The sequence below is a fragment of the Anolis carolinensis genome, chromosome 1 (assembly GCF_035594765.1).
Source record: "Anolis carolinensis isolate JA03-04 chromosome 1, rAnoCar3.1.pri, whole genome shotgun sequence".
Classification (NCBI taxonomy): Eukaryota; Metazoa; Chordata; class Lepidosauria; order Squamata; family Dactyloidae; genus Anolis; species Anolis carolinensis.
The window spans coordinates 325,747,484-325,819,572 of record NC_085841.1 but is presented as its reverse complement, the minus strand read 5'-3'; the positions used below and the strand labels follow the sequence as shown (position 1 = coordinate 325,819,572).

The window sequence follows — 72,089 nt, the reverse complement described above, 5'->3', positions numbered from 1 at the left end:
ACTCATGACCTCTTGGTCAGAGTGATTTGTTGCAGCTGGTTGCTCAACAGCCTGCGCCACAGCCCGGCCCCCCTTGGTTCCCCCCTTGAAATGTGTGTCTTGCTAATAAATAGTTTTAGAACTCACCTTTGCAAATGCTCTGTATTTATTCTAAAATACTGACTAAATATTTGGAGAATTTAAGCATTTTCAATTTAAAATTTCAACAACATCAGCTTCTAATTTTTTCATATTTGAACAAAGATATTTGCTCCTGGGTTAAAACATTTTATCTCTAACTAATCACTTTTCCTTATAATAAATTTGTGCTTAACCTGTCATGAAATTCCTTGCTTTCATTTGTTTTGGTGACTGTCTTCCCTTCATTATTAGGTATATGAAATGTGATCTTTCAATTGCTGTTATATTCCACTTACGTTGCATTCCTCAGAAAGACCACTCTCTCAAATTAAGCTTAAACCATTGCACCTAGCTATTGGTTATTGGTTATCGGTTGTTGTTGAGTTTATGCTTTTATGATTTTTATATTTTTTATCTATTAATTCATTGTAATTGAATGTATTATGTTATATTTTATTGTTGCATTACTGGGCTTGGTCCCCACGTAAGCCGCCCTGAGTCCCTTCGGGGAGATGGGGCAGGATATAAGAAGAAAGTTGTTGTTGTTGTTGTTGTCATTATTATTTATTAGAGTTTTGGGGAATCAGTAATAGTCTGTGGACAACATTTGTCCAGTTTGCTCTTAAAGTTGGCTGTTGACATTGTGTATCAATCAAGCATGCATTTTATAGTGAGTTCAAGTTGCACTCATTTTTTCTCGAAAGCAGACTTCCCATAGTTTGCTCAAATCTACTGATGGGAATTGCAAAAACTTCTAGCATGTGGGTGATGATATATAATTACTAACCAGTTCAGAAAATCAGGTTAGTCATACCAAAATGCTTACAGACCATTTTACATATATAATATCAATGTACTGTACACATAGATAATTGTTGGGTTCAAAATTGTGCTTTTTCAGAATTAGGGTGTACAATTCTGTATGTATGTGTATATATGAAAGTATAAGAAGAATAGAAAACATTAATACATTTATTAAAATGAATATCAAACCCTGTCATAAGCACTATTCTTCATAAACCTTCGTATTATATATTTTTTATTTAATTTAGTTATACATTTGTTAACATTTCCTCTAGGCCAGTGCTACTCAAAGCATAGTCAGTGGCACAGTGGCTGTCCATGTGCTATCAGCTGCTTCTCCACAGTAAATTTCCAGAAAAGAAATAAACTATTGTAGCCAGTGGGTACAAATATTGAATTGGTCCCTGACACATTAGGATAAAAATATTTCTAGTCCTTCACATCAGAAAGCTGGCAGAATGTTGTTCCAAGCCATAATAACCTAAAATACTGAGTAATGTAATGTATTTTGTTCAGATAAGTTATATATTGCAGACTTTCTTAATGTAAAGTTTGATAATAGTTAATGTTATTATCCTAGCAAACAGTTAATTAATTTTGGTTTATTCTTTTTGGGTGTAGTCATCTTGTAAAAGCAGTTACCTGATTGAGGGAGCAAATATTCCAGACACTTTGGTCACTGGAATTTTCTTGAAGTGTCATATGAATAAGTGGCCCATTCATATTAGCCCTTGTCTGTATGAGATTCTTGATAGGGCGAAGTGTCCCAAAGCAAGAGCTTAGAGTATTATAACCATTTTGTATTGTCCCATTGATTTATTTGAGCATGAACATTTTATGTACAATTTCAAGGTCCTCTGTTTGTAATTCTTCAGAATAAATACATTTCTTTTCTTTTCATATTAGTCATTGTAGTAAAATATAACCTTAAGGTTAAAAGAAAAGCTATTTTATGAATAGTATCAATCAAATGGGGGAGTCATCCTTAAGAAAACGAGGTCTTGACCAAACTAGAAGAAAAAATGAACATAAATTTGCACAAAAGAAATGCAAACAGACAAAACGAATTTTGGAATAGTAAGATCAACAATTAACAAATCTTGCATACATCAAAAACAGGAAACAAACTACAAAGTTATTTGCACTGTTGAGTGACAAGTGAAGTGTAATAAATAAGGATAAAGAGAATGAAGATATGATTTGAATGAATTATTTACTACCTGAAATGATCCCTCTAGGAAGGAGTCTGAGGAATGGTGACAAATTTATAAGACATGACATTATAGACTTTACTAACAAATTGAAAACAAATCACTGGACCCAGATAGTATCAATCTGACAGTTTTTTAAATATCACTGAAAGTGCTAGTTTAAAAAACTAAAATGTCCAGTGTCTCTAAGATCAGTGTCTATATTAGGTGATTGGAAAAGTGGCCAGTGCCACAGAAGTTTTTGAAAATTGTAGGTTTTGTAAGCTTCCTATTGATTACAAGTAAAGTATCATTAAAGATACACTTGTTGAGCCTATACATCGAAAGACAGATTTCGCTGAGAAAGAATCAGCATAACATCTGCAATAGTAAATCCTGTGCTGCCAACCTTTTAAGAGTTCCATGAGCAGAGCAAAACAGTCCATAGGAATCTCTAAACTGGAGAAATGGGAATAATAATGGCACATGTGACTCCATGTAAAATTATCCATGTTGAGACAGAAGAACCTAATGGCCTGATCTGACCATGGCTCCATGGAAGGAGATCTTGAGATTATGGTGGGTACTTTGGTACAACAACTGAACCAACATTTGTCAACTCTAGGAAAAAAATAAATTTAGTTTTGCAGATTGTCAAGGGGAGAAAAAAACTTCATGTTCTAATGCCTTTATATAAGCATGTCTGTAATTTGGCATTGTAGGGTTGCAAAAACTAAAGGACTGCACAATCAGGACTGGAACACTGAGCCACTCCCTGCCCGTTTGTGCGAAAATTTAGGATTTTTACCTCATTAAAATAAGTGGAGATTGGACAGAAAAATAGATATTTACTCATGGTGTCAAAAATGTGTGCGCACACACACATATATAGCTAGAATTTAGGTAATATGCAAAAAGTAAATGGTGGAAGAGATTCAGAATAGATAGAAGGAAGTATTACTGTACACAGTGCACAGAAAGAGATTAGACAGATTCCTAGAAGGTAAAGTCACGAGGTTTGCTAATTGTGACGGTTCTCTATTGCCTCCAGCACAAAAGTATCCTTATATAAACGGCTGAGGAACTCAAGTGGAAGAATATTCTTGTTGTCTTGTGCTTTCCCAGAAGCAACTTTTTGGCCACTGAAAAAAAAGAACATTGAGCTAAATAGGCCTTTGGTGCAGCACAACTTTAGTTATATTTTTAAATGACTGCTATGCAGTTGTCCCTCTACATTTGCAGTTTTGATATTTATAGATTTGAATATTCATGGATTTGATTTAAAATATTATTTCTAGGAATATCTAGATGGTCAGCTTCCTCCAGTCATAAGACCATGGGATTTCTAGAGAACACCTTTCTAGGAATATTTTGGTCCTCCAATGCAATTTTGTGATCAGTTTCCAGCAAAAGTTGACTATAAAGTTGTGCTTGAAGACCTAGAAATTTCTAGAGAGATGTTCTCTCAAGTTAAAAAATAGCATTTTTATGCACCGTTTTTCACTTTCATAGGGGTCCTGAGCACCTAACACCAGAGAATGCAAAGGGTGATTGTAGTTGCAAATTCTTTCTCTTTTTTTTCTTACTGGAAACCCATAGACAAATATTGTAATCTAGCCAGGCTTTTGTTAAACAATGGCTGTTCAACTTTATGTAGTAAATATACCTAACTTCATAATGTATCAGAATTATTACAAGTTTGTCCTCTAAGAATTTTTATGAGTATGCCTGTGTTATTCAAGTAAACTATATTTGCAAATTAAAAATATCTTATTTTTACTATGTTACTTTGTTTGCCAGTTCTGACAGTTGTATCCAATTTTGTTATTCAACCCCATTTTACCTTATTCTGATTCCAGACATTGCTATGCTGAAATTGTTTTCAGAAGTTCAATAATGTTTGGGTTTTTAGACCCCAGATTATCATTCTTAATGATTTGTTTAAAATCCTATTAATGTAAAAATATATTTTTAAAAAAGCATGCATCTGTATAGCAATCTTTAGCAATATCTGCTGATATTAATAGGTTTGCATATTTTTCACTTTTTCTTAATTTAATTTTCCCAATATATGGTGGTTCTTGTTTCTACAAGTGTTTAATTTTTGTTCTATATGTATTTTTATCATCTATTAAACTGTTACTTTTAGAAATGGTTTCCATGTCTGATTTGTGAACTGAGTACTTTGTTAAGTCAATATTCAGAACAATAAGTTACTGCTTAATGTTTCAGTCAGTTCCTTCAGGGTTCAATTTGTTTTTCTTGCTGATTAAACAGTCTTTCTCTTAAAGACTATTAAGACTTTAAAAAGAGAGCCTTGAACACGCTGCCAATCCAGTGTTCCCTTGTTAATTTCACTAGGGGTCCTTTTGATTATTTTTTAGATTATATTGTTTGGTTCCTTTTCAAAATGAATTAGACTTTTTCCATATTTATTTGTTTTTATGTTTGCTTCTGGATTGGCTGTTAACTTTTTAAAATATCCTAAAACACATTCAAGATTCAATGGGGAAGAGGAGGAAAATTTCCCCAGGATGCTGGTCTGTCGAGAGTACCAAACTATTACAATATACATTGAAAATTAATGATCAAAGTTGTTTTTGCATTTTCTTTGTAAAAGTCAATATGAACAGATGAAGTCAGTAAAGTAAAAGAAACACATGATTCATTTAATGTGGATTGAGCCTATACAGTTTTTTTGAGGCCTGAACACAATTTAGTTTGAAAGACCGTTACCTTCATTGCATGTGTTTATTTTTCTTTATTCCATTTTTTTCTGTGTTTGGTTTTCTCAGCATGCTGCAATAATGAGACTCCTTGGGATGTTTGGTACAACTTATCTAAATATTTCATTTGACCTTCAGGAAAGTGGCTTTACATAATCACATATAGGAAGTCTACTCCCAGAATTGCCTTTCAGTAGAGTAGAGTGCTATAGCGTTCTTTCATTGAGGATTGACAGTTCAGACAAACAACAGCCCTGACTGGTAGAGAGAAGAGCTGGGCCTCTCAATGCTACTTTGAACTTCTGAGGGTGGAAAGTGGCACATCAGTGTTGTAAGCAAAATAATATTCAGCTGTATTGCCATGTTTCAAGTGAACATATCTATAGTAAAACGTAATTGGTAGAGGATCAGCTAAGACCCGGGGAAAAGCAAGGTGAGCTTAATCATCTCAATACCTGAACAAAAATAAACTTCTGATAATTTCATTGAAAAAGCTTGCAAAAAGAAAAGCAAGGAATATGTAAATGAAGTAGGTCATATGACTAAAGTATTAGATGATTGATTAAAGTTTGATTGAATTCAATAGTTGCTTGATAATCTTTATTCTTAATTGTAGTTGTCATAAATAATTTTTAAAGATACTTTTGGGATCACATCTCTCATCAATACTATAATTGCTCATTTCTTGGAGTTTTAAAATACTCCTTTTGCATTTCCATCAAGTATGTTTTCTTTTCAAAATAATTTGCATTTTAATTATAGTGCTAATCTTGTATAATTATATATGACATTCTAAACTATATTTTACATGTACTGTGTGTGTGCAGTGCTTAATACACTATTGTCCACTGACATCATTTGGAATGGGAGGATGCAGGAAGAAAATTCCAATTTTGACCTTGATAAAGGGTTTTCACATAAAGGCTTGCTTGACAGTCAGTTTTTGTAAAAACGTTTTGAGTATGTTTGAAGCCAGGTTACCATTTTAAGTGCTTCTTGTTGCCTGCAAGTTGATCCTCAGTGTGTTCCTGGACTTGAGTTTAATTAGTTTTTTACTCAATATAATTCAGCTATCCTGCTGTGAATAGAAAGGAAGTTTCAACATGCTGACTTTGCAGTGTCAACACATTCTGACTTTAGCTCTTGCACCCACCAAAAATCACTGTCTTTACAGTATACTTTGGTGAAAAGACTTCAGAATATTTTGTATATGATCCAGTGATTAATGAGATCACCAGGTACAAAACATTTACGATTGGAGATTGATTGCCTGCCTAAAAACAGAGCCCCTATATTGTCAAACATCAAGACTAGATTATACATGAACGATCTTTTGAAGGAAAGAAGTCTGGCTGTATATTGATACCATGTTATCTGTGTATGTACTTCATTCAAATCTATATATGGTAATGTGTAAAACCAACGCAGGGATGAGTAGCTTTCATTTGGGTTTTGAATTTAATTATGTAAGGAAAAGGAAGTTGGGGCCCTAATTCTGGCAGTAGTTCATGACCAAATTATATCCTGCAGAATTGCTGAGTGGAGACGCTAATCTGGAAAACTGAAATGTATACTCATGATGTCAGCAGGATATTATTTAGTAGCATCCTTTTAATCATTCTAAAATATGAATATTTTACACTGTGTACCTAATGCAGAGATTCCATTCTTAGCTCAATGTATTAGGTAAGGTAAAGGTTTCCCCTGACGTTAAGTCCAGTCATGTCTGACTCTGAGGGTTGGTGCTCATCTCAATTTCTAAGCTGGAGAGCCAGCGTTGTCCATAGACACCTCCAAGGTCATGTGGCCGGCATGACTGCATGGAGCGCCATTACCTTCCCGCCGGAGCGGTACCTATTGATCTACTCACATTGGCATGTTTTCGAACTACTAGGTTGGCAGAAGCTGGAGCTAACCGCGGGCGCTCATTCCGCGCCCGGGATTTGAACCTGGGACCTTTCAGTCTGCAAGTTCAGCAGCTCAGTTCTTTAACACACTTCGCCATCGGGGCTCATGGGCATATCAATCAGTTTTGTCTGCTGCTTTGTATTTGGATGAGTTGCGTGTGTCAGAGCAGGATGAAATAGAAAGGTGAAGTAGAGGGGGAGACTACAAGGACATAATTGCTCAGTGCATAAACACATCCCCCTAAATTCACTATACAATTCTGTATGGGAGTATAAGGAATGTTGAATATATATATATATATATATATATATATATATATATATATATATATATATATATATAAAAACATAAAATGTTTTTTACAAAGCCTGCTTGTAAGAATGAATCCATATAAATGAAAATCTCGTTGTAAATTAACATGGTATTGTGCTGGGATGAGCAACCTTAGCAGACCTGGGGCCAGTTTTCTGCCCTGAGGGCCCCTAGAGATTGTATAGGCTGCCAGAGATAAAAAAAAAAGTTAGCAGTCCCTTCTATTTTAAAAATGGGTATTTGTTATGTTAAACATAAACCCTCGTACAACATACCAGTTCCTTAAAGATATCAGTTCTGTGTAAATTTGCTTTTTTTGAAGGAGTGGTGAGGTATGTTAAGATGGTGATAATGGTTTTGCCCCTGTCCTTGTTTAATGGAAGGTTGCTATCAAAATGACACTTTAAAGCCCTGCGTGAATAGAAATAAGCATTGGAATATGTCTGTAATTACGCTTGTCTTTTTGTTTCAAAGATATGAGAAGTTGCCCATTGTGATCAAAGCAGTAGAGTATTGACATCCAAACAATAGTCATTTATGGATTTGTACAGAAAAAGAGCCCTTTAAATTAAATACTGAGCTGATATTTATTTATTTATTTATTTATTTGCAGCATTTATATTCCGCCCTTCTCACCCTGAAGGGGACTCAGGGCGGATCACATTACACATATAGGCAAACATTCAATGCCTTTTAACATAGAACAAAGACAAACAAACATAGGCTCTGAGTGGGGCTCGAACTCATGACCTCCTGGTCAGAGTGATTCATTGCAGTTAATTGCACTGGCTTGCTCTCCCGCCTGCGCCACAGCCCGGGCCTATTATTTAGCATTGAAATTAATATTGTGCTCACCATTTCATTTAAATTTGGCTTTAAGTGGTATACCTAAGATTATATTTTGTATATGCTTACTAAAGCTTTTGAGAAACACCTGAAAAATTTTAGGTTTTTGTTATTGTAGTATCTTTTCCTAATTTCTAATATCATATGATAGTTACAATATGTCTATTTTGGTTGCAATTCTGAATTAAAGTACATATGGAAAGATGTATTTTAACCTACTTTTAAACACATTTTATGGATCTTCTTTAGCTTAGAGCAGTCACTGTAGATCTTCAAACTGATGCTGCCTTGCAAGTGGACATTTCAGATGCTCTAAGTGAGAGAGACAAAGTGAAATTTACTGTTCATACAAAGGTAAACCATACCATTTTCTTTCTGTTTATAATTAAACTTTTTAAAAAAGAGGGATCAAGTTTGGCATCCAAAGGTGCACGTACTCCTTTTGGATGTCTACAAGATTTAATCAGGTGTAAAAAAAATCATTTGATGATCAGAATGACATGAGGGTTTTTTTAAAGTCATGTAAGCAAATAATCTACTTAGTATATTAATGAAAAGCTTGATTTGTTGTGTGTGTGTGTATGTATGTATGTATGTATGTATACATACACACAAACCATGATTTGTCAAACTTGTTAGATGTCCATTTTCATTTTTGATGTCATTTTTGATATCTTTTTTGATGTTTCTCCTCTTGTCTGTAAGTACACAAAGACGACCCAGACTAATGTATGGATAAAGTACGAGGATATTGGATGAACGGATTTTAAACATATGTTTTATATTTATACTGTATTTAACTGTTTGTAATAGATTTTATATGCTGTTTGTTTTTAATGATGTGTCGGCATCGAATTGTTGCCAATTGTACACCGCCCTGCGTCCCTTCGGGTGAGAAGGGTGGGATAGAAATATTAGAAATAAATAAATAAATACACACTATATTGCTAATCTCTGTCTCATAAATAGAATTTAATCACTACAGAGTGCTTACATTTCGTTTAAAGAAAAAATAAATCATTACTGCTTGTTTAATATTGTGCTTAGTTCCTGCATTTTTCTGTAGTAAAATTATATGACAAACTCAATCTGATTTATTCATTCTATTCTCTTTTGTTCTGTAGAGTTCTTTACCAAATTTTAAGCAGAATGAATTTTCAGTTGTCCGACAGCATGAGGAGTTTATCTGGCTCCATGACTCCTTTGTTGAGAATGAAGACTATGCAGGCTATATTGTAAGTTCTTGTTTTTTAAAAACAACCTAGTCGGGTGTCTGATTGTTGGAAATACTGAACAAACATACTTCTACGTGATGCATGAGATTTATACCAATAGTTTCTGCACCTCTATGGAATCCCGTTTAGAGTAGGGCTATTCAGAGTACTCCATGTACTCTGTGGTGCTTCACAAGCCAACTTCTGCCAATTTCTGGAAAGTTTCCCTGAAGAAGAAAAAACTGCTGAGGCCAATGGGCATAAATATGGTACACTGGAACAAAATATATCTGCCTCATATCAAATAGTTAAACCTGTAGTGACTGTTTCTTCTTAACCCCAATATGTTGACCTTTTCTTGTGTTCCATATGAGCAAAGGACTTCTCATTCCTACCAATCTCATTCCTGGAATTGTTTCCCAGTTTTATCTTGGCAGGGTATTGTTTTGCCTGTGTTTATGGAAAATCTTTCACTTGTTGATAATGCTTTCTTGAAATGTAGACAGTACTATCATTGTTTCTGGATCCAACTACTTCTTTTCACACTTCTATCAGACTTTTTATAAGTTGCTATGGCACACAGTGGGGTATCTACAGTATGGTTGATGTTTGCTGTTGATTGGTTACCATCTTCCTTCACTTCAGGGAAAACTAGCAGCTCTTCTACATTTTTTAGTGGAATTTTTCTGCCAATTCTCTACTGCAATAGAATCCCAGGGGGTTGTGATTTGGTGAGGCACCAGCAGAGAAGGCTAAAGGCATCGTAAAATGACAACTTCCATAATTCCATAGCATTGAGCCATGGCAGTTGCAATAATTCTACAGTGTAAATGCACAATTTTTTATTCACACAGTCCATCCAATGTCTTGATCTTCCTGCTTGTTTTGCTAAACTGGTAAACTTAGAATGGGGATGGGTTAGCGGGAGCCATGCCAACTGGGTATATGCAGCTTTGTACCAAAATTCTGTCAGTTCTAGAATGTTCTGAATGGAGTTGGGCACATTTACAGAACATACATGTGAATACGGTGGTTTACAGATTAGCAACTTGTCTTTCCTCATGAAAGCTTGCTCTGTTTTTATTTCAAAGTGGTTTATGACAGTACTACTCAAAGTCGTGGTCCATGGATTGGTGTTGGTCTGTGAGTCATTGGCAGCTGGTCCACAGAAAATTTCTAGGAAGGAAAGAAACAGTTATCGTCAGTGGAAGAAATGTATCTTTGATCTCTGGCACATTTGGGGGGAAACCCTGCTGGCCCCTTCACATAGGTAGATGGCTTAAGAAGCCCTGGTTTATGAGACATCATTCTGTATGACAACTAGAAAGTTGGGTTAATAGAGAACGATTTCAAGCAGCATGACTTTTAACATGCTGTATTACTCATTGCCTTAAAAATAGAAATGTACTCTTTATGAGGAAATGGAAAGAAATGATGAGCTACGGATGGAAGGTGTTTCAAGGTCTTGTTATGTTGTTATATATTTCCTCTGAGTAATTAAGTGATTAAAATAGACATAAGGTACGCCAACTGCCCAATATAAAAGACAAGCATCTTCATATCATTTTGTCTTCTATACCTTGGTGGCTGATTTTCTTAATTCTGCATTTCATGGTCATTGTACTCTTTTGTTATACTCTGCATTAATTACTATAAATTCCTAACTAGCTTCCGTCTGTGTGTAAGGATATTATGACTAGTAATTTTGTATTGTGATCAATTTATGTAAATCAGCGTTTCTCAAACTGTGCTCCCCCAGATGTTTTGGACTGCACCTCCCACAATTGATAAGCTGACTGGGATTTATGGGAGCTGAAGTCCAAAACACCTGGAGGAGCACAATTTGAGAAACACTGGTGTAAATGGTTGGAGCTCCTCAAGTTCAGTTGATTTTTCTTAATCAAAACAGTGAAATATTATTCCTATTTAGAGCTTTCATAAAATCGTATTTTGAGGGATGTGATACAGTGTTATTATTAGGAATTATTAATTTTCAGAAGCCTTGTAATTGGTATGTTAAAAACATGGTATCTTTAAATATAATTCATAGTTATATTTTAAAGTGGATGGTTAGAGTAGTGTGCACAGCAAAATCTTGTGATGTAAAACTTACCCCAAATGAATTGGGTAGCTTAGAAAGAGGTGATGATATCAGTGTGCTTAAGTTGAGAGGGATTTTACTTTCGCAAGGATTCAAAACCACTTTTTGACTGATTTGCATGTCAGATTCCTCCAGCACCACCAAGGCCTGATTTTGATGCTTCAAGAGAAAAATTGCAGAAGCTTGGCGAAGGAGAAGGGTCGATGACTAAGGAAGAGTTCACTAAGATGAAGCAAGAACTCGAAGCGTATGTGCATGTTTTCATTGTTTCTGTCCTGTCAGCTTTTTCAGTATTTCCTGATAATTTCATAATAATTTCTACAGTAGAAAACGTTTCCTGAATTATTACAAGGAAGACAGTACACATTAATGATAAAAATGTTAGGAAATTTGAGGTGGGAAAAGAAACACTTTTAATAATTGTAATGATCTAAATAATAACGACAATAATAATAATAATATAATAACCATTATCATCCGCTGATCATATTGAATCCAATGCGGAATTGGGAAAATTTGATACAGTGTTTGAAACTCAGTTGAAGTAACTTATGATTAGAGATACTGAATTACCCAAGACCAGCCATTGAGTATCTTAGTTGACAGACATTAAACTAGAATTTCTCAGGTCTGTATGTGAGAGTGTAACCTGTGAACTTCATTGCATATTTGTGTTAAATTCAGGCATCCACATCAGTATAAAGTACCCTTGATAGAGATGTGAGGTCCAGAAAAAACCTGGAAAAAGCAGAAAGCTAGCTATTGTCCATTTTTCTCGAAGCCCCTTTTCCTAGGAAACAAATGGAAAAATTGAGAGAAAAATTGATTTTGGAATATTGTCTTTTAGAATAGTGACTAAATGTACAATGACTTAGATAAAAGTTTTCTTTTTACATAGCTTTGAAGTGTAATACTCTTAACATTGCAGATTGAGTTTTTGCTACATATCTTTATGTTTTTCTTTTGGTATGCTGTTTGTATTTTTGCTTTCATTTCTCTAATCAGTTGTGTAGTTATACTGCTAATTGTAATAGGAATCAAGTATCACCCCTTCATTTAAGGAAGGTACCAAACACAACCGGGCAATTTTTTAACAGTTTGCTTTCCTTTGCCCCTCAAAATTGACTCTGAAAGGTTGTGGGACTGCAAGAATGAATAAAAGCCCACCTTGCTTCTCGGCAGAGAGACACAAGCAGAATACATCTAATTTTTCCAAAGAGCACTGGACAGAATGGGGTCTGTCAGAAGGACCTTTGTGAAAATATTTGTATTAGAATAGCGGGCAGGAGTTAAATTTAAATTAAAGTTCTTTAATTTAAAGAAAGCTTGGGCATTGCCTGATAGAATAAATAACAAAGAATCTGTTCTGTTGGTTCTTTTAACAATTTTTCTGAAGTGTCTTTAGAACTTAGATAATGGTTTATCTATTAACATCCCCCTGACCTTCCTCTCCTGTTTTTGGTGAATAAAATTATTCTTCATGTAGAACAAACTACTCCCATAAATTGAACATTTGATGTTTGTTGATAGAGAGCTAGTGTGGTGTAGTTGTTATAAATATGGATTTAGAGAATCTAAATCTCTCTTTAGTTAAAGTCTTCATTAGATAGATTTGAGCAACTCCTAGTTTGATTTATTTTGTAGTGTATACCTTTTGAATCCTGCTTTCTCCCCCTTCATTTTAGAGTTAAAAACTTATTTTTGTTTTAATTATACTTTCCCATTCTTCCAGAATCTAACACTTGCTTTGGTCTGTTCCTTGTTCATGCCTATCTGATTTTTATTAGTTTTTAATTTTTATATCAGCCTTTCATTATCAAACATAATACTTAGGAGGTGGACAAAATTATGAACTGTGAAATAAAGAAAAGGATTGGCAATGAACCTTAAATTTACAATGTTTATTTCATTCTGATTTAAAAATTCTAAAGTCATTTCAAATGTTTTAGATAAATAACATCTTAAATTGTCATTGAACAGGAAAAAAACTTCAAAATTGACTTGCTTTTTATGTATTGTTGTTTACAGAGGAAGTTAACGTTTTGACCTCAATCTAATTGCTGGATAATAAGACCGTGCTTAAATAAGTCCCATTGGATTAACTCTAGTTGAAGTTGGCAATTTGACCTTGGCTATGAACAAAAATACATTTAATCAATGCTATATTGCCTTTTGTAGTTGTGCTGAAGGCTTTGTACAGCATAAACTAATGTTGATGCTCTGTTTCAAGTTTTTAGATTAAATGTATTATTTTCTTCATGTAGAAATGTTACTTATGAAATAATATAGCCTTCCTTTTTTTTCTTTACAGTGAGTATTTGGCAATCTTCAAGAAGACAGTAGCCATGCATGAAGTCTTCTTGTGTCGTGTAGCAGCTCATCCCATTTTGAGAAAAGATTTAAATTTTCATGTCTTCCTGGAGTATAATCAGGATGTGAGTAATGAAATGAACAGTTTGTGTTCACCCAATAAAGCGAGATACATTCTTAAAATTAAAAACAGTATATGTGATATTCTCTTCCTTAAAATAGTATATATAAAATAACATATTCATTTATATCCCAGATTCAATGCAGCAAATAGCATATTGAAAACAATACAGCCTAAAACTGTATGGATGATCTCGGTCTCAACACCAACAGGGGGAATGTGTCCTTGTTGGTGATTCTAGACTTCTCAGTGGCTTTTAATACTCTTGACCATGGTATCCGTCTGGAATGCCTGGAGGGGCTGGGAATTGGAGACACTGTGCTGCAGGTTGTACCTCTCAGATAGGTTCCAGATGATGGTGCTTGAAGATAGCTGTTCCTAAAAAAAGGAGCTGTTACGTGGCATTCCACAAGATGCCATTCTATCCCCAGTGCTTTTTAATATTTACATGAAACTGTTGGGAGAGCTCATCCGTAGGCATGGGGCGGGGTGGTATTAATATGCTGATGACACCCAAATAAATTTCTCCGTGTCTTCAAAAATGGCCCCAACTAAGGATAGTGTGTCTCCTCTGAATTAATGCCTGAAGGAGGTAATGGGCTAGATGAAGGAAAACAAATTGAAACTGAATCCAGACAAAACAGAGGTGCTTGCCATCAAGATTCCTAATCTGGGGATGGATGTGTCAAGCAGTCCTGGATGGCGGTACAGTCCCCCTGAAAGACTATGTCTGGAGCTTGGGAGTGCTCCTGGATCCGTCTCTCCAAATGTCAGCTCAGGTAGATGCGCAGGTCCAGAGTGCTTACCATCAGTTTTGGCTAATATGCCAGTTTTGCCCCTTTCTAGATTTGGAGGACCTAAAGATGATAGTGCACATGCTGGTAACCTCAAGGATGGACTTCTGCAATGCGCTTTGCATTGGGCCATCTTTCTACCAAGTTAGGAAACTCCAGCTGGTTCAAAATACTGCAGCCAGATTGGTTTCGGAAACATCCAGGAATGAGTATATCACATCTATCCTAAAGTCAGTCCACTGGCTGCTGATTCGTTTCTGGGCAAAGTACAGGGTGTCGGTTTTGACCATTACCCAGAAGACCTTTTCATCAGCCGCCCCAAAACTGTGGAATGACATGGTGGAAGAGCTCTGACTGCTAAATTAGCTGTCAGAATTTAAAACCCATCTGAAGACCTATTTCTTCTGGCAGGCTTACCCATCCTGTTTTAAGCAGGAATTTTAAACATGTCCTGTGTTTTAATCTCTGTCCTGTGTATTTAATATATATTTTATAGAAATATGTTTTAATATTTTTTTTTATAGAACTACATTTTAATATGCGTGTCTGCAGAATTTTTGTATTGTGCTGTCGAAGGCTTTCATGGCCAGAATCACTGGGTTGTTGTGAGTTTTTTGGGCTGTATAGCTCGAAAATGCTACTAGAATATGGCCATACAGCCTGAACAACTCAAAACAACCCACTTTTTGAACTGTTTGTGTGTTTTGACTGTCTTGTGACCTGCGTTGAGCCATGAGGAGAGACGGGTCAGAAATAAAATTATTTATTTATTTGGATTTGGAAGTTTTTACTTTGTGGCATACCTGTATTTGTATATACATAGTGATTGAGGGATGGAGGAAAGGGGGGTAGCTACACATCTAGCATCTACGGAATTTTTCTCAAGGAGCTCTCACTCCAGTACTGTCAGAAATTTGATGTGAGAAAGGGAAGTGGGGGAGGACTCTGGGTTCTACAGTTTGACTTATCCAAAGCCCTTGTAAAAATTAGATGCCATAGAAGGATAAAGTCCTAATGCATTTGGCTCTCGTGGGCTCAGGGAATGTTGAAAAGCTCTGGTTGCCAGACCAATCATTGAATCAATCAAGCCAGTGGTGTCATGTGGTGGAGATATTTCTGACTTTTAGAAAAGCAACCTAATGTTCTGTGTTTTTGTATTTTAGTTGAGTGTTCGTGGGAAAAACAAAAAAGAAAAACTTGAAGACTTCTTTAAAAACATGGTTAAGTCTGCAGATGGTGTCATTGTTTCAGGAGTAAAGGTAATTAATTAGCCATCTTAAATCTTCTTAAATCAATCTCATTTGGGAGTATTCTACTGTGACAGGATACTAATAAAAGAGTTGAGATATAATTTACAGAAACTCCAAAGGTAATTTGCAGAATATCTCTATTTTCAATGTGACTAATTTTCAGCCATATAAGTAATATATCTATAAGGCATGGGATTTTAGAGGGGGTGTTGTTAGATAGAGGTATCCTTTGTTGGTACTGCACCTGACAAGGATTTCTGAGGAAATGCAGCCTTGTCTTTTGGGTGCATCATGCAGCTAGCTTTGTCTTCTAGAGAGCTTAAATATGTACTTATTATTTCTCCACATGGTCTACCTCCAATCCTTACAGCAGAGTTTGACAACATACAGCACATTGCCATGGCCCACCCCCAGTCTATTTCTGTTCTTACCACTGGCAAATTTAATGGCCTGGTGGTAGTAAGAAAATAACAACGGCAACCAAAATTTTACTTTCAAACAAGATGTGCAAGAAGCACTTATTTTAATTGGATATAATGCTCCTGGAAGTGCATCTTGTTTTACAACAGAAATCAATTTGTTTTTTTTTAAGTATCCCTCTGAGGTGCTATTGAATTTCAGTGGTGCACAGTGATAGGGATGTGGATTGTGGATTGTGGATGTGTGAAATTGACCTCAGTTCCATCAAAGTTGCTGCTGTTAACTTTATTTATACACCATCCTTTCCCAAGACTCAAAAGTGTTTTACAAATTAAAATATAATATACCTAAAGGTCTTAGAACGGTCAAACTACCAATCATATTGTAGAACCAGAATATACTGTAGTTGCTGAAGTACTGAAGATTCATTATCTGAAATAAAAAACAGGATTTTACAAACTAAAATGTGGGATCTGTGCAGAATGCAAGCAAGGACTTCTTTGTCTTCTTTCATCCCACTCCACTCCAAAAGCACATGTGCCACCATAGCTTAATGAGAAATACATTGATTGAAAACATTACTATTTACATTACAGAACTTTAAAATAGGGATGGAAAGTTTCGGAACCATTCATGCCACATTTCTCACCCATCCTAGATTCCGCAGGGTGGCACTGTTCTTACGCCTGCTCTGAAATCTCATTCTTAATGAAGCCCGGTAATACAAAACTTAATAAAGTCCAGAACTGATATTGCTCTGATAACCAGGGACACCATGTCATATTGTATGTGTGGACTTCCACTCACATGACAGAGCTGTCCCTGCCATCTTCTCAAATTTGCTCTGAAGATTTATAGGGAAAGGAAGAATATGTTCTTTTAGCAAATTCTATACTATATGGAACATACCTAATGGGTGTTAATTCAAGTAAATGAATTACTCTTGGGGGGGGGGTATTACATCTGCTGGCTTCTGGGATATGATGCTCTTAAATTGAGAAGTCCATGAATAATAATAATATTACTAATGCTTTTTAATTTATTGTGCTCTTCCCATTGTGTTTCATAAAAAGCAAAGAGAGTATACCTGTTGCCAAATTCTCTAAATAAGCTGGCTTGTTGCATATTGATCAACAAGTCCAAATCTGTTGTGTAATTACGGGATTAAAATCTGTATAATTTGTGGCACCAATTAACAAGTAATACCTGGAGTTTTGTACATATTATTTATTTATTTACTCGTTTAAAATGTTAATAGACCATCCGTTGTTACTTAAATAAAATAAAAAAAACAAAAATAGTCATACAGCCAAAAATACAGTTGTTGGAATCCCCTTGGTGCATTATGCCAGCATAATCACGTAGTCATAGTGTCATCAGGAGGGAAAAGGTGGCAAGAGCAATGGGTGAAAGCAGGCAAAGTCTTTGTCCAGAGGGTAAAGGCTGCAAGCTCCAGGCAGCCTGTTTCTCCATTGTCTGGCTTGCTAATGAATACTTGGAACCATGGCGTTCTGGAAAGTCTGGTTTAGAAAATGGCATGTGCCATGGTAAATGTCTAAACAAATCTTTTCAGGACACCACGGTGAAGGTGTTAGAGAAATGGGTTGCTCAAAGCCCGTAGCTCTTTGTTCCCAATGAAGAAGATAACTCTTCCTGCATTCCCTCACCACTACTGTGCAGACTTGGAAGAAGTAACTGCTAAATGTAATAGACACATGCTAGTAGTAAACCAAGAGGATTCTGGACAAATAAAACAGTGACATACAATCATGAAGCATGGATTATTTTTTATGTTTTATCTAAGACAGTTTTTAAAACTTGCAGAAACAGAATTTTGACCTGGCAATGACAACAGTTGCTCTTTATGTCATTAGCATGATGGCACATGGTAAAACTATATGGCAAATCAGTTCTTAATTCAAAGATATTAAACTCGAAGCTTTGTAGAGGGAGGAGGAAGAAAGTTTTGGATATAAAAGAAATTGATCTGGTTTTTGTTAATTGCTGTGGATAAATATATATATATCATGCTTATGATACAGAGCCTAGCTCGTTTTTAAAGGTGTTATTGGCCACTGGTTCCACTTGTTCAATAAAAAGGAATCTGCTGGATCTGTCGTTCCCCAGCAGGTCTTTCTGATGTTACATATGTGGAATGCCTTCATCTGAGCAGGTTCTCTTGAAGTGTTGAATGTGATAACCTTAATGTGTATGGTACCAAATTTCCATTAAAAAATAATGCCCAGAAACACATCAACCTGTATTCTGTTTTCTACCACTCTCTGGTGCCATGCAGGACGTAGATGACTTTTTTGAACATGAAAGAACATTCCTAGTTGAATACCACAATCGTGTCAAGGATTCCTCTATGAAGTCTGATAAAATGACAAGATCCCATAAAAGTAAGTTAAGTTTCTTTCAAAGGAAATACATTATTGGATGGCATAATTTTTTAAAAAAGAAACCAGTTCTGTGCCAAACATGACAGATAAAGGTAGTACTAGTTTGGTAAAGAGATAATTTGAAAAGGATTAAGAGGTAAGATCAAAGAATGATTCAACTCCTTTGCTTCTTTGTTTTCTTGTATCCCTGGTGCTGAGTTTTTCAGTTCTAAACATAAACCTTAATTGTTTTGTGCCTTCAAGTCATTTTCAACTTATGGTGACCCTAAAGAATATCTATTGCAGAGTTTTCTTGGCAAGATTTTGTTCAAAGCAGATTTGCCATTGCTTTCCTAAGGTCTGAAGGAGGATGACTTAGTGAGTTTCTGTGGCTGAGTTGGGAGTTTAACTCTGGTCTCAGAGTCCTAGTTCATCACTTAAATAAATAAATAAATAAATATTAAAACTCTATTTATATCCCGCCACCATCTCCCCGCGGGGACTTGGGGCGGCTTATTTTGTTCAGTTATGCCCAATGACATAATTGAACAAAATAAACAACAACATAAACACAATTCATGGTATAAAAAGATAAAAACAGTAATACAATATAGAACAAGAATATTATAACAGTAGTCAATAATATCAGTCAACCACTGGGCACAGTTTTATCATCTCCATGGGTGGGGAAACTGAGGCAGCAATGCAAAATGAAATGATGAATTAAAGTGCATAGAAGGCAAGGACCTAATAAAATGCAGGATAGATTATTAATACCATCTGGAGCTGATTATCTAGTGACTGTCTCACCAAAGGCCAAACGGAACATCCAAGTCTTTAGTTGTTTTCTGAAGAAGGATAGGGAGGGAGCTAACCATTGTAATATGCTTGTTTTCACACAAATGTATATACTTCCTAATTTGTGGACTAGAACTTAATTTAGTTCCCTGTAGCAATGATTTTTCAGCCATGTCCCTTCCAACTAAAGTAAAGCAGAATAGCAGTGTTTCAGCTTTGTATGTATCTTGGCATTTTCTTCTGTCTCAATAGAACATTTTTTCCTAGATGTTGCTGATGACTGCAATAGAATTGGTTCTTCCTTGTATACACTGGGAACACAGGACTCCACTGATATATGCAAGTAAGTTTGTTTTAATTAGATACCATAAAGAAATCACAATACAGTATTTCATCTGCTGTATAATATCGATGAGGCTCGGTCGTCTTAAAAATGAAAAAAAAAGTTTCCTTCTCTTTAGTAAAGCTTGGCATTGGAAATACATTTTTAACAGAAGAAGGAATTGATGTAGGATGTTGTATTGTTTGCTTCCCCCCCAGAAAATTAAACGAAGTATCATTACCTGAATAGAGAGGCTATACAATTTGGAAGAATATATACAATTTCAAAGAATATATGCTATTGACTCTTAAAGTGGACATAATACATTAGATAGTTGAAGATAATTGATTATGATCAGTATGTAGTTACTATTGTTTGGATTTACTCTATTGACAATAACCTCAGTGTCGAAGTAGAAAACGGGTAATATAACCACATTGGGAATCTGGGCTAAATTATTCAAGGCTATGTGCATTATAATGGTGAACAAAGTTTTGGAATTTGGGTTAGAACATCACTCTTGGTCATAGAGTGTAATTGCATACCATGCTTTCTAAGGCCCATTCTACACTTCTATATAATCCATATTATTAAAGCAGATAATCCACATTATCTTCTTTGAGCTGGATTATATGAGTCTACACTGCCATATAGTCCAGTTCAAAGCAGAAAATCTGGATTTTATATGACAGTGTAGAAGGGGCCAAAGTCTTGGTTTCTGTTTTAGTGCTCCTTTATCAGTTCTGTAAGGTTGATGCATTACTTAAGTCTTGCTTACCGTATGATATAAGTCAATCCCTGGCTCACCTAATAATAAAAGGTCAATAATAGTTGTACTACATTTTGTTATGCTTGTTCTGCTCTGGGCATCTACATGGCAACCAACCCTAATTAGAGACTTTTTGGAAGTCTCTAAGATTCTAGTAGATTTCTACCATTACACGGAGCAGCTAACTTGGCCCTATTTCTTTTTCGTTGTATGTGGAAGGGTGCCTTGCTTACTTGTGTCCTTTCTTCTGACCTGCATCAGAGCTTAGATAGAATTCCCAGAAGGAAGCAAGTAGGGCAGTGGGCATTTCCATGCTGCTCGCTTAAATCAAAGCTCACCTCCCTTTCTATCTGCAAATAGAACAAGACTAATAAGATGGGAATGCATTATTTATTTGGCTGCTAGCAATATGAGCAAGTCAATTCATCATCTTCACCCTTTCTTTAGGAAATGGCATGTGGTAATTTCTGTTTATTTAACAGAGTATAAACAAAGCACTGTTTCTCCAGTAACTCAAAATGCAAATAGTCTGCTTCTAGAGCCTTGTATATTGCAAGTCAAACAGCATAGTGATTTTTGTTTGGTCTTGCATTCGAAGAAGACTTGCTGCTTTGCTCCCAAAGTTTAGAATGATAAACTTCTGAGTTCTGTTTGTTTTTTTATTTGCTGTAAGTCACAGCAATAGCACACTTCCAGGATTTAAAACTGCTACGATATGAAAGACAACTAATGCAAGTCTAGCAACCTTTGTAAAGTTCAACTTTAAAAAAAATCTACTCCCATAGTCTTTATTTTCTGAAGTGATGTTTAACCTCAACTTGCTAGATTTTCCTATAATAAATCTGTAATGGAACAGGCAGCAGAGAAAACAGCAACAATAGCCTATCTTGGCCTATCTTGATGGGAATAAATTTTAGCAGTTTTTTTCTGTCACTCCCCCCCCCCCCCCCCCAAAAAAAAAAAAATAGATCAGAGCAATTTAAAACCACTATTTTGATAATAGTTTTCTATTATGTTATCTTGGTTTCCAGATTGCATCCAAACTGAAAGCTTAAAACTGTAAAATGATGGTACAGTATTGACAAGTACTGTATTTACATCTTAACTAACGAATTTGAAAAGCTGCTGTTGTCTGTCATTAAAAACCTGTTTTTTCACATGTAGTTGAGAGTTGGCATAGCATCGTACTTATGTACAGAAAATCAGTGTTGCATAGAGTTTAGCGTGGGATTGAAGAAACATAGAATGAGATTTCCTATTCAATCATAAAATTCACTGGACAGTAATATGCCAGTTACTATCAATATAATCTATTTCATAGTAGTAGAATAAGAATAATATGTAGAATAGGAAGAGAATACAATACACCATCTTGGTCCTTCTTTACAGGAGAGAATATAAACATACTAAAGAAATAAATTGTAAATTGGTAAGCATCAGACTGATATTTTCCTAGGAATTCAAGACTCGGATGTCCAAAATCAGTTTGTATATAGCTCCCCTAAAACAATAAAAAAGAAATGATTTTTAAAACACATATATGAAATAAAATTGTTTTCCATTTACAGGTTTTTCCTAAAAGTATCAGAGTTGTTTGACAAAACAAGGGTATGTATTTTGGAAAATAAGATCAGATTCACTTTTTAGGCACTCTTATTTGCCTTTGGATTTTTTAAAATCAGGTATACTTATGGATTTGTAGGGGTTTTTTGGTACTTAATGTTAGGCCATGTACAATAGAGTCTCACTAATCCAAGCCTCGCTTATCCAAGCCTCTGGATAATCCAAGCCATTTTTGTAGTCAATGTTTTCAATATATCGTGATATTTTGGTGCTAAATTCGTAAATACAGTAATTACAACATAACATTACTGTGTGTTGAACTACTTTTTCTGTCAAATTTGTTGTATAACATGAGGTTTTGGTGCTTAATTTGTAAAATCATAACCTAATTTGATGTTTAATAGGCTTTTCCTTAATCCCTCCTTATTATCCAAGATATTCGCTTATCCAAGCTTCTGCCGGCCCGTTTAGCTTGGATAAGTGAGACTCTACTGTATTTGCAGTGTGTTTAAGTACAGTACTTTTAAAAACAATAGCTGCTTAAAATACACACACACACACACATATATATATCTTGTATCATTCTGACTGCTTTTATTCAAAGACAGTGTACCGTCTTTGAACAAATAGGCAATTCATGTGAGAGATGTATCCATGCAAACATGTGGAAGTATATTTTGGATTAGACATATGTGGAAGGGTAGAACAGGTAATGATTGTAATTGCAGAATTGTAAGACTTAGGGTTGGACTAGACACAATGAGATTTCGATCATATGTAGCATATCCTATTGATTTCAGTGGGACCCATATTGACTCAGCCTGGATTCAGCCATTAATGTGAATTTCTACTTTATATTTATATTGAATGCACATTCATGTGCAGCTGGACTGGTGTATTTCTTCACTTGATCTATGCTGACTTTCAAGAAAGATAGATGCTTGGATCCCAGATTGATATAATGTCATTACAGTATGTATAGCGTTGGACATCTATTCCCTGATTTCCTGCATATTCTGTGTTCTTGCCACTTTGGCTCTGTTTCATTTCAGCATAGACTCAGCTGAACAATGAGAGTTTTATATTTCTTAAATGAATTTTCTATTTTAAGGTCACTTGTATTCGTTTTCTTTTGTTCTCTTATGGGAGTATTTCTACTTCCTGTCAGACTTTCTGAAGCAACATTTGTGTGCTTTACATCTTTACAAGATAGATTTTTAAATTGACATGGTAGAGCTATTCAAGTCAGTTTATTTAACACTTGACATAGAAATAAAATGAGGACTCATGGTCACTGAAGCACTCTAAACATAATCTTCTGGTTATTTTAGCTAGAGCTTTGCTTTGAAATACTTCCTTTTTCTGGTTTAGAAAATAGAAGCACGTGTCTCTGCTGATGAAGACCTTAAGCTTTCAGATCTTCTAAAATATTATCTTAGAGAATCACAAGCTGCAAAGGTGAGTATATATTTTTGCTTTGAAGAAAGAGCTCTATGAAAGACATCCAGAATAAATCATTACATTAGAAGAATCAATTTTAAAGTATTTATATTATCAGATGATTATCAAGCAATAATCCAAAATAAATAATAAATTAATGTTTTTGGGAAGTTTCTAAGACAAAAGGGTGACTAGACTATCTCCTGGTAAAAACTAGTAACATGATATACTGAAACTATCGAGTTCCACAGATGGGATTTCAATGTTGTTCACTTCTGTGAGAGAGGTTGCAGGTCTGTTGCACCAGATTGTACAAAAATGGCACTACCATATTGTCTGTGAGGTCATTCCACTGCCAGTTGCATTCCGAGGATTTTTGGTCTTCTCATTGTGATGTTTCTGTGTGTTTCCTGTATACATAAGATGTCACACGAAATATCCTCAGACATTTTGGCCAGTAGCTTTTCCTTCGCAAGTGACAAACCTTCTGTATTAGTTGACATAATCATTAGCAATGGTCTTGATAAAGACCTTTGGTATTCATCCATTTATGGAGGAAAAAAAACCACACACCTCCCATTTAAAATGTTTAAAAGCAGTGCTTTTAGGTTTTGGAAAGATTAGCCATTTACAAGAAATGTTGCCCAGGGGACGCCTGACTGTATTTACTCAGTCTTCAAGGAGGCTCTTTCCGTGTCCCCCAGGTGAAGCAGGTGAATATAGCATTGAACAAAACATGCAGAATAATCACAGGATGTCTCAAACGTACACCTGTTGATAAACTCTGCAAACTAGCTGGCTTTGCCCCTGATGTGCGATGGGAAGCTGCTGGTAACTCTGAGAGAAATAAGGTTGAACACTGTGAAAGCCATCCATTGCATGGCTATCAGCTTCCTCCCAGTAGACTCAAATCAAGGAAAAGCTTCATGAAGACCACTACTCCATTTGACATTCCCCCAGCAACAGCGAGGGCGTCCCTCTGGGCAGCTAAACCAGGAAATCCCAGTTGGATCCCCCCCCCCCCCCCCCCACACACAAAGGTCTGCAAACCAAGAATGGGCAACCTGGAAGTCCCTGAGCAGACTCAGAAGTCGAGTGAGCAGATCAAAAGACAACCTGGAAAAATGGCACTACCTAAAAGAATCCTCCACCTTGTACGACTGTGGAGCAGAGCAGACAACTCTGCATTTGTATGCTTGTCCGCAGTGTCCTTCCTCATGTACAGAGGAAGAATTGTTTGAGGCTACAGACAATGTGATCACTGCTGCCCGTTTTTGGTCAAAATATATTTAGCCACTTGTGCTCTTTCTATTTTTATCTGTTTTATATTAATTCATGCAATGCTTTTGATACAAAATAAATAAATAAATAAATAGTAACATTATTTAATACTGTGATCTAGGACAAAATTCAGTGTTCTGGTTGCAGTAGAATTATTGAAATGATTGGGTATTTCTCATCTCAACTAAAGTCTTTTTGATTTTAATAGATCTTCTTTGATATAGCCCCTAAAACGAAGAAAGCCTTCTAAAGTGTGTGTGGAAGAGATCCAATTATATTATCTTATTTGTAGTACTACAAAAATATTTTTTTTAAATTTTGGTTTCCCACAAAATGCTGTGCTTAGATAAGTAGTAATTGGTGTCCTCTTTTCGCTTTAGCCCTTCTCTCTTCAGGAAACCAACTTCACAGGGCTTATTGGTTTTTGGGGATGTATACATTGCACCTACCAAAAGGGGGAGCAAAAAGACTCCCTTGTACAATTAGAATTGATCTCATGCTAGGATTATTCCATTTGAAGAAGGAACAGTTGTATAAGTCCTGCCTGAGAAGTTGGGGGGTTATTTATTTATTTTGCTTTAATAATGATGATAATATTTTGTTATTTATTTGTTACCTGCCTCTCCTCACAGGTCAAGAAGGGCACAACATAGTTAAAACACATCATGATAAAAAATTCAATTAAATACATATATTAAAACATATTTCTATAAAATGCACGTATTAAAACGTACATGGAAATCATAGAGTTGTAATACACCCCAAGGGTCATCCAGTCCAACTCCATTCTCCTATGCAGGAACAAACAATCAAAGCACTCATGCTTAAAAACCTCCAGAGCAGGAGACTACCATGCTCTGAAGCAGCATATTCCATTGCCAAAAGCTCTTACCATCCGGAATACATGGAACAATGATATAATATTAAATTTTAGTTTCTCCTAGGCAAATGAGTTTCATGTTAGAAGAACTTGCACAAGAAAAGCTTGTTTGGGTTCATTTTTAAGAACACTTTAATTTTACTAGAACAATAATTAAAATAAATTCTGAGTAATATAAGAAATAACATATTTTACTTTTTTTAGGACCTTCTGTATAGAAGATCAAGGTCATTAGTTGATTATGAAAATGCTAACAAGGCTCTGGACAAAGCAAGAGCGAAGAACAAAGATGTCCTGCAAGCTGAAACTACTCAGCAAATTTGCTGTCAGAAATTTGAAAAAATCTCTGAATCAGCAAAACAAGGTATTGGGCTGTCTTGGCATTTGAAAAACTCAAAGAGTATATATTATGCAGCTTTTAACTGAATGATAACAAATGTTTTTATTTTTCATGCATAAGAACTAGCAAAACCTGCCCCCATCTCAAAAGTCTGCAACCAGGTTTCTTCCTTCACCTGTTGTGTTTTGCATTACAAACTAGTCACTCCACTCAGAATGGTCTTGATGGGAGCATAGTATGAAACAACTGGAGGGAAAGATTGTGCTAACTAATTAGACAAACTACATGGTTTTAAAGGTTAAACTTGTTGGATTTGATAGTTCCTGGAACTGCATGGAGGGCATCATGAGTTATATGAATGTCAACCTTGAATTGTCTTAAAATCAACATTTTATAAATGAAGCACCAATGTTTCCTTCTCTACAGAACTTATAGACTTTAAAACTAGAAGAGTTGCTGCATTCCGGAAGAATCTAGTAGAACTGGCAGAATTGGAACTGAAACATGCTAAGGTGGGATACCATTTTTTGTTACCATTTAAGCACTTTGCAACATAGAAGCCAAGGATGGTAAAAGATGTTTTAGTACAGGAGTGTAGCTCATACAGGTCTTCAGATTTTCCATCAACCTTAGCCAGCATATTCAGTGGTGAGGTATGATAAGAGTTCTTTGCCACAAAAAAATAGTATGGAGTAGACCAGGGGTCCCCAAACTAAGGCCCGGGGGCCGGATGCGGCCCTCCAAGGCCATTTACCTGGCCCCTGCCCTCAGTTTTATAATATATTTTTATATCAGTTTTAATAATATAATATTATATTATATATACATATAATATTGATAGTAATATTATAATGTAATACAAGGTAATACTAATAATAATACCATATAATAATATTAATTATATATTATATATTACATGTAATATTACTAATAATATTACAGTATAGTGGTATAATTCAATATAGTAATATATAATGCTAATATTGTTCTATGCTAAACTATAATATACTGTATATACATATAAATTGTAAGCCGCTCTGAGTCCCCTTCGGGGTGAGAAGGACAGTATATAAATGTAGTAAATAAATAAATAATAATAATAAATAATTTTTTGACAGGCTCGCCCAAAATCTGAAATGACTTGAAGGCACACAACAACAATAATCCTAATTAACTTGACTATCTTGTTGGCCAGAAGCAGGTCCACACTTCCCATTGAAATCCTGATCGGTTTGAGTTGGTTAACATTGTTTTTATTTTTAAATATTGTATTTTTCTTTTGTTGTTGTTGTTTCTGCACTACAAATAAGACATGTGCAGTGTGCGTAGGAATTTGTTCGGTTTGTTTTTTTCCAAATGATAATTCGGCCCCTCAACAGTCAGAAGGATTGTGGACCGGCCTTCTACTTTAAAAGTTTGAGGACCCCTGGAGTAGACCATCATCAACACATAGTGTCTTTTTCATTTACAGAATATAGGAGATTTCATTCTGAAACAATAACAAAACTACTCAGCATTTTAATTGAATGTGTAATCCTAAATACCTTTGATGGCACATTTTTCTGAATAAATTTAAGGTAACAGATGTAGCAACTATTAATGAAACTAATGGATATATTCATGCACTATCAGTGTAATAAATCTACATTTATTACACCCCTTTTCATGGAGAATTTTATATTATGTTTTCTCTTTTGCAAGTCTTTTCCTATGTAATCATAAGGACTAAGAATGCTTTTTGCATGACAAAGAAAGTGCTTATTGTCTACTTCATTGACTTGCTGATGGAAGGACACAGGATCATTCTGGCCTTTCTAGGGAGTCTGGGAACAACCACTAAGAAGGCCTCACCATTGTCCCCACCAAACAAGCCTGAGAAAATGGTGGGACAGAGAGAAGGGCCTCTACAGACAATCTTAGACCTTGTCTACACTGCCGTATAATGCAGTTCAGAGCTTTCATTTCTCATTAAGGGACATACAGTTCTTCAGGTTCCCTGGGCCCAGCCATAGATCTCAAAGCTCATATGACTCAGGCAGGCTTATAATGGGAGATACAGTCTTTCAAATAGTCTGCACCTAAACTCTATAATGCTTTGTAGTTATAATTTGAATGTAATTGTGCCCAGAAACAGAGCAGTAGCTAATGAAGCTGTTTCAACAAGCAAGTTACATGTTCCCATAATGTTGATGGAAAATATATCTCTAGAGCAGTGGTTCTCAACCTGTGGGTCCTCAGATGTTTTGGCCTTCAAGTCCCAGAAATCCTAACAGCTGGTAAACTGCCTGGGGTTTCTGGAAGTTGTAGGCCAAAACGCCTGGGGAACCACAAGTTGAGAACCTTGCTTCTGTCATGCCTTTTAGTGCCACTTTGAGGAAGTATTTATTAGAAGATCAACAACCATCCAATACCTCACTGCTCTTTAAGAATCCTTCCAAAGAAATAAGGGGTATCTCCCCCAAAAACATAATCCAGCTATTTATGATACAACTAGCTTGGGTACCCCGTGATGACCAAGTTATTTGAAAAGGGCCTTGTTTGTTTTTGGATGTTCGACACTATCAGTTTGGTCATATGTTACGCTATTTCTTAGGGGAAAACTCAGTCTTTGCTTTCGTTTTTTAATTAATGCTCCCATTAGAAAATGTGGGTGATGTAGGTGAAAGGGTTAAGGGAGAGGCAGTGGCGGGGTCATGCAAATGGAGAGAGAAAGGAACACTGGGATAGGCTCACTGTAATCTGCAATGTCCTGGGAGGGAGTCACTTGGTGACTCCACAGCACTGGGAACTATTGTCTCTTCATGGAGCCTGGAGGCTGTCTGTATGAGCAAACACCTGTGTCACATACACACATACAGATTTTCACTTTTATTATGTGTATAGATGACTGCATCTTCATTCAGTATTCTAGATTTTGTACCCGAGAAGATCAAGCCATTTACTAATGTATTTCTGTTCTTTTTGCCACAACAGGGTAACTTGCAGCTGTTGCAAAGCTGTCTGGCAGTGTTAAATGGAGATACATAAACCAGAACCTATCCTTCCATTAACAAGGGCTGCCTTCTGCTGGAGTTTACTTTACGACTTTGAATTGGGATATGGTTGAAAAAGGACACATAAAACAAGCTCCTCTTTTTTCTTTAAAAAAGCATAAGCCCACCAGAGTAATTCCAGATAATATGAAGCAACAGCATATTTGTTGTTACACATGAATAGTCACATATTAATTTAATCACTGTATGCTCTTATTGTTCAGAAAACCAAACATTCTTCTCTCTCTCTGTCTGTCTCTTTTTTGCGTGAAAGTAGCAACTAGAATTATGTTCTCATTTGGGGCTAGTATTAAATATTGCTGCCATTCTTATTTTACTACCTTTGTAATTTCTGAAGTTGGTTTGAAACAAATTGTTTCAGATTGATTAAATATTGCCACTAGGTGTTGAATATTGTTGCTATAAAGCATTGTATTTGTTATTCCACATAATGTTATTGAGCATTAACTTTTTTTCCGAATAACAAACATTTCCTAGACATTTTGGAGCAAACTTTATGTAATCTTTATAATAAGACTTCAAAAGAAAAGCAAATGCATTAGTATGTTTGCCTTAAATTGTAGACTAATCCTGATTATTGTAAAATAAACTGTGAAATCAGTGACTTTTTCCTAAAATGCTATAGCATTGTTATCATTGTCTTGAAATTTTAAAGTGAGTGAATTTGTATTGTTTTCACTTTATACTCAGTTGTGTGTTTTCATAAATATTGAAATACATAATTCAGTATATATACCTAGAGCCCATCACTATGCCAGTGGACTTTAACCCGTATAGTGGGATAATGCCCTTCTCCCAGGTTTTTAATTTCCTTGTTCACATTATGATAAAAAAATGGATTTCTGCAAGGGAAAGGATACTCTGATGTCTCTTAATCAGTCCTTTTCACTGTAATTAATAAGCAGGTCTTACAGAATTTCTCTGAAACCTGTTTTGCACTTCTGTGGTTCCTATTTTATAAATACACTTCAAGACACTTGGTCTTCAACTTTAAAACAAGAAAAATATTTATGAAATCTTCAGTATAGGTTCTGAGTGGAATTTCCAGACACAGGGAAAAATTGGAAAGCATCCAACAGAAACTCCACAGCTGAAACATCTGAAAAATGTTGTGAAATATCTAAAACACTTAGTGGATTTCAGCCTGTAGATATTCACTTTTTGGAGGAATATAAAACAGCACAAAGATACAAATCAGGGCCGGCCGGAGATAATTTAAAATATTAAGTGGGGGTGGAGAAAAGCGCCCCCCCCCGCCGGCGCCGCGCAGGGGGTGGGGAAAAGAGCCCCCCCCGCAGGGGCGGGGGAAGCCTGATGGTGCCCCCCGGGGACCTGCGCCTGAGGCGGCCGCCTCACGTGGCCTCTATGGTGAGGCCGGCCCTGATACAAATATGCAGTTCTGAGGTTAGTGTGTGTGTTGCTTATCAAGAAATGATTTTTAAAATCTCCAGAAATTTCTGATCAATAGAAATAATTTATTGGTTATTGAAAATGTGAGTTTATGAGTAGATGTTTGAGTAATAATAAATGAATTTTTGAATATTGGTGGGGAAGGAGGCAAACAATACAGTATCTGAAAAATGTTTCATATATGAGATTTTGCTGAAAAGGAAAGGATGAGTGGGTTTTTGAAGTCCTCCCAATATTAGTATTAACAGATGTTTTATACATCTTTCACTCATTAAAAATCACGAGTTTTAAGACATTTCCTTTTCCTCCAGCTCAGGATACCGACAGTGCAGTTGAATGTCATCACTTATTCTATAATCTAATAATAACATTTCAGCCTATTTTTCATGTGCTTTCTATTGCCAGTAAAGGATACTGGAGTTCTTTTGACCAGAAATTTCTAAAAACTATATACAGACAATATACAATGAAGAGACTATGCCTTGTACATAAAAGTTTCAGTCTTTGCTAAATCCATTGAAATGGTAAAACAAGATGAAGAAGAGCAGAAGAAGAATCTTTCCTTATGATTTGCAGATAAGATGTCAAGACACCCTACCTGTTCCAGGTGAATGTGTAGTAAAAACGTGTACATAGTGTCTACATAGTGTGCATAGCTAATGGAGCATGGGTTCCCTAGATTTTTAACCTCTCAAGCTTTGTGCGCACTACTGAATGCAATTGAAGAGCCTTGCTATAATTTTTTCAGTCCTGGGAGAGAAGAAAAGTTACTTCAAAAACCATTTGCAGGGAAATCTGTCAAGGAATAAAAGAGGAAGACTGCAGTTCTGAAAACCCCTAAGTTCCTCAGTGAGACTTAATTCTGAGTTTGAAATTGCAACATATCTGTGTAGTGGCATGCATTAGTGGAGAACTAACCTTGATTAAAATGTAGGGTGGATCTTTGCATAAATGTGTGTAGGGCAGCACAATATTTTGGTTCATGACATGAGGATAGTGAAGAAGTAGGTTAGGTTTTCCAAAATAATAAATTGCCCTGAGGTGGTAAATATTGAAAAGAACATATTCCATCTCTTATACCAAGAGCTTCTGGCCAGTTATGAAACAAAGATAAACCTCTATGACTTGGTGGCCTATGATTTTTAAAAATAGTATTATCTAAATGCAGCTTTAAAACCAATGCCGTAGAATAAATATGATGTACAGATAAAAATACTGTAGAAAATAATGTGTATGATATAGAATGGTCTGCTCATGCTGAAATCTCTACTACCCAATGTTGAAAATCACATTTTCAAACGTAGCTGTTTTTCATCTACGGATTCAGCAACCAGTTTATTTCTGGGTGCTGAATTTGAAAAACTATAAAAAAATCATACCTTACAGAGAACAAAGTTGGTAGCATTAAATGTTTGTACCATAAGCTATTACCTCAGATGCATTACATCAACTTATTAAGACTCATTAAGTTTATTTATACCCTCCTTTTTCTCTCCACAAAGCAGACTTAAAGTGACTAGACTTTCTTAGACTTGCTCTATGAAAGTGTATGTCACCAGTTTCATTGGCCACCTTGATTAGCATTGAATAGCCTTGCTGCTTCAAAGCCTGGCTGCTTCCTAACTCCTTTGTTGGAAGGATTCTCCCAGGCAGGAAGCAGCCAGGCTTTGAAGCTGCAAGGCTATTCAATGCTAATCAAGGTGGCCAATCGCAATATTCACACTTGTCTCAAGCAGACAAGAGTTCTTTCTCCCATCCTGGACATTCTACAGATATATAAACCCCACTTGCCTAGTTTCCAACAGACTTCACAACCTCTGAGTATGCCTTCCATAGATGTGGGCAAAACATCAGGAGAGAATGCTTTTGGAGCATGGCTATACAGCCTGGAAAACTCACAGCAACCCAGTGATTCCTACCATGAAAGCCTTCGACAACAAATTGAGTATCCTTTCAGCCAACAGTGTTTCAGATTCCTATTTTGAGATTTTGGGTAACCTGTATTTGCATATACATACATAAACTTAGAGATGGAACCCAAGATTAGACACAAAATGTATTTGTTTCATACACACAGCCTGAAGGTGAATTTATACAATATTTAATAATTTTGTGGATGAATCAAAGTATCAGACAGCAAAGGCCTCAGCCACTCATACGGACAATTTTGGATTTGGAGTATATCACATTTCAGAATTGTAGAAATGTAGTTGTGGAGAGTCCTTTATGCTTATGGAAAAATCATTTAGAGTAAGCATTTGTTTATCAGTTTACCGAGTGCTTCATTTCATTATTTAAATGCATCAATTTGTGGCATGTGAAATAAGTGCTACTGTACGAAAGTTTGAGCATTCTTAACGTTTCCTCTTTTTTGGTATGGGGATGTTGATTTTTTCCCCCAATCTGATGGCCATTCTTGTGTTTTCCATATTTGCTGGCATATGGCATGCCAATCTTTGACACAATCTTTGAAGATTTTAAACAGTTCAGCTGTTGCCCAACATAACAAACATTAAGTACTGATAGAATTTCAGGGGGTCAACCTGGCAGGATGTCAGTTGTAGTTAATCTACAACCTTATGGATTTTGTACAATTTAAAAAAATAACTTTCAAATAATCCAGCCAACGCCGGGAACCCAAGCTGATTCCATAAACGCACAACCCTAACAGAGCTGGCGCACAAACAGCCGCAAAGAGGAACTATCCGTACTGCTCACGTTGTTCCCGACCGGACTCATTAGCTTGACGGATCACTTCCGGGCTGCCGGAAGTGAGGGAAGCGTTTCCTACCTTACGGAAGCCGAAGGGGTCTGACTGTTTAGGCCGCCATGAGCCGTTTACGGGAAGAGGACGACCCTTACGTGGTCGAGGAGCCCAGTGATGAGGAGCCGGCCCTGAGCAGGTGAGTCCCTCCTCCTTGGTCCTGGCGGAAAAAGAAACAAATCGAGACGCAAAGAGAGCAGAGCCTTGCCTTTCTATCAACGGCCTTTTTTAGACAGTGGGCGCACCTACGTTGTAGAATTAATAGAGTTTGGCTCCGCTTTAACTGCCCTGGCTCAATGCTATGAATCCTGGGAGCCGTAGTTTATTGAGGCACCAGCACTGTGACAGAGAAGGCTACAGACTTTGTAAAACTACAACTCCCGGGATTCCATAGCCTTGAGCGGTGGCTGTTAAAGTGGTGTCAAACTGCTTTAATTCTACAGAGCCAGCTAATGCTTTTGAAGCAAAGGGAAGAAGAAGATGGTTATGGGGAGAGGGTCAGTCCTCTTTGAATCTCCTTTTAGGAGAGGGAAACGGGATATAAATAAATACAATAATAATGACGGTGTTTACAAACGTCATCCCTGCTTGAATTGGCCAAATAGGATTCAGTGTTCATATCTTGTAAAACAGATCACCCGCCCCCCCCTCCCCAGAGTCAGATGTAATAGGGAATTGTCAAGCAGTTTATATTTCTGTTTTGTACAGTGATGTCCTGGGCGAAGTTGACAACACTGCCCTAAGCATAATGCTTCAATAAGTAAGCAGTAATTAAGTGTGTCTCGATTATAGTTCAGCTTATTCATGAATTCAGTGTGTGGGCGGAATTTGCGTTTCATACATAATGTGTAGTGTCATTTGTGTTGTTGCTGCTGCTATATGCCCTTGAGCTGCTTCTAGCCAATGGTGACCCTTGTTAGGGAAAACTATCCTAAAATTAGCAGAGCATCCAAAAATCAAACAGGATACAAAAGTTGGGCAGTCAGCTCATTAGCCAGCAGAGGTGCTGTGTGATGTGGCTGTAAAGAATTCAGAGCTTAGACAGGCAAAGATGTAGAGTCCAATCTTAAAAATCACAAAAGGTTTGTTTACAATAATAAAGAATTAGCTACATTTCTTCATGATAAAGAACTGGGTCTGAGCTACTCTAACACCCTTCTCTTCTAAGGTTTCAAAGAGAGAGAAAAAAACATCCATCACTACATCTCTCTGTCACACACACAGAGACCTCAAAGTACACAGCTCATACTCTCCATACTAAGATGTAAGAAAACAGAAGTCTGATTCAAGAAAAGGCTTGCAGTAGAAAAGCATCCAATCAGAATGGGAATAGAAACAGAGAGGGGAGAAGAAATAGATACATTCCCAACTGTCATACAGAAGACATGGGGGAAGGGAAACCCTTAGCCTATACTAAGCTAACTAAACTGTTCCTCATGTATGGGGTTAAACCCCAACAACCCTAAGGTAACTCTAATATGGGATTTTCTTGGCAATATTTGTTCAGAAGACGTTTGCCATTGCCTTCTTCTGACGCTGAGAGAGTTTAATGTACCCAAGATCGCCCAGTGGGTTTCCACAGCTAAGCAGAAATTTGAATGCTAATCTCCAGAGTTATAGTCCACCACTCAAGTTACACTCACATTTATCCAGTGGCTTCCCATTGAATATGATAACTAGTAAATTTTAGTAAGGCTACGCACCCTGCCCATTTATCCCCAAGCCAGCTATCAAGTGGTAAAGTATGCCCCTAGGGAGGAAGGTGGCAGAGCTGTATACCAGATTTTGCACCATATCAGGAAAGTATGAGTATAAGACTTTAGAAAAACTATTCTGTCCAATCCTATCCACATAGCCACTTTGTCTTTAGGCTTCTTTTTTGAAAACATTTACAAATCTTCTTGAGGCGAACTTGCTCCACTAATCTAGTTGCTAGATGCATCTACCCTGCAAAATTAATACAGTTTGACACTACTTGAACTGCCAATGCGATGGAATTATGTGAGTTGTGGTTTGATGAAACACCAGCACCCTGACAGAGAAATCTAAAGATTCCATAAAACTACAACTCCCGTGATTCCATAGCATCGAGCTATGCCAGTTAAAGTGGTATCAAACTGCATTGATTCTACAGTGTAGATGCACCCCCATATGTCATCATTCATCTGTATCCCCATTCATCTTTTCAGATGCCCAAATCACCCAACTGTTATGTAGCCTGTATTAGGAAAAATGTCAAGTTAATGATTATCTTGGAAACTGTTGATTTATCACTTTTAGACTTAGACAAGGCAAAGAAACATAAAGCTGCCACCACAACAGATTATGTAATTGAACTGTATGCACAGAGGCAATAGGACCTAATTTTTTTTTTAGTTACAGGACATAAGAATCCCCCAGGTAATATGCCCAGCAGCTATAGTCTGGGAATTTCAATGTCTTTAATGTTTCACTATCTTTAGCTCTGAAGATGAAGTGGATGTACTTTTACATGGCACTCCTGAACAGAAACGTAAACTTATCCGGGAGTGTTTGACTGGAGAGAGTGAATCTTCTAGCGATGATGAGTTCCAAAAGGAAATGGAAGCTGAACTGACCAGCACCATGAAGAACATGGAGGGCAAGTGGAAATCACAGCTTACTGGTAATTGCCTTTATCATGTTGGCAGGGAAGATTTGTTAACAGTTTTGTGCTGCTTCCTCAATTCTATTACTTATTTCTTTAAGGATCTTGTAGAAAGCAACACCTGGAAACCTTTGGGCAAAATGCTGCTCCGTATGAAATAGTTTGGGATTTAAGGCAAGTGAGCTAGAGGAGTGAGATTATGGGATGGAAGGATAGCAAAAGAAATCCCAGATCAATGTCTTGAAATAATTAAACATGTTATTTATTTTTTCCTTCCCATTGTTAAGTTTAAAGACACTATTTAATAAAGATTGACAGTTTGAATCTTCTTTCCTTTATAAATTTCCTGCCTGGGAAATTTCAAATAAGTTTGTTTACAACACAGGTGTTTCCCTACCACAAATCAGAGATTATCTAGGTAGTATAAATGTCTAGCTCCATCAAGCAAAATAATTTATTGATAACACTGCTAAGTTTAAAACTATACTTTTGAACTGCATTAAGATTTTACACAGGCAGTTACTGATTTATGAAGACAGAAGACTGCTTTGACAATTCACACGGTTAACATATGTGGGGTGCTTATAGCTATTAAATACAAGTGTTTATTTAAAAATTGTATGTATGCATCTTTATTTTATATCTGTAGTATTAGTTACTATATTTGGTATAAGTAGCACCCTCAGCTTTTGTCAATCCCTTTCTCCAGATAGGCAAAAAAATCCCTTTCTACTTCTGGGTAGAAACTGGGAATTGCTATCGTGTTATACTCTAATATAGGGAATTGCTTGACTTCTATGTTTTCTTAAACTGGAACTCCCACCAGTCGTACTGTAGCCATCGGTAGGGGTTGCTGGTAGTTGTAGTCCAACAATATGATCCCATGTTGACTAGTCTTGGCCAAACAGGTTTGTTCACCTCAGAAGAAAATCACAATCTGGAAAAATGGTTGCAAAGCATTACAGTAATTTCAAATAGCATCCCAGAGAAAATATTTTGATGCCTGTTTCTTTTGCCTACTTGATATTTTGTAACAGATGGTGCATCGAATGCTGGCCAGTCTGGAACTTCTTCCACTACAAAATACTATGACGACATTTATTTTGATTCCGATTCAGATGATGAAGAAAAAGGAGGTAAATAACTCGTATTCATTCTGATATTGCATGCTCTAAAAAGAGGTACATTGGGCAGGAATAACTTGGGCTACCATAAGTTAGTTTTGCTGAATGTTCAGAAAATTTATTATTTGAACATAAGGTTCATCCAAGAAAGGAGATCAGAAGGAGATTAGAAATGGTGGATTCCACTGCTCCCCCTACCAAACCACTACATTCAGCAAGTATTCAAGGAATATTTTGAAGTGGATGTGAGAATAATTGCAGAAACCCATAAAAAACAAAAACTGGATAGTCTGTAACCTTGTACCCAGAGTCTAAACAAATATTGTGTGTGTATGTCATGTGTTTATATGCAACTTCCTTGCTGTATCTCTTGGTTTAGAACATTGCTTCTGCAGTTGCCATTCTCCTCTTGCTCCATCATCATCTTCATTTTATTCATTTATGTCCTGCATTCTCCCCAGTACTGGGATTCAGCACAACTCACAAAAGATAAAAACAAATATGGATTACAATACATACAAAAACATCAGTAACTTTGATAGACTTAAATGTAAGTTTAATCTTAAAGCAATTGTTAAAATTTTGTGTATTAGGTTTCTGTCCAATACTTGGTTCCTGCTATAAATAAATGTCATCCTGAATCAGAAATGATTTCTGATGTGCTCTGCAGTTACAGGTATAGTTTATGAGTGGTGCTGTGCTTCGAAAACATGCATTTGTATACTTCAATAACTGAAAAGGAACATTAACTTTTCAAGGGTTTGCATTTATTTCTTCAAAAGTTTCTGTTTTTGGACTACATATTCAAACTGTATTTATATAAATTTAACAGCTGCGCCAGAAGCCAGGAAAAAAAAGAAACAGCAACAGCGCCGAATTCCAACTAATGATGAGCTGTTTTACGATCCTGAGGAAGACAAGAGAGACCAGGAATGGGTAGACAAGAAGAGAAGAAGGTAAGAAGACTGAGTATTTGTTTTGGTTTGATAGCATGAATTGGTATTACACAAGTTGCTTAATTTCTTACTGTAACTACAGTAGCTTCACAGTAACTTCCAAACTTTCCCAAATTAGAAATTTCCAAGGCATGTGTTACTATGGCCATATGTGATGTCTCTAGAAAGGGATGCAGCAGGCACACTAGTGCAAATGCACTCCTGCACTTCTGCTGAAACCTAAGCTTCCAGGTTTGGGAAATGATGCGTCCATATCAGAGTTATGATATATATTGAAATAAGGGTAATGTGGCTAAAACAAGAAATTGCAATGTTTGTTAAACTTTTGGTTTTAAGTACAGTATTTTGTGAGGAAATTGATGGAGGTCTTCAGTCTTGGTATTGTGTTAGGATGGTCTTTTCATCAGGTGTTTATGAATTTTGTTCAGTGTCTACAAACGTTTCAGTAAAAATGTCTGTTCATCTTTCCCCAATCTGCATTCTATCTTTTTGGAGATATCACAGTATAAGAAGTACACTATCAGAACAACAACAAACCCAACTTCCTGCCATTCCCAACAGTGATGCGGTCTTGAACTGTCCTGCTTGCATGACGACGTTGTGCCTTGACTGTCAGAGGTAATTGCCTGCATGTTAAGCAGTCTGTATTATTTTGGAATTTACTGATGATGAAGGACAGTGCTTATTCATATAGTCACATTTAAATTTAAATACACTCTTTTTTGGTAGATTTCTATTTCATCAATCAGAGCATTAATCACAGAATAAGAGAAGTGATTTTTTTCACTGTGTTTGTAAGATTAAAATAAAAATTTGTTCAGAATTTGGGGTCATTACTTTTTGTACTACTAGAATCACACAGTCAACATGGAGTCAAAAAAACAAATTGTCTAAATTTTGTAAGGCCCCTTCTACACAGCTATATAAAATTCACATTATCTGCTTTGAACTGGGCTATAAGGCAGTGTAGACTAAGATAATCCAGTTCAAACCAGATAATGTGGATTTTCTGCTTTAATAACCTGGATTATCTGGCAGTGTAGAAGAGGCCTTAGATTCCTACTGCTAATCGTGAAGGGCAAGAGGAGAGAGGATTTCACCCTTTGGAAATTTATTATATAACCACATTTGACCCTGTTTTTTAGACAATTGGTGGTTGTCAAATCAGCTCACTTTTGTATGTGTGAAAAAAGGGATATAGAAACTTTCACTTACTTTTAATAGGTTTTTGTATTTGAAAATTTAGATCCATTATCTTGTACTTAGAAACTTTGTTCTTACCTTATTGTTGCTAAACGGAAATTGAACTGATAAGAGGGGGGCAAGCACTATACAGTAGGACTGCTTATCATTATTAGTATTTTCTAGTCTCCACTGTGATTCTATGGTCACACTTTTGCTGGAAGATGACCATAGGATTGCACTAGAGGCTTAGAAAGGACTCTTTTCTAGGTATTTTCTAGGTTCTGCAGATCGATTTTGTGGTATGCTTCAGCTGGAAGCCTGAAACAGTGCTCATTTCACATAGGAAAAATAGGGTTCTAGGTTATGTGAAAATTATCTGAAGCATCCTGGAATAGATTTCTTTCATAATAAGCAGGTCTACTATACATTGCCAGAACCAGAAAAGTTACCTTTGGGAGCTATAGCTCCCAAATGTAATGTTTTCAAGCTCTGCAAGGGACAGAGATTACTCTGGAAGCCACTAAAGTTCTTTAGAGAAAAAGTAATAAAATAGATAATAGATATAATACTAAGTCAACTTAAATCCATGTCAGATAAGTTAACTAGTCTGTAATATGTTGAGCTACTTCTTATTTTTCTCTGTATTCTCTTTCTGGAATGGAGAAACACCTCTTTCTTGTTTGCATTTTCTGTATCTGGTAATTTCCTGGAAGCATGATTTGGATTGCTACCTCTTTGAAGTGCTCTGTCAGTCTCAGATCACTGCATTTCTTCTTCCCTATTTTAAAGGCATGAATCATACAGAACCCAGTACAGAGCCATGTTTGTGATGAACTGCACTGTTATCAAAGAAGAGATTTTGAAATACAAAGATCCATTGAACATGAAGACAAAGAGGAAGCACAAGAAAATTAAACAGAGTACTGAATCCACCGCTGGCTCAGAAAAACAGGAGGAGGAGGAAATATATCATCCAGTAAAATGTACTGAATGTTCAACAGAGGTGGCGGTTTTTGATAAGGATGAAGTCTTTCATTTTTTCAATGTTCTGGCAAGTCATTGCTAAGACATAAATCCTACATTAAGTTTGTATTAAAGATCCAAAACAGAGAGGTGTTCTGTTTGTTTTAAGTTACTTTTTGTGTCATTTGTTAAAAAATCTAGTGCAATGTGGAAATGTCCTTGCCTCTCTTTCTATTGATAAACAAAGTGAACTTTAATTTTTGTACATAATTATGTGTCATTTTCAAACTGTTGTTTACATGCTCTGTAAATTAGCTTTTAAAAGGTTATAATTTAAAGTAAATTTATGCCAGGATTTCATAGTCTGTATAATGGATGACTGCCATAAAATGGATAGTAGCATCACTAAACTCTGTTTGAGTTTGATTCTGTTCACTTTGTTATTTTCAAAATCCAGTGTACTTGTTCCTTGTGATGCACTCATCTTATATTGAGGCTTCCATTGTCCTTCAACATAAAAATGTGATTGTCTTGTCAGAGCACTTTCTTGCTAGTGCTATCTATATATCTTACAAAAATCAAGCCATGAAAAAGCATTTTGATTTCTCATTTTACATATTAGATACACATTAAAATCCTGTAGAATCTAAAGGCTATAGCATTAGTGTGTGATCTAAACACACTTCCGGTAATGGAAATGAAAACCTTTTTAAAACACCAAGTAATTTAAATGTATTGTTCTGATGGCTGTCATTATGACATACATTTTTTTTACAACTTATTTTTTCTTATTTAATTCCACACACAGTTATTTTAGAACTTGATTTATCTGTCTTTTCAGATTTGATATTACCTTATTAAATATTAGATTATTATGAAAGTTATGGTCTTAGATTATGAAAGTTGGAGATTGTACATCAGTATACTTCATTCTTGATGACTACCAGTCTAAATACTAGAAAAAGAATTAAGATACCACTTTTTATTGAAAGATATTAATTTTCTGCATGTGTTTACATCAAACATTTTTAAGGGGTTATAGTAAATGCCATTGAAGGGATATCTTGGAAAACAAGGTGGAACATTGCTAAGGCATAAATAAGAGGATTTTTTTCTCCTTTAAGTATATTTTCGAAGAGGAGATACAATGGGATTAAAGAGCTACATTTAGAATGTGAAAATGCCCAGAATGCTGAAAAATTAGGAGTTATGAAAATGTGGCTCCACTTTCCTCTGTCTTCTGAATTGTTTTTGTTAAACCGAAATATGAGGAACAATTTTACCATATTTTATGTTGTGGAATACTTCAACACTGACAAAAATTTTCAATCATTGCCTTTTTCTGTGAAGGAAAACCAGAGGAACTTAGGAATAACAAGAGGCATGGCAGAATTGCTTCCATGTGTTCTAGAGCTTAAATGTTTTCCAGTTGCAGCCCCTTTCCGCTGAATAAATGTTGACATGACCCCAGGTATATAGGTATATAAAATAGGTATACAAACCAAACATTTGCTGATAATCAGCATTTGCAAGGCTTGCTAAACAGAAGTAGTGGAAGCATTAACTGCAAGGTTCACTGTAAATACTGCACGTTGGTAGAGGGAGCAGGCATGTTTTCTGCTGCCTTGGAGATTAGTACTTGGGGCAATGGGTTCAAATTACAGGAAAGGAGATTCCAGCTGAACATTAGGAAGAACTTCCTAACTGTGAGAGCTGTTCAGCAGTGGAACTCTCTGCCCCAGAGTGTGGTGGAGGCTCCTTTGGAGGCTTTTAAGCAGAGGCTGGATGGCCATCTGTCGAGGGTGCATTGAATGTGATTTTCCTGCTTCTTGGCAGTGGATTAGACTGGATGGCCCACGAGGTCTCTTCCAACTCTACGATGCTATGACTAGGTTTGGGTAAATGGGTGGCATTCAGAAAGTTTTACTGTTGTTAGATTTTTTTGTGACCCCCAACTTTGAGTGGAGCTTGGGACCCACAGTTTAAGCGGTGATCTGGAGGATCTATGAGGGCATTGTGAGTTAAAACAACATTTTTTAAAAGTGGGTGGCTTTCAAATTAGGTAAGTCATCTACCTCTTCCTTCTTTCCCAAGCTGATGAGCCCCAGACTCTCCGAGTTGCTCAAAGTCATTTCAGTTGTCCTTTCAACCTTTGTTCCAGATCACTTCAGTGGCATCAGTAGCAAAGGGAGTGACAGCAAAATGACGGTCTATAAAACCCTTGTGCAGTGTTTCAGTGGAAAATAATTTCATAAAAATATCCCTGTGGTTACACAAAACATTTTCTATAAATTCAGTTTCTGTTCTGTACCAATATACTAGCAAGGATAAAATTCTATGCTATTTATTTTTCGTATCAGAAATGAACCAAGGTTACAGTTGTAATGTATTTAAAACAAACAAAGTTTAAAACTTGTCATTGTACTAACTGTCCTTTGACCATTACCTGCCCACTTGGAGTGCCTCTGGTGTTGCTATAAGAAGGTCCTCTGTTGTGCATGTGGCAGGGCTCAGGCTGCATTGTAATAGGTGATCTGTGGTTTGCTGTTCACCACACTTGCATGTCGTGGACTCCACTTTGTAGCCCCATTTCTTAAGGTTGACTCTGCATCTCAGGGCCTTTCAAGTTGCCCAGTCTTCTGTGTGACCGGGGGGAGTCTCTCCTTCGGTATCAGCCATGGATTGAGGTTCCGGGTTTTAGCCTGCCACTTTTGGATTCTGGCTTGCTGAGGCTTTCCTGCAAGTATCTCTGTAGATCTTAGAAAACTATTTCTTGATTTAAGATGTTGGCATTGCTGGCTGATATCCAAGCAGGATGGGCCAGAGATGTCACTGCTTTGGTCTTTTCATTGCTGGCTGCTACTTCCTGGCAGATGTCAGGTGGTGCAATACCAGCCAAACAGTATAATACTGCCAGTGGTGTAGGGCGTAGACATCCTGTGATAATGTGGCATGTCTCATTCAGAACCACATTTACTGTTTTAATATGGTGAGATGTGTTCCACACTGTGCGTGCGTACTCAACAGAGTAGCAAAGCACAAGGACAGATGTCTTCACTATATCTGGTTGTGATCCCCAAGTTGTGTCAGTCAGTTTTCATAGGATATTGTTTCAAGCAGCACCCACCTTTTGCTTGATATTCAAGCAGTGCTTCTTGTAGGTCAGAGCACGGTCCAGGGTAACTCCCAGGTATTTTGGTGTGCTACAATGCTCCAGTGGGATTCCTTCCCAGGTAATCCTCATACTTGCAGAATGGAACCAAACTCTATGCTCATTTGTCTTTTTGAACCTTCAAATGTGTATGTGCTCTGGTTGAGATATCATTGTTACCCAATGGCAACAATGCTTCCAATCTACGATACTTTTATCTATTTAAGCTATCAATAAATAGAAAACAATACTAATTAAAAACAATGTGTACACATTAAAATCTAAAATTCAAAAACACATTGCTGTGATGAAAACATTTAAATATTAAAACGAATGACGTTGTTTCCTCTGCATAGCACATGCAGATGAAACGATGTCATTCATTTCAATATTTAAATATTAAAATAACATGCGCGCTGTGCTGTTTTAGTTGTGCTGCTTGCATTTTAATAGCAGCTGGTTTGGCCCAATTTTCTGGTACTTTAGCCACAATGTTGTGGCATGAGAGGAGGTTCATGTGGGTGACACCATGCAATCTGCATTGTATAATAAATGCAGTTTGCCACCCTTTTAGCTGCCATGGCTCGATGCAGTGGAATCATGGGAGCTGTAGTATTACAAGCCTCCTCTGCCAAATGGTGCTGATGCCTCACCAAACTAACAGCATATGGATCAGGCTTGGGCAAACCTGGGCCCTCCAGGTGTTTTGGACTTCAACTCCCACAATTCCTAACAGCCTACCGGCTGTTAGGAATTGTGGGAGTTGAAGTCCAAAACACCTGGAGGGCCCAGGTTTGTCCAGGCTTGATATAGTTGTACCCCTAACGCTCCTCCTTCCTTCAGCCTTTTGACTACTGTATTTATATCATCCCCCACAACTTCCCACAATTTCAATTGACCAGTGCTTACTCACGTGGCTTGGGCAAACTTTGAAGGGTATTCGGTTTTTCCCAAACGATGGCTTTCCAGGGGATTTGGACTTCAGCTCCCAGAATACCTAATCATGGGTGAAGGCAGCTGAGGCTTCTGGGAGTTGAAGTCCAAAAAAGAAGGACTAGAGAGTGTGTGCTTCTTAGCGGGCCTGGCCAATCCGCGGAGGCACTGCGCGTCACGTGTCCCTGCTTGCGGCCTGGGCTTGACTTTTCCTGCGCAGGCGCGGCTGCCTCACTCACGGAGATTCAGCAGCGGCGTGATGGCGTTCACTTCGGCCTGGAAGCGGATGTCGTGGTTCTATTACCAGTACCTTCTGGTCACCGCGCTTTACATGCTGGAGCCCTGGGAGCGGACTGTGTTTAGTATCCTTTCCGTGCTTTTTCTTTTCAGGGACTTGTGGGGAAGAGGAGGAGGAGGAAGCGGGAAGGGCCTGGCTTCGAGGAAGGGCCTGACACTCGAGTGAATCTCTCAGGCATGGGCAGACTTGGGCCCTCCACCTGTTTTGGACTTCAACTCCCACAATTCCTTACAGCCGGAAGTCCAGAACACCTGGAGGGCCAAAGTTTGCCCATGCCTGAGTTCAAGCCTTCTGGTTTTCATGTACAGTAGAGTTTCACTAATCCAAGCCTCGCTTATCCAAGCCTCTGGATAATCCAAGCCATTTTTGTATTCAATGTTTCCAATATATCGTGATATTTTGGTGTTAAATTCATAAATACAGTAATTACAACATAACATTACTGCGTATTGAACTACTTTTTCTGTCAAATTTGTTGTATAACATGATGTTTTGGTGCTTAATTTGTAAAATCATAACCTAATTTGATGTTTAATAGGCTTTTCCTTGATCAGTCCTTATTATCCAAGATATTCGCTTATCCAAGCTTCTGCTGGCCCGTTTAGCTTGGATTAGTGAGACTCTACTGTATTTTGCTATCCTCCCTTTCCTCCTCCAGTGAGCATCTCTGCTCGCTTGTTCTCCCAACAGTCTTGTGAGGTAGGTCAGGCTGAGTGTAATTAGTGAACTCAGCACCTCCTAGTAAGTTTTATGGCTCAGCTGGGACTTAAACTTGAATTCATTTTTCAACACATAGTACACCACAATAACTGTTGTGTTATGTTACAGGCTGAGCACCCCTCGCATGGAAAAATTCTAAAATTAAAAATAAATATTCCAAAATGGACTACGAGTTGATGAGATAATGACTCAAATGATTTGTGATGGTTCAACTTAATGCATTATGCCAAGTTTGCTGTGTGTTGGAGTGTATTCCCCCCCCCCATTATTGGACATCACATAGCCCCTGTGGCGCAATGGGTTAAGGCCTTGTACTGGCAGGACTGCTGCCTGAAAGGTCAGCGATTCGAATCTGGAGCGGGGTGAGCTCCCGTCTATCAGTTCCAGCTTCTTATGTAGAGACATGAGAGAAGCCTCCCACAGGATGGTAAAACATCTTTGATGGCGTATTTTTGTATGGCAGAAGGTTGGACTGGATGGTCCTTGTGGTCTTTTCTACGTCTATAGTTGTTTTTAATTACAACTGAGGAACCCCCGGTGGTGCAGTGGATTAAACCCTTGTGCCGGCAGGACTGATGACTTGGAGGTTGGATTGCTGACCTGAAGGTTGCCAGTTCGAATCCAACCCAGGGAGAGCACAGATGAGCTCCCTCTATCAGCTCTAGCTCCATGCAGGGACATGAAAGAAGCCTCCCACAAGGATGGTCAAAACATCCGGGCATCCCCTGGGTAACATCCTTGCAGACAGCCAATTCTCTCACACCAGAAACGATTTGCAGTTTCTCAAGTTGCTCCTGATACACGCACACATACACAAAAATTGGTCATCGCATTAGTGGCATATGTAGGCATAAGTCAATAAGTACACAAACTTGGTGTGATGCTTAAGTTGATTAAAATATTCTGTATGGAAATACTTGCATCCCATCCCCAAGATTTTTCATTATGTATTTATATGCAAATAAAGATGTTCAAAAATCCAAAGGAATCCAAAATGCTTCTTGTTCCAAAGCACTTTGGATAAAGGGTACTCAGCCTGTATATATGTTTATTGAATTTCTCTAGTTTTTCCTTTAATAATAATAAACTATTTATATCCCACCACCATCTCCCCGAAGACACTCAGGGCGGCTTACAAAGGCACTAGATGTTTATATAACAAAATTGTACATGAGTACAAAACAATATCACACAGAATTATAACAACCACTATATATATATACACACACACACATACACATATATACACACACACACCCCATAAAATAGCAGAATTTAAAAAATGCAGAACATCTGTAGATAAAACTGGCTGCCATCAATACACAACTAAAGTGCCCTTCCCCTCTAAATTCAGAGCAGGGAATTTCCCTTGGTTTCTCAGTCATGCATGAAATGGGTTTTGCTTACTTTACCTTTACTCTTTTTGTGGGTCTTTCATCAATTACTGAATTGGTGGTAGGACACGAGATGTGAGATGAGATCAGGAATGGACAAGTGACAAGTGTCCTTGGGCTTCATTTGGCCAAAATAGAAAGCTTTTGCTGTGTGTTATGGTGGGGGGTGGGAGGTGACCTATTATTAGGCATCACATTCGTGGCATATGTAGGCATAAGTCAATCTTATTCCTGTAGGTGTCCCTCTGGTTGATGCAGAAGTTTGAATTCCATTTTCACTCTGCTCTTCCTCTTCCTGGACATGCCATGCTCTTCCTGCTGCAGTTCCTCCATAGCTATTCCATACTTGTAGTGAGGAGATTAGAAAAGCATCTGGCTATGTCTCTAATGCCAGAGATGAAAATATATCATAGGGATTTAGCCTGATGCTTTTTGGCTTTCCTATCACTCTCATTAGGTATGGAATGACCAGGTATCTGTAGTAGATCTAGTCACTGAATGACTACATGTAACATGGTTCCATATGTGATATTGTTGTGCTACTCTGGACCATAAAGGATTATGGCCTTAGTGTAGAGGTGTGCTTTGTTCCCTCTGGCCTAGTTGACATTGTTCCATGACTTCTAATCAACTTTGTTTCATCCTTCTTGGCCCAAACAACTAATGGTACTTTCTTCCACTGTCAGTGTGGCCTTGCTGGCAAAATTAGACTTCAAACAATCCACATTTATTTTAGGCTCAGTTTGGGACCTGAATTAGACAAAAGCATCTGATTTTTCCCAATCAAAATCTTACACATATTTGTGTGCTTCAGTTGATTCAAGTTCTTTAGCTAATAATTGTGTTGAATAGTACTATTATTAATTATTCTGTTAAATGTAGTAAGTAGCATTCCTAATTGGTCTAGTCTTTATAGGAATGCCGTGTTGCTACAGATTGATGCTTTTGCTGTAGTCCATCTGATTGTGCAAGTAGACTTAGGTTGGATACCTGTACCATTTACGTAACTCAAAGAATATATGAAGACATTTATTTCATTTTAATGTTATACTATTTATTGTATTACACGAGATTCCATTTTAAAGAGATGGTTCATGTCCAGGCTATTCGGCTGGCCACATCCGCTGGTATGACCCTGCCTGGGCCCTGAGATCTTCAGGAGATGCCCTTCTCTTGGTCCCTCCTCCATCTCAAGCTCAGTTGGTGGGAACGAGAGAGCGGGTCTTCTCGGTGGCTGCCTTTCTACTCTGGAAATCCCTCCTTATTTAATTGTTTTTAAATTGCTTTTTAACTTTTGTATGGCACCTTTTAAACTTTCCCAGTGTGGAGTGTTACCCACCTTGAGTCCCCACGGGATAAAGGTGGGCTATAAATAAAGATAATGATGATGCTTTATTTCATTGTGGGGTAATTAATAAATAATAGCTTTATTTTATTATGTTATCAATGTGTAGTTTTCCTTTACTGTTGCTCAGATTCCATGTTAGTCTCCATCGTTGGAATGGCACTTTACACTGGCTATGTTTTCATGCCTCAGCATATTATGGCCATATTGCATTATTTTGAAATAGTACAATGATGAAGAACATTAAAAGAAGTTACTAATCAGAAGCCGAGGACCAGACTGTGGGGAAGAGATGACCATCTACAATTAAGGATTTCCACAGATAACAAACAAGGCATGATGGTAGTGACTGCCAGTTGTGCATACAAAGATGCAACATGCCCTGGGTTTTGGTGGCATTTTTTCTTTACAAGATTCCCTGGTAACTTGTCTCTTAATATTGTGATTGTACATTTGATATCAGTATTTTCTTAACTTTGTGACAGTCTCAGTATTACACTGTGAAAGCTTTTCTTAATGTAACTGAATACATTTTGCCTTCTATTTTTAATCAAAATAATCTTATTAAATGGGGCTTAAAGCTTTTGCTATTGTATAGTTATATGTCGACCTGGGTAAATTTCTAGTAACATATTTTGTAAGAAAAAAGTGTTTAGATTCATATGGAGATGTGGATATATTCATGGAACCCTTCTTACAAAACCTTGTTTATAAGTTCTAACTCAGGTGCTTACAATCTAGACTGTTCAAGAGAATATTTAGTATAACACTGTATTTTGCTTTAGCAGTAAATGGAAAGTTTTTTTTGTTCCATTAAGAGAATATTGTGACAACTGAGTACTATATGATTTGGAATGATTTTGTGGAAGAGAGGAATGTTGGATCTGACGAGAAGATTTCATTTATTTTGTGTATGCCATCTAGAGATTTGTGAAAGCATATTAATGCTGCTATTATAATGTTCCTAATTGAACTGTACCTTTATGCTTCTAATTGAATTGTACTTGTTTCCCCAAAGCTAATTTTCATATAGACTTGAATTAAAAGACCGTGACTATGGTGTTGTCTATAATATAATCATGTCTGTATTGTAAACACATTGTTGTAACTGTTCAGATTTCTTTGACTTTTTAAACCAGTGGTGGGAATAATGCAGCTCTCCCTGTCAGTGAGTTATTGTTCTCAGCACTCCCAGGTACTATACCTGATGTTGAGGAAACGTGGAATTGGCAGTCCAACAGAATTTGTAAGGCTATATGTGTCCCCCACCCCCACTTCGCTTAGACCAAAAAACCAAAATAAGGTTTGATGTAGACTAGAGTTTAAAGAATACAGCAATAAAGAGCTGTCTACTAGGCTGGAGTCTTGTCTTAGGTTTTTATAGCTTTTTGAGATTTGTATTCTGAAGTGTAAGATGCCAATTTTTAAGGTGGAGGTGATTCTTTTCCAAAATAAAACCTTAAAGCAGAATTGATGCTTGATGTGTGTCTCCTTAATGTAGGGAGATTCTTTTGGGTAGTGCTCTCACCAACTATGGCATAGGCCACAACATATTCATAATATCACTTGGTGTCCCAGTCTATTTCAGCTTTAAATTACAACAATGCAGTAAGTTGTGCTTTTGTCCACTCCCTCCTATATGTCCTGCTTTAAAACTCTGCTATAAATATGAATTTCATCTGTGATCTGATGCTTAATTAGCATTATTTCCAAATGTTATGTAGCTAATGGGTCTGTTTGTTCCACTTTGTCATGTAGTATAAATATATCTGCTGATTAAGAGTCTTGTTCAGATGTGAGGAAAATCTCTTCTCGGAGGTGTGGGGCTGATAATAGCAATGCTTCAGTCTCTCCTGACTCCTGCCTAAGATCTTGCATTTAGAGGTGTGTATATAGCTACATCTGCCTGTGTGCCTCACCAAACCTTATATTTTAAGGGATACTGCCTCACCAACATAACCATTTTGTATCATTGGATAGTGGAGGGATCAGGAAGGATGCATATTAATATTTTCCAATAGTTGGATGTGTTGGACTCGGCATCCTCAAGAACCGTTACAGGTACTAGGAAGTCCCTGCAAATGATATCTTCACAGCACATTCAGATACAGGAAAAAAAATTAGACATGTCTTTGCTGATCTCCCCTGTCCAAAAAATGAAAAGGAAGCGCACTGTCCAGTTACAGAAATAGCCATGCTGGGTGGGTGGCTATGTTGCTTGAAAGATGTGTGGGTGGGCAGGTTGGTCATTACATAATTGGTAAATCATTCTGACCCCTGCAAAGATGAAGTGTATTATGATAGCATTGAGTTGAACTTATGTTATTTTAACTCATTAAGATAATGCTGGGAGACTATCTGGCTACATGATGATCTGTTCGTTATTATCTGTCATTAAGTTGGCTTCAGCTAGTGGCAGCCCTATGAATGAGAGACCTCCAATAGCTTCAGTCACCATCTCTCCTGCTGAGGTTGACCAAACTCTTCATGCGTGTAAACCTCCTTGACATATAATACTCTCCACCCCTTTCTGTTTGTTCTATATCTCTGAAATAGGATATATAGGCAGTCCTCGAGTTACAATTATCTAACTTACAAATGACTCATAGTTAAAAAGGGGCGATACAACAGGAAGTGAGGAAAATCGGCTTGTAAGGGAAATCTACAGAATCTTATCTTGCTTGTAATGTGAGGGTTGCCTGTTTCCTCTTTCCCAGTCATGAAATTCATCCTACCAGGTTTCAGTGATGCCTAGTATATTCGCTTTGCTGTATTAAGAGTTCAAGTTTAACCTTGTTTATTTCCTACACTCTGTTCATTAGTGTAGAAACATCTAAAATCATGTGCCCATTCCTCCCACTGCTTATTTGAGATATTTCTCCCTCTTACTATTGGGTTCTTGTACTATTTGCTCAGTTTTCTCTATAATATTCAGGCTATTATCTTCAGCATTTGATGAACGCCTGCCTTCATGAATACTGTCCCTCCTTAACATAATTTGTTTAAAGCCCTCTTGATTGGGTTTATGAGGCTCTAAGGAAGAGATGTTTCTACCAACTGCTATGAGGTGCAACTCATCACTTTCCAGAAGTCCATTTTCATGGAACCGCAGACCATGATTCAAGAAGCTCTCAGGCAGGGAGCAGGATCTCATGTGAGAAAGGTGTAATATTCATAGGGTCAGCAGAACTCAGTTAAAAGTTAAGGACAAGACTTGATAAAACGACTGAAAGTGAAAATATGGCAAACAAGTGGCCCAAGTACATTCCTCTGCAACTTGGAACTTCTTTAGTTAATCTCAAAGGTGCTACAAGATTCCTTTGCAAAGTGTTTCAGATGAAGACGGAATGCTACATTTCCCTGCAATACTCACTATTGGTTATGCTCGCTAGATGTACTTAAGAAAAGCTGAAGGGCCACACTATTCCCATTTCCCTCCACCATCGAAGCAAGATGGGAAATGCTGTAATAATAAAAATTGTGAAACTCTAGGATCCACAAAAATTAAATTTCCTCCAGTTGGTACAGACGTTGCATAGCTGATATACTTTAGGGAATACACATGGAAATTGTCAATGCCTACACATTGTATTGTTTTTATAGTTTGTATCTTTCATGTTTGAGCCAAGACAATGCTTTCCCCATATAACAAAAAATAGTAATTTGGACCAGTTTAAGGACCCTAGCCGCCCCGAGTCCCCACGGGGAGATGGTGGCGGGGTATAAATAAAGTTTATTATTATTATTATTATTTTATTAACTTTCTAGGATGTATACTGCACTGTGCCATCTTTCTCTATCAAACAAAGGGTCTGCACAACCAAAATATCTTAGAGCTATGCTATTTTTGCACCTAAAGCACAAAATTCAAGATGTCTTTATCTTCCATTTGTAAGCCTAAGGAGACATTCATCCGGAGAGCATTCAGTATAAAAAATAATTTGACAGGAGAAAATTAAGTATTGATATTGAAAGCATGAATAAAACAAAAATAAAAGCAACCAGGTTCCGGTATAGGAAGGTTATTACCTTAAATCTGTAATACAGTTGCTAGAGAAAATGATTGGTAACTAACTACTGACAGAAAATAAATGAAAGTTTGGAAAATCTGAGAAAAGAACTTCAGTTATTATAAAGCAAAATAGCATTTAAAAAGTTTAGGGAAGAAATTTCTTTTGCATCTGCACCGCAGCCCATAATGCTGTCCAGTAATTCAGTGCAGTGAGTAGAGAATGTAGAGTTTCAGAGGAAGGAGAACTTCAAAGGGCTCCCAGTCCTACAAGCCCCTTTTGCCCTTCAACGCAATCTTCAATTTCTCATATAATGAAGCTTCAAAGTTTCCTCAGAATGTTAGCTATTCTAATCAAAACTAGTTTTACAGCCCACCTTCTCCCTGCTGTACTAGTCATGTTTTAAACATCTTGATTAAATTGAGACATCAAACGGATAATTTCCAAATCCCCAAATGAAAAAATAATAGTTTTGTGCAACATTTTGAAACGTAATTTTGACCTCCAGTTCAATAGCTGTGGTAATGAAGCCTCGAATTGTTTCTTAAATGATGGCATATGCCAGGAGTAGAAAACCCAGTGTCTTCTAGATGTTTTGGACGAAATGATTGGGCTGGACACTGCTTTGAGTCCCCACAGGTGTGAAAAAAGCAGTATATAAATATAGTAAATAAATACATAAATGTCAATTATTGATGAATTAATGATGAGAATTGGGATTCAGACCCAGCTGAACAACATCACATAGGGACCACCAAATGCAGCTCCCAAATACGAATCAAGGAACATGAAAGGCACTGCAGACTAACTCAACCAGAGAAGTCAGCCATAGCAGAGCACTTGATGAACCAACCTGGACACAGTATATTATTTGAAAACAGAAATGCTGGACTGCTCTAACAACCACCATGTCAGGCTACACAGAGAAGCCATTGAAATTCACAAACGTGGACAATTTCAACAGAAAAGAGGAAACCATGAAAATGAACAAAATCTGGCTACCAGAATAAAAAAAACCCTCTAAAATCAGAACAGTAAATAAAGAACAACACTCTGAAAACAGAGGAATTACATACATGAATCAGTTAGGGGCAGCTAACACTTCTGAACAAAGGATTCTCCCATGCAGGAATGAAGCTTAAAAGGCCATTAATGCTAATCAAAGTGAATAATTACAACATTCACACTGGCCTCCAACAGGCAAGAGTCCTTTCTCCCACCTTGGACCTTCCACAGATATATAAACCTCCCTTGCTTAATTTCCAATATACCTCACAACCTCTGAAGATGCCTGCCATTGGTATGCAAAATGTCAGAAGAGAATGCTTCTGGAACATGACCATACAGCCTGAACAATGCGCAACAACCCAATGATTCCAGCCATAAAAGCCTTCGACAACACATTGAACATCAGCTATCCTAAGGATATCTTGAGTGGACTGCTTATATTATCACCTATTAAAGGCCAGGAAATAAATCCAAAGTCTGTAAAACAGTAGGGGATCTTAAGCATGTGAATATCTACAGCATGATATCTACACACCACCATATGCACCACAAATAATGGTGTTTGCTATATAGAAAGATCTGGATAACAGTAGGATATCACTTAAAAAGCACCCTGCCATCCAATTTGTGGTTCTTATTTCCTCTGCAGAGCAGCAGTACCGGCTGATGGCCACTGAAACTGGTTGGGAAGATGGTGTGGTCACCAGAAGTGGAGCAAGATACAGTTAGTTTTCTATCCAATTGGTTTAGCTTATTATGATCACATTTTACCTCCCTGCTTGTTGGAAAGGTTGTTAGAGGTTAGGTAGATAGAGTCCCATCTGCTTCAACAAGATTGCAGAGCAACTGAAATGAAGAGGATAATGGTGTCCTAGCTGTGTAGAGACTGCAGATATGAAAAGAATAGGCAAGCAATATACCAAGCGTAGAAGCACACTTGAGACAAGTGGTTGAAGCCTGAACCAAAACTGGATAAAATGTTGCCACAATCATCATCAAATCAGTATTGGCTTTCATCGGACAAACCTCCTTCGCAATACTTTTATGATGTTCTGACAAGATGGTTTAGGAAAGTGGTACAGAGCTTGGGAAAAGCATTTCTTTCAGCTGCAACTCCTACTGTAAAAGTTATGTATGCATCTTTAAAGAACAGACAACAGACGAGAAAGTCCTGCGGCTAAAAGGAAGATGAAGAGGCAGCACTCCCGCACAGCAACGACATAATAGCATTTTTCTAAAGTCCAAATCACCTGCTTAACTATGCTTTGCTCCCATTGAGTATTGGAGCCACAGTGCACTATTAGGTAATTCACATCAATTGTAACATTTTTGGAAGGTCATATCAACAGCAGGGCTTTGTATAAAATTGCCAGGGTCTGCATAAAAACAGCAGGAATCTTTGTGGTGGTGGTGGGGAGGAGGGGAAGGAGGCAGATTTGGAGAGCTCTGGGGAGAAACCTGTGAAAGGCCCTGGGCAAAGTTATTTCAGGCAGTGCAAAGAACGTCTTGCATTTCAAAAGAAAACTGTTAAGAGTCTTAAGGCAAGGGCAGTAGCTCAGTAGAAGAACACAAGCTTTTTCTGAAGTTCAGTCCCTGGTATCTCCAGGTATAGCTGGGGAGGGACGACACCTGTTTAAAACATGAGAGAACAGCGAGTTATTGCCAGGTAGTCTAGCTCCTTCCCATGCAGGAACACACAACCAAAGCACTTCTGACAAATGGCCATCCAGCCTCTTCTTAAAAACCTCCAGAGAAGGAGACTCTACCACCTTTCGAGGCAGCATATTCCACTGTTGAACAGCTCTTACTATCAGGAAACTTCCTAATGTTTAGGTGGAATCTCTTTTCCTGCAATTCGAATCCATTGCTCCCCAACCTGGTCTCCTTTATTGTTGTTTATTTATTCAGTCAGTCGCTTCCGACTCTTCGTGACCTCATGGACCAGTCCACGCCAGAGCTCCTTGTCGGCCTTCGGCCTTCACCACCCCAGCTCCTTCAAGGACAAGCCAGTCTCTTCAAGGATACCATCCATCCATCTTGCCCTTGGTTGGTCCCTCTTCCTTTTTCCTTCCATTTTCCCCAGCCTGGTCTCTAGAGCAGCAGAAAACAAGCTTATTAACGGTATGCATGCATGCATGCATGTAGTAATTACAGTATTTAAAATGCAGTATTTAAAATGAGTCTGTGTGCCTGCATGGAAGGGGGTTGCACTGAATGGTGCTTGTGGTCTCTTCCAACTCTAGTATTCTATTGGATGTTTGTAAGCAGGATAAATTATTTTGTAATAGAGAAAGAAAGCAGTTTTTCCATGACAATATTCATCTCAACTGAGTAGAGAGAACGGTTATTTTCGTAGAGCATAGGTTGACATTGTTGCATGCAATAGACACACTCCAACTCTGTTCATTTTTCATGAACAACTTTGAAAACTTTTATAAAATTTCACAAACCTGCATCATCTGTTTCTTCAGGGATGAGAATGTAATAATAAAGACATAATACCTGGATCCTGTTGGTGACATCTGTGTGTTTAACTTGGGGTTACACTTGATTTGGGAGCCCCTGGTAGTGCAGCAGATTAAACTGAAAGGTTGACGGTTCGAATCCAGGAAGCGGGCTGAGCTCCTGCTGTTAGCCCCACCTTCTTCCAACCTAGCAGTTCGAAAACACACAAATGTAAGCAGATCAATAGGTACCACTCTGGCGGCAAGGTAACGGCGCTCCATGCAGTCATGCCGGCTACATGACCTTGGAGGCGTCTACGGACAAAGATGGCTCTTTGGCTTAGAAATGGAGATGAGCATCAACCTCCAGAGTCAGACACGACTAAACTTAATGTCAGGGGGAAACCTTTACCTTTATCTTACACAAAGGAGATGTTGGTTTATCCTAGCTACAGATTTTAATCCAGAGGAAGGAAATAAGCAGAGTGGCTTCATTTCACTGAGTTGGGGCTCTTGGGATCCCACATCTATCATGTACAAATAGGACAACATAGCTAAGATATCCTTCACTGGAAATATGTCCTTCCTTTATTTTTGGCCATGCTGGCTGGGAAACTTGGAGAGAAGTAGTCCTAAACATCCTAAATGTACCAGACCCTGTCTGATCTTGGAAATGAGGTATGATCAGCCCTGGTTAGTACTTGGATGGGAGACTGCCATGAATACCAGGTGCTGTAGGCTATATCTCAGAGAAAGGAAGTGGGAAAACCACAGCTAAGTATTCCTTTCTAAAGAAAGGCCCATTAATCTCTGATTATCTCTCTATATAAAAATGTTATGTGCATTTTTCCCATGGAGTAAACTACAAAATCACTGAACCAAAGCACACCAAATTTGGCCACAAAAGACATAGTCATCCAATCTATGTCTTTCAATAAAAAAACCTAGAACAATAAAGTCGAGGACGAGGAAGACGTTCTCCCCCTGGCTGCCAGTCAGAAGGGTAGGCCCCAACCCCCTTTAGGCCTAGCTCACTTGGTGTTCTAGTAACCCCCTCAGCCACAATGGCTGAGGGTTCACTTAGGCCTCATCCACACTGCCTATAAAATACAGATTATCTGATTTGAATTGGATTATATGGCAGTGTAGACTCAAGGCCCTTCCACACAGCTATATAACCCAGAATGCCAAGGCAGATAATCCACAGTATCTGCTTTGAACTGGGTTATCTAGAGTCCACACAGCCATATAATCCAGTTCACTGTGAATTTTTTTTACAGTTGTGTAGTAGGGGCCTCATATAATCCAGTTCAAAGCAAATAATATAAGATTATAAATATCATATATACAAATTATTGTGGTATAATAAAACAGAACAATATGATCTCTACAATCAGGACAGTAAATAAAGAACCAAACTCTGAAAACAGGAATTCTAGACAGGAAACAATCAGGGCCAGCTAACACCTCCCAACAAAGAATTCCCCCAGGGAGGAAACTGAGGAGGGAGAAAAGTTGTGTGTATTATTAGAGTCATTACTACTACTACTACTACTACTACTAGCACTACTACTACTACTACTATTATTATTATTGTGTTGCCGTGAACCATGAAAATGAACACAGTCTGGTTCCAAGTATTAAAAAACTCTAAAATCAGAACAGTAAATAAAAAATGACACTCTGAAAACAGGGGAATTCCAGACATGAAACAATCAGTGCCAGCTAACACCTCCCAACAAAAGATTCCCCCAGGGAGGAAGCAGCCAGGCTTTGAAGCTTAAAGGCCATTACATGCTAATCATTCTAGCTAATTGCAGCATTCATAATTGCCTCCAACAGACAAAAAAAAAAGGAACAACCAGAAATATTGTATATTCACAAGCTTTAAGAAATAACATATACTAACTACCACCAATTCCACAATACTTTATTTCCCATACCACCACACTTCGCCATAGCAACGTGTGGCCGGGCATAGCTAGTCTAGTTTATAAATTGACAGGCAACTTGAAGGCAAACACATACACACACAGAGTCCAAAAAGAAACTTCTGAGCTCTGAAGTATTTAGTCTCCCTTCTGCTCCTGGATCGTATTGCTTTCTTCATCTCCTCCACTTGGCTCACCTGGTTTTGACTCTGCTGTAAGTCCTCAAAAACCTTTCTGACCTTTAAAAATAATATCAGCTTTGAGACTCATCCACAATCTTTTGACTCCCTTTAGTTTAATCAAATACTTCAGCCAAATTCCCTGCAGCTCAGGAGCCCAAATACCACACTTCTCAGACAGGAGGTATTTGCTGGGATTAAATGATCCAATTTGTTCAGCTGCCTACTGGCAGCCCATCACCCCCATTCCATCAAGTATACTTTTTACCCGTATGTTGTCTGAATTTGGGAAGCACTGTTGCCATGTTCGCCTTCATCGTGCTGTAGGAGGCAATTCTCACTTTCACTCACTGCTCAAATGTGTTTCATTACATATGGGAACAACCTCCAGTCATTTAGTCCTTCTGTGTCCCTTGTCCTTATGTCAGGTAATCAGAGCTATTCTTAAAATGTGTTTCTCTGATATCAAGTCCAATCAAATGGTTAATAATTACATATCTGAACATCTTCCGCATGGCTAGTTCTTGGGTCAACATTTCTAGTGTGAGCAATGCAGCACTGGGTAGCTATACCTTTATAATCCATAGATAAATCAATTTTGCCAGTTTCTTCCTCTAAAATATAACCTACAGTACCCTCTATTCAGTGGTGACCTCTCATCCAAGTACTAACCAGGGCCAATGGCGCTTAGCTTCCAAGAGAAAAAGGGATCTTGTGCCTGTTGGGTATTTAGTTCTTCATCAGTAGCCATAGATAAATGGCTCATTACTGCACATAAATGGCATTAAACAGGTGCCATTATGTTTAGTCTGCATATTTGGAGATATGGGCTGTGGAAGCAGAAATTATTACATTTTCATCCATACAGTGGATTAAAGTTCAAATTACTAAGAGCTGTTCCTAGGTGTCGTATTTTGTCTATAAAACCTCAGTGTCTAAAAATGCTCCTTTTCCGATTACTCTATTTGCAGGCAGCTCTTTTGGTTTGGGTTGCATCGTAAAAGTGGAGCTTGGAATTTTTTTTTTAACCTTTCACTTCCAGAAGCCTCCAGCCAGTGGTCATTCATGATTCAAAATAAAAACATATATACATGAATTGGTATAATTTAATAATAATAAAATAATAACAAAACTTTATTTATATACCGCCCTATCTCCCCAAGAGGACTCAGGGCAGTTTTCAACTTAAGGTAAAACATTCAATTGCCAAAAAGGAGACCATACAACAAAATTAAACATCATAAAACAAAAACATACAAACCTGCTAAAGCAATCATAAAAATTTAAAACCCAGTTTCAAATTACTCCAACAGATGGATTCAAAATGTTAATGTGGGATTTGTGTATTGCTAGTGTTTAAATGCAATTTGTGTCTTGGTTTGTATTGCATACTGATTGCATCATCCAGAGTGTACTATAGTCTGTAAAGAGTTAATTACTGAGAAGCTGTGATGATCTTGATGTGTGGCTGGAACTGGGGAGTGTCCAGACACAAGTGTGTATGCATTACTGATTGCATCAGTTCAGTTCTGTTTAGAGTTCTGTTCTGTCTGCCTAGGTGTTAAGTCCTGTGTCTATTGTCTGCAAGTCTGTTTGTCTTGTACAGTAAAACTTTGTATATAGTTTTACTAACGTCTCTGGGTGTCTCTTCGTTCTGCATCCAACTGACTCCATCTACTGCTGCGCTGTAAATTACTCTGACACAAAATACCAATGGCCAGAATTTCAGAATAGACATGGTCAACTATGGAAGGCTAGGCAAAGGCTATTAATACAAAAGAAAATGTGAAAATGCTTATGGTTTTGGAGATTACATATGTACAATAATGGAATTATAAAGCAGAATAAAGATGTTTTTAAGATAATAAATTTGCAGGATGATAAAAATATTATCATATGTATCATATTTGACTATTTTATTTTTAGGTGGGGTTAGTTTTAATGGGCTATATTAGTAAAATGATGTGTATAATAAATTTAACTGATTTTACAGAATATATAAAGAGGAGTTATATTGCAATTAAAAAAATACATATAGTAGAGACTCTCAGTTAAACGGCACCCATAGAGATTGATAGATGCTGGGTAAATGTAGTTTCTTGAGAGTTACTATTAAAATAGGCCTATGCTATACCCTATACTATACTATACTATGCTATGCCATAAACTCTGTATTGACTTGAGATTAATATTGAAATATAGTAATTAAAAGCAAATTGAGACAAAGACAAATTTAACTTAATATAACACAGTTTTACTTTTTTACTGTATTATAAAAACTGTTTTTTGAAACTTAAAAATATTATTTATTTGATTGTTTTGCTGGTTCCTTGAGAATTCCGATTAACTGAGAGTCTACTGTATATATTTTAGTCCTCATTTCCATAAGACAGCTGTCTCTGCTTTAGCTTTGTGGCCCCTGACAGTGCTGTGGAAGCACGATATTTCCAATAAAATTACAGAGCACAGAGACACTTCAGCCCTGCACCCTCAAGTATATTTTTTAAAGATGTAGGGAATCTCATGCATTGCAATCAGTTTGTACTCCCATGGAGAGCACAGATAATTTGGCTCTCTTATAAGAAAATCCTTTTGTGTTGGACGCAGTCTGTCCTGCTCCTAAGCACTTCATAGATGTTTCTGTAAGCAGATGTTTCTTCATCTCCTTTTGTGGCCTCCTCTCCTAAACAACAATATGCATTCCTAGATCAAAGGCTGAATTTTGCCCTTGTGCTGTAGCTTTCCCCAGGCTTTTTCAGACACCACTCGCCTCCACAGCGGGATGCAATAATAGCTGGCAGGCAGAAATATCAGAAACAAGCTTCAGAAAAAGGCTTAGAGGACCAGCGGCATCCCTCTGCCACTCTCTCCAGGCAGGAGGCCTTCCTTTCTTGGAGTGCCACACACCTCTGGCTTTCACAACAATTGCAGAACAATTAGTTGTGCCCCAATACAAGCTTTAAAAAAATTCCATGGAAAGTGACTATTCTGTTCAGCACACTCACACAAAATCAGATGGTTACATATTGCATAATACAGCAGAGCTTGGAATATATTATACAGCAGACCAGTGCTGTGTGTCATGACACATTAGTGTGTCGGCTGAGTAATGGAGGTGTGTCGTGTGAACATAATGAGAAACCTCTGAGTCTATGTGAACTAGGCAATAAATCATTTACAGGCAGTCCCCGAGTTACAAACATCCGACATACAAACAAATAGTTACAAATGAGGGTGAGACAACAGGCGGAGGGAGGGAGCATACTTGTTTTCTGCTGCCCTGGAGACTAGGATGCCGAACAATGGCTTCAAATGACAGGAAAGGAGATTCCACCTGAACATTATGAAGACCTTCCTAACTGTGAGAGCTGTTCAGCAGTGGAACTCTCTGCCCCAGAATATGGTGGAAGCTTCTTCTTTGGAAGTTTTTAAACAAAGGCTGGATGGCCATCTGTCGGGGGTGCTTTGAATGCGATTTTCCAACTCTATTCTTAACTACCTTGTCTTTTAATATTGGCGCCCACGGAATGCCACTCAGTATTTCCTTCATTTTCTGGAAATCAGCTCTCCTAAAGTCCAGAATGCGTGTTTGACTTGTCTTAGTTTTGGCCTTCCTTTCTATGGCAAACTGCAGGAGCACTTGCCCCTAAGGATCCGACCACTTTGACTGCATTGATCAGGTCCTCTGCATTTATTAGGATGAAATCAAGAGTAGCCAATCCCCTTGTTGCCTCTTCTACCTTCTGGACCATAAAATTGTCTGCAAGGCAAGCAAGGAATTTGTTGGACTTCGTACTCTTGGCCGAGTTTGTTTTCCAGCAGATATCGGCATAGTTGAAATCGCCCATGGCTACTATATATCTTCTTTTTGCCTGTTTGGTCAACTGGTTGACAGAAGGCTTCATCGAGTCCTTCATCCTGGCTCAGAGGTTTGTAGTAGACACCCACAAGGAGATCTTTTTGAGTCCCGGTTCCCTTGATTCTTATCCAGATGCTTTCAAGCTGGTTTCCCAGATTGCAGTCTTCTGCGATGTAACTTGGTTTAATCTCCAGTTTACTAGCAAAACTGAATTACTGTGTTGCGAAATGATGCATGGCTAGAAATGTTTGGAATGCGTTGCATTACACTCTCATGGCCCATCTACACTGCCATATAATCCAATTTCCGAAACCAGAGTATCATCTTTGAACCAGATTATATAGCAGTGTAGGCTAATATAATCCAGTTCAAAGCAGACAATCTGGATACAGAAACTAGATTATATGGCAGTGTAGAGCCAGCTTTAGTTAACTGGAACTAAAGCAACTGGAATTTCAAGCAACTCGCAATAAACTAAAGAAATAATACTTCTAATAAAAATTAAAATACATGTATCCTACCGCGCATGTGTTACATTAAAGTAAGTTTGTCTTTACTGTATTTTCATTACTGTATTTCAATATTAATAGCAAGTAAATACAGTTTATGTTATAGCATTAGTTAAGTCTATTTTAATAGTAACTCTCAAGCAACGAGACACTACATTTATCTGGCACCTATCAATCCCCATAAGTGCCAGTAAACGGAGTCTACTGCCTTTTGGACTACAACACCCAGAATCCCTCAATTAGTGTGGTTCAAGAAATATTTTATAAGATTTCGTTCTATAAAATCACCACCAACTGGTGCAAAGCAAAGGTGCTCATTAATTAGGAAGAATGTTTCTAGTCTGGGTCTTGAATCTCTCATGGCTGTTTGCTGCAGCTATGCTGGGAGAACAAATAACACCACCTGCTGATGCTCAGGGCCCATTTAGACCTCAGCAGAGCAGCTGGTAACAACAATTATCTCCAGCAGTCTTTCCCAGTGGCATTTCATTCCCTTGTGGCTGCTGGTTGCACATCATCCTCTTCCCTTAAAAAAAAGTTTGAGGCAAAAACAGATTATAGAAGGCTGAAAGGAGTAAACAAATTCTCTGATTCACATAACAATGCTATCTGCATAGTATTGATGTGATGTTGGCTTCAGAATCTGTGTTCAATGGACAGAGCAGCCTATGGTTGACTATGGAGCATGGTTGCTCCTCCCATTCAGATGAGTCTTTCAACTTTCTCTGTAACATATTATAGAAACTTGGAGGGTTTGGGGGGAAGAGTGAAGAGTATCCATTTCTTCCATCCTCACTGCATGTAGTGCTGTATTCTTTCCAAGTTTTTTTCTGCCTCTGATACCTAATTTTCCATTCAAGAAATAATGTTCAAGAACACATCTGCTTCATTAACTGTGGTATAAATGTAAGACACATGAGGAGTGGATGAAAAGTCTTGCGCCTACCTGTGAAGGAGCCACTGTGGGATGAACAAGATATATTCTGGGGATGAGCAACTCTTCATCATACTTCCCTCAAAATTTCACCCGCATGTGAGGTGCTCCTCTCTGATGATAGGAGGAAATGTCTGGAAAAATGGCAAGTAGTGAGGACTGTGTTATGGATCCCACTGTCATTTTCCATCAGGAAAATGTGCCATGCCACATGGCATGCCTTTCCCTGCAAGAAATCAATGACTTTGGTTTCGGATTTTACCGCACCCACCATATTTGCCTGACCTCACACTATCAAGACTTTCACCTTGTTCCCTGCTATGAAGAAAATCTTGAAAAGAAAGCTTTTCCTATCTGACAACACTGTCATGGATCCTGTGAATGACTGGTACGACTCCCAAGAGAAATCATTTCCCCCCAAAAGGTTACTAACCTGGAGCGCAAATGGGAAAACTCTATTGAAGTGGAGTACGTGGAACAGTTGAGAAGTTTCATCGATATAAGACAAGCAGATCACAGGTAGGCTCATGACATTTCATTCACCCCAGCAAATGACGGGCTAGATATGCTTTGTCTTTGTATTCAAGACCAACAATATGCACCAGGATTTGGTGTGTCTTGCATAAATGCACAAAAATATTGAATCTTCTGCAGGAGTGTTTCATCTGTCAGAATCGTGGTTTCCAAACTTTGGTCCTCAGTGTTTCCTTAAGAATTTCCAACTCTTGTCCAAGCTTACTAGTCTTCTGGGAACTGAAGTCTCAAACATCTGGAGAACCACTGTCCTAGAAAAATGATTTACAAAAGTTAAATGGCAACAAACAGAATCTGAACAGTTTTTGCTCTCGCCTTTGAGTTATATTCAATATTTTGGAGGCTAAAAGGCATTTGAATTGAATCTTTTCTTGTGACTTATTTTCTAAGTGAGTATAAATACATACCCTCTTAATGCAATTTACATGTTTGGAAAAAAGTATATTGGGGGAGGCAAAAAGAGATGAATTATGAAGAAGCAAAGAGGAAAATAATTTCAAGAGGTAATAGATGAGGCCCTGTCCAGAAGATTAATCAAGGCAGTTGCAAGAGAGTGGCAAAAGCATAACTGAAGTAGAACTAAATATCTGATTGTAATTAAAACTTTAGCCTTCTAATGGCTCCATGAAAGATATTTTAATAAACGTGAAATGCACTTTCTAAATGGCATGCTAACTTTTAATGACTTGGGTGTTTTGTTTGATTAGTAACCTGGACTGTTAAATTAAAGCCAACTGCAAGTGCATGATAAAATATTGATGGTTTCAGGCAAATGAATTGGGGGAGTTATGCTTGACAGATTTTTTGGGTATCATTAAGGATTTTAACTGGTGGAAAATATATATTGCTGGTGCTTAAATATAGTTAAAGAGGATCTAGCCGTTTATATGCCCTAGTTTTAATTTTACAGTAATAATGGGTGTGGGGGGAATCTGAATTATTCACAGATGGCTGGTCAAGAGGGGTCACTTAATTTAAAATGTGTTAGTTTAATTACACCTGTTTCTCATTTCCAGTATAGATAATTAAATATTCAGAGGTATTTGGTGATTTCTTTTTCTTAAGAATGCCTGAAGCTTTTAGTGTCTGTTTCTTTTCTGTTAGAAGCAGAGTGCATATGACAGTAAAAGTTCTATTGCATCTCGTTCAAGGCATTTATGGATCTTAATTGAATTAGGAAGCTTTTCTTTTTATAGTACTGGCACATACAACAATCACAGAAAATGTAGATGTTCTCTCAGAATATTTTTTTTTCTCTTTCAAAATATTGAACATTTTACAGAGCTCAGTCTGAAAACATTTCTCACAATCAGAGATGGTACAGTTGGTGCAAATATACTAATGGAAACCTGTTCTGAAATTAATGGCAGGCGTGCAAAAGCAACTTTAGTGGGACACACCAGTTCTCTAGCGCAACCTCTAGTAATTTAAATCAAGGACGAGGTAATTCCAGTACTTTATACCCCTGAAGCTCTTCAGAAGCCAAATCCCCAAGGTCCCATCTGTTAAGTTTTCAGTTCATGGGTGTGTTTTTACCCACCAAATAGCCCAAAGTAGCTCAAGCTACTGCAAAATGTAGTGATTTCCCCCCCAGAAACCCCCAAGCCTTTTAAATATCACACAGTCAGCCCTCCGTATTCATGGATTCAATAAACAATGGTTCAAAAATACATTTTAAACATTCCTCAAAATATTCTTTGATTTTGCCAGTGTATATAAGGGATGTCATTTTACTCTACTGTTGTATATAATGGGACAAGCATCTATAGATTTAGGTATCCATAGAGGATCCTGGAACCAAACTCCCTGGATACTAAGGGCCCATTGTACTCTCTAAACCTGAAAAAAATCCAAAAGAGAAAGTGATGTGATGTCACTTCCAGTTGTGTCAGAGGTGCTGCCTATGGTGTAGTGGAAATCGTGGGGATGGAAATGGCCCTCACTCACCGCCTGACTTACCAGAGCCTTAAAAGGACTTCTAATGGGAGGCTGCATAACTGATGTAATGAACTGAAAGGGACACTTTCAGTTGTTGCAATAGTGCAATGACTGTAATAGTGAATAATTAGTGTCACAAGTTAGGTTTCAGACATGGTAATTATCAAACAGGATTCCAGCCATAGCTTTTTGTTAGATTCTTTGTGGTTTCATATTTTATCTCATTGGTACAAATGCATGGCTTTAAATGCTTGAGCATGTTTTAAATGGTTTTTGACTTATTATATTTTTAATGTGTATTTAGACCGTTAACTTGTTTTAAATTGTTTTAAACTAATTTTGGCTTGTCAGGTTGAGCTCTTAGAATATAGAGAGGAATGTATATATTTAAATTAATAAGAGCTACAGAGAGGTAAATGATTGGCACAGCTTAGGAAGTGGTAATTTGTTTCTCTTCAGGTCATCTCATCAAGCCAACATGAAGAATGCTTTTCTTTTTAGTAAAATGATTATAAATGTCAGCAATCTCCTGTTTCACACAATTAAATCTCCTTTTCTAAAGATAAAGTCTGCAACAATGCTCATATACTTTCACTTAAAAGCTTGAAGAAGTTATTTGGATCAGAGTGATCATAATTCCCCAGCAGGAGCTGGTTGAGGGGATCCTTGGTATTGTAGTCTGTTCTGGAGTTCTCAGAAGTAGGATTGATACTTAAAGACGTGGGCTTTATTGTTTAGTAAAGTCATCCTTCAACATTAGCTGGCTAAGTATTTGCAGATTTGAATATTGATGAACTGCATTTGCCATCGGCTCAATTGCTGCCCTACATGTGACCTAAAAATATATTGCCTTTAGGCATTTGTAGTTCCTCCCGCAGGATTTTATGTTCAACACCTGCCAATAGGACCTATAAATGCATAGAAAAGTGAATAGGAAATGGTTGTTCGTTTACATTTACAATTTTTCCACCTTGAGGACATCCAGTGCCTCTAATGGCTACCAATGTGTAGGTCTACTGTATTTGAAGCATTTGTGAACCTTGTAATACTATGTGAGTTCACAGACCTTGAGGAGAAAGGAGGGATTTACTATATGGATTAGGAAGCTGAGCCCTACAGTACAGTCCTGGGAGTGGCATAAAACTGAGACTGAAATACTTCTGCAAGAATTCCCAAATATGGTGCTTTGCAGACGTGTCAAACTCTAATGCCTCTCCAGACAGCGTGGCAGCAGTTTTGATTACAGGGGATGATTAGAATTATATCTGAATACCTCTGTGCAGGGCACTGGCAGGGGAAAATTAACTTTTGAGAATTCTGCTATACTCAGTCCACTATTAATTTCCATGTGATATCCTCTAAGACAGGGGTGTCAGACTCGTTTTCATTGAGGCCTGCATCAGCCTTCAAAGAGCCCTTGAATCTATGGGTGGAGAATGTGTGGCTATAGAGGGCCAACTGTATTTTTTACTCAGTGACTGGTGCTCTCTACTTTTTACCCAGTTTGGGTCCCCAGATGTTACTGAACAACAAATCCCATCACTTTTGATGATCTGCCATGCAAACAGGGGATAATGGGAATTGCAAACCAACTGCACTTATGGCTTTGAGGTTGAGGAAAGGTCAGAGGACATTTTAAAGTCAGACATCATATCCACAAAGCCTTGTATTCAAACCTCACTGTCCTGATTAAACCGAACAAAGTGCAGCCTTCCAGATGTTACTGTATCACAACTCCTGTCAGCTGTAGTCATGATGTCTAATGATGAGAAATGCAGGAGTATAGTCTTGGAGAGTCACATAAAATGACTTGTCGGCCCGGATCCGCCCCATAGGCCTTGAGTTTGACACATGTGCTCTTAGATGTATATCCAGGCTGGTCTAATGTAGCATGAGGTCTCGTGGCACAGTTCCTTGGGATTTGCTGAGCTTTGTCAGTTATCATCACCTTTGCATCCAGGTTAGACTTGCACTAGTGCTTTTCTAAAGTTTTTTTAAATACAAAGTGTAGCATGGTTGGCTGAAGAAGACGTACTATTTGAAGGGCAAATGTTCACCTCTGATTAAAAAAAAGTTAGTTATTCAAAAGTTGTCACCTCACTGATGCATTATAGCACTCTAACTCTAAAGCAGTTTCTCACCTTGGGGGTTGGGACCCCTGGGAGGGGGTCATGAGGGGGTGTCAGAGGGGGGTCACCAAAGACCATCAGAAAAAACATTCATTTGGGCATATTGACTATTTGTGCCAAGCTTGGTCCAGATCCATCATTGTTTGAGCTCTCTGGATGTAGGTGAACTACAACTCCAGAACTCAAGGTCAATGCCCACCAAACCCTTCCAGTATTTTCTGTTGGTCATGGGAGCTTTGTGTGACAAGGTTGGTTCAATTCCATCACTGGTGGAATTCAGAATGCTCTTTGATTGTAGGTGAACTATACATCCCAGCAACTACAACTCCCAAATGACAAAATCAACCCCCCCCCCAACCCCACTAGTATTCAAATTTGGGCGTACTGTATTGGGTATTTGTGCCAAATTTGGTCCAGTGAATGAAAATACATCCTGCATATTAGATATTTACATTACAATTCACAACAGTAGCAAAATAACAGTTATGAAGTAGCAATGAAAATAATTTTATGGTTGGGGTCAACACAACATGAGGAACTGTATTAAGGGGTCATGGCATTAGGAAGGATGAGAACCACTGCTCTAAAGGAAAGAAAGAAAAAAGGGGGAAAGAAGAGAAAGGAAGGAAATGTATTGTTACAATATGTCTCAGAATTAGATATTTAAGCCCCATCCCAGAACTACAACCACAAATATCACAACTTCCCAGCACATTGGCCCCTTTGGAGGAGCCAAGGGAATGCAATCCACTCACCTTGGACGAGTGTTGCTCCTTAAGAGCTATATAGTACCAAATCAACCTAGTCTTCAGCTGAATGGAGATATTGTGTGCTTTTTGACATGTGTAAATGCATTGAGCTTTAACAATGTACACACTTGCAAAATGGAGAACTAAACTCAAATATGGGATGCTTCCAGGTGTAGCTTTCTGCCATGTAGCCACTCAAACATGGAATTTCAGAATTTCAGTCATAGTTTGACTCCATTTACAAACCTTTCATGTTTTCCCATCACTATTTCTGTCTCCACTTGCCCAAAATGATTTGTTTAAAAAAAAAGACAAAATAGATGTACAATGCCATTAGATTGGTGTTGCTGTGTAGTGTCTGTGTGAGAGCTCCCATAAACCATGCATTGCTGTTTCTTATTTCTTTTTTTAAACTTTATGACTAGAACCATAAACCGCTTTCTATCTGCATGTCAGGTCTCTGCTAAGTAACACAGAGTGATTGAATAAAATGAGAAGGTCTTCCTCTGTACACTACTACACAGGGACAGAAAGGCAATCCATTTTCATTGAAGACTGAAATCAGCCCCCTGGATTGTTTGCATCAATTGCTGGAACACTATTCAAATACAGGTAATAATAAATAAATCTGGATTTAGTAGAGTTTATTGGCATCCTCAGAAACAACCCTGCAAATAAAACTGGTAGAAAGCAGCTGACAATAAAAGCTACACCAAAGACAGCATGCACACTGCTGAGAATACACAATAAATAAATATTGTAGCAGAAAAGCCTTGAGGACTCCTAATATATCATTCTCCCACGTTCAAGAAAAGATATAGCTCTGAGTAATACTCTCATATTTGTATAGTCATCTGTCTATTCGTTTCAGTGAGTGAACAAGGTGAGGCATGCTGCAATTTCTATATAACTACGACTGTTATTAAAAGTATAATGTCTTTATTGATGGCCAAATATGTTTTCACAAGCAATATCAGTGTTATCACCTCAGATGATAACATAGTGTTTCTGAACTGGGATAGAAAGAGGAGAATACTACTGTATGTATTACACTCTAAGCACTATAAATACCATACCCGTAGCTTCTTGATCAAAACAGATGTACCAAACATATCCTGATTCTACTTGGCAGAATTCCTGTGACACTGTTTTCAGACATAACTGTGGCTGCATGCTTATTGAGTAGTACCAGCTAAAGACCTTGACTGACAAGGAAGCTATTTCTCTTTGCTCTTTCAGCCAGGGCCGTAGCCAGAAAAAAATTTCAGGAGGGGTTTTGAAAATTTCGGGGGGGGGGGGGGGTTGAACCCCTGACCCACCCGCCCCCCGGGTTCAGACCTGTCAATATCTGCCTGAGATAATGCCTGGAGGGACTCTTAATGTTTTACGTCTCATAGACTTAGCATGGGGATTTGGTTAACCAGTTAAAATTCATGAGTAAACCAGGTTTTTTTTTTAACCTGAAAAATTTCGGGGGGGGGGGGTTTGAACCCCTACCCCTCCCCCCCCTCACTACATGCCTGCTTTCAGCTGAAGTTCTGTCAAAGTAAGTAAAAATACTTACTTGTTTATAAGAGGTACCTTTATACCCCTCTCCAATCATATTCCCATCGCTGCTTGCAAGTATAATGTAAATACATAAAAAGCATAAAAATAAAAAATTATGAAGCTGCAAACACAAGATTAAAGGTGTAACTTAGCAGATCTTCATTTAGTTTCTAAAGCAATGGAGGAGAATATTATACTCTTGGATGCCACAACTACTGGTATGAAGGCTCTATATATCCCTTCTGATCTTCCATAAGAGACTGAAAACGTGGCATTGTGACCAAGCCTTTGGAGAACATTTGCAATAGATATATATGGAATGATGTGCAATGACTTCTGGAATGACCCAGTTTACGCTTGTGGATTATGTGATTAACTGTGAATGTATTGTTTTAATTATTTTAATGTATTTTATAATTTTCTTTTAACATTGAATTGTACACTGTTTTTAAGGCATCAAATGGTTGCCTATATGTGAGCCACCTTGAATCCCCTCCTCCCATGTCCTCACCAACTGTATCTGTGATGGTGGTGGCACCAAGAGAAAGCTCTCCCTGGGGTATCCTAAAACTTAGGCAAACTTATAGCAGTCTTTCAGATGGGAATTGTTCCACAATTTATTCAGCTATTTCTGCCTCTACTTAAATAGGGGGCAACTGGTGAGAAAGTGGGAGGAGTAAAATAATGGATGAGATTTCCACATCCAGTCTGATGAAAATGTAGTCTGATGATGTATTATACGTTAAATTGCAATTTAGAATTAATGTGTTTCAGTGCCGCACTTGTGTTGATGCAATTAATATCATATCATGCAACAGGAATGTATGATGAAGTAGATAACATGTGACAATTGTCACGTGGGGTAACAAATGCACACCATGTACCCATTAATTGGTCTGGCTGCTTATGGGGATGCTCTCTACAACTTATTTTATCAGATAATATTAAAGTAAGGCCAGGACACTGTTTCAGTTTCTAGAATAGATCTGGAGCACATCCAGTAAAAAAAAAAAAAAATCCATAGAACCAGTGGCTTGAGTGTGGAACACATCTCACCACATTAAAACAATGGATGTGGCTTTTAATGAGACATGCTGCATTATCACAGGATGACTACAACCTACACCACTGGAGAAATTATACTGTTTAGCCAGCATTGCACCACCTGACATCCGCTAGGAAGTAGCAACCAGCAATGAAAGGACCAAGACAGTGACATCTCCGGCCCATCTCCTGTTTGGGTATCAGCCAGTGGTGCCAACACCTTAAATCAAGAAATAGTTTTCTAAGATCTACAGAGATACTCGCAGGAACACCTCAGCAAGAAAGAGTCCAAAAGTGGCAGGCTAAAACCCAGAACTTCAGGCCATGGCTGATACCAAATGAGAGACTCCCTCCTGGTCACACAGAAGACTGGGCAACTTGGAAGGCCCTGAGATGCAGAGTCAACCTTAAGAAATGGGGCTACAAAGTGAAGTCCACAACATGCGAGTGTGGAGAAGAGCAAACCACAGACCACCTATTACAATGCAGCCTGATCCCTGCCACATGCACAACGGAGGACCTTCTTATAGCAGCACCAGAGGCACTCCAAGTGGGCAGGTAATGGTCAAAGGACAGTTAGTACAATGACAAGTTTTAAAAACTTTGTTTGTGTTTTCAAATACATTACAACTTATACCCTCAGGTCGCTTCTGACACAATAAATAAATAAAATGGCTTGATTTGAAGATGCTGGAATCTGCAACAAGGCAAAATTAAAGGTACCATAGATCAGGTCTGACTGCATTACTGTATACAAATGTTAGCTAGTGGATTCAGGGAGGTTAGTTCAAAAATTCCAAGCTCTGCTGCAAGCTAATTGAGAAGGAGCCCCTATATCCCCTTCAGAACATGGAGTAGTGCTGAACCTGGTGACATAAACCCTACACTGGTTAGCAATCTAGGTCCCAGCTTCAGAACCTGAGGCTCAACATAAACTACAGATTTCCTGACCCAAGATACATATACATGTTCTTTCTGCATGTTTTCAATTTGTTTCCAACTTACAATAGCTCTAAGATGAATCTAACATGCATTTACACTGTACAGTTAATGCAGTTTGGCAATACTTTAATTGCCATAGCTCAATGCTATGGAATTCTGGAAGTTATTGTTTGGTGAAGCAGAGAAGAGTAAATATCTTGTAAAACTACAACCCCCAGTATTCTAGGGCATTGAGGCATAGAGGTTAAATTGGTGCCATGATGCACCCTTACAGTAATGTAATAGTTTTAACACTGAACCACAATTTTGGAGAAAAGGATTTGAATTCCCACTTGGCCATGGAAGCCAACTGGGTGACGTTTGCAGGTCACACTCTCTCAGCCCAAAGGAACACAATGTACTCCACCTAAACAAGCCCTAAACAAAACCAAATGCCTTAGGGTCACCATAAATTGCAAATAACTTATAAGCACATAGGTTTAGGTTTGCCCCTGACATTAAGTCTAGTTGTGTCCGACT

At 37.7% G+C, this 72,089-nt stretch overlaps 3 protein-coding genes and 2 long non-coding RNA genes across 5 annotated transcripts in view; 3 read left to right on the top strand and 2 right to left on the bottom strand.

Annotated features, from left to right (window-relative positions):
• snx6 (sorting nexin 6) overlaps positions 1-29,560 on the top strand; it is a 35,753-nt gene extending 6,193 nt beyond the window's left edge. The window contains exons 3-14 of the mRNA XM_003216575.4: positions 8,156-8,260; positions 9,031-9,141; positions 11,347-11,468; positions 13,533-13,656; positions 15,610-15,705; positions 18,413-18,518; positions 19,563-19,638; positions 21,955-21,994; positions 23,321-23,407; positions 25,755-25,914; positions 26,317-26,402; positions 28,864-29,560. Of these exons, the coding sequence (XP_003216623.1) occupies positions 8,156-8,260; positions 9,031-9,141; positions 11,347-11,468; positions 13,533-13,656; positions 15,610-15,705; positions 18,413-18,518; positions 19,563-19,638; positions 21,955-21,994; positions 23,321-23,407; positions 25,755-25,914; positions 26,317-26,402; positions 28,864-28,917 (1,167 nt within the window). The 3' untranslated portion in view covers positions 28,918-29,560. The remainder of the gene's footprint in view (positions 1-8,155; positions 8,261-9,030; positions 9,142-11,346; positions 11,469-13,532; positions 13,657-15,609; positions 15,706-18,412; positions 18,519-19,562; positions 19,639-21,954; positions 21,995-23,320; positions 23,408-25,754; positions 25,915-26,316; positions 26,403-28,863) is intronic.
• A 3,538-nt stretch (positions 29,561-33,098) lies between these two features.
• On the top strand, positions 33,099-40,381 carry eapp (E2F associated phosphoprotein). The gene is made up of 6 exons (XM_008103388.3): positions 33,099-33,256; positions 35,580-35,761; positions 36,781-36,879; positions 37,700-37,823; positions 38,319-38,441; positions 39,798-40,381. Exons 1-6 carry the CDS (start codon positions 33,183-33,185, stop codon positions 40,072-40,074), a joined length of 879 nt encoding a protein of 292 aa, XP_008101595.1. The 5' UTR covers positions 33,099-33,182; the 3' UTR covers positions 40,075-40,381.
• Positions 40,141-44,138, bottom strand: LOC134295501 (uncharacterized). Its single transcript, XR_010002096.1, has 2 exons — positions 44,036-44,138; positions 40,141-43,349 (listed from the first exon to the last, which is right to left on the bottom strand). It is a non-coding gene; the product is annotated as an uncharacterized LOC134295501 (long non-coding RNA).
• A 121-nt stretch (positions 44,139-44,259) lies between these two features.
• On the top strand, positions 44,260-49,282 carry sptssa (serine palmitoyltransferase small subunit A). The gene is made up of 2 exons (XM_003216577.4): positions 44,260-44,417; positions 47,943-49,282. The coding sequence occupies exons 1-2, from the start codon at positions 44,315-44,317 to the stop codon at positions 48,044-48,046; spliced, it is 207 nt and encodes a 68-aa protein (XP_003216625.1). The 5' UTR covers positions 44,260-44,314; the 3' UTR covers positions 48,047-49,282.
• A 4,575-nt stretch (positions 49,283-53,857) lies between these two features.
• Positions 53,858-55,767, bottom strand: LOC134295502 (uncharacterized). The gene is made up of 2 exons (XR_010002097.1): positions 55,333-55,767; positions 53,858-54,921 (listed from the first exon to the last, which is right to left on the bottom strand). It is a non-coding gene; the product is annotated as an uncharacterized LOC134295502 (long non-coding RNA).
• Positions 55,768-72,089: the final 16,322 nt, after the last annotated feature.

Coding starts and splice junctions, on each gene's coding strand:
- eapp (XM_008103388.3), top strand. CDS start 33,183: ATGAGCCGTTTACGGGAAGAGGACGACCCTTACGTGGTCGAGGAGCCC. Junction 36,880..37,699: donor AGATGATGAAGAAAAAGGAG/GTAAATAACTCG, acceptor TAAATTTAACAG/CTGCGCCAGAAGCCAGGAAA. Junction 38,442..39,797: donor TTGTGCCTTGACTGTCAGAG/GTAATTGCCTGC, acceptor CCTATTTTAAAG/GCATGAATCATACAGAACCC.
- sptssa (XM_003216577.4), top strand. CDS start 44,315: ATGGCGTTCACTTCGGCCTGGAAGCGGATGTCGTGGTTCTATTACCAG. Junction 44,418..47,942: donor CTGGGAGCGGACTGTGTTTA/GTATCCTTTCCG, acceptor ACTGTTGCTCAG/ATTCCATGTTAGTCTCCATC.